Source organism: Dermacentor variabilis, chromosome 3 (assembly GCF_050947875.1).
Source record: "Dermacentor variabilis isolate Ectoservices chromosome 3, ASM5094787v1, whole genome shotgun sequence".
Lineage (NCBI taxonomy): Eukaryota > Metazoa > Arthropoda > Arachnida > Ixodida > Ixodidae > Dermacentor > Dermacentor variabilis.
In genome coordinates this window covers 146,744,144-146,816,232 of record NC_134570.1, presented here as the reverse complement: position 1 = coordinate 146,816,232, position 72,089 = coordinate 146,744,144, and the positions used below count along the sequence as shown (strand labels likewise).

Here is a 72,089-nt window from a genome sequence, read left to right as displayed (position 1 = left end):
AGAAACCGATGCGGAGCGGAGGCTTTGTTATGATCGACAATTTCCCTGCACGTGATCATGCTATCTTTTATCCCTGGAACTGGCTGCGCTAGAGTTGCCCGGTGGTAGAGTGCTGGGGCGAGCTCGTGAGCGGCTTCGTTGCCTGGGACTTCTTCATGGGCAGGAACCCAAATTAAAGTTATGTCCCTCCTGGGAGGGTTCTTGAGTATAATGTGGAGGGCTTCTTCCGAGATTCTCCGTTTGTTAACATTCCGGATAGCTAATTTGTTTTCGCATATTACTCCCGCTTTTGTATCCGCACAAGCGAGCGCTACTGCAACCTCCTCGGCTGTACAGGCGTCCCTCGTGCACGTGGGGCACGCTATCTTAACGCACCCGTCGCCATCAACAACCGTCGATACCGGAGCCCCGTCTCTGCCGCAAGCGGCGTCCACGTACGCTAAGCTATGCGCCGGCGTGTTTTTAAGTTTATTTACTAGAGCCTTAGCCCTGTGAGCTCTTCTCTCTTTGTTGTAGATAGGACGCATATGTTTAGGTCGGGGGACGATTCGGAAGCGTTTACGCACGTCCAACGGAATGTCTTTCTTGTCAGTCGGGGCACCCCTGTCGCATTGGATTCCTACCCGTTCCATGATTTTTCTCCCTGTTTTACACTGGCCTAATCTTTCCAACTGAGACACTCGTACTGCCTCAGTGAGTTCAACTAGCGTGTTGTGAACCCTCATTTTGAGGAGGAGGTCTGTCGAAGTCGAGTCTGGGAGCGGTAGGGCTCTCTTAACGCTCTTGCTAATGATCGCATCTATTTTCTCCTTTTCTTCTCGTTTAAACACAAGATACGGTGTGGCACGCGCTATACGGCTGGTAATGAAGGCTTGCATGAGTCTGAGGAGGCTGTTCTCTTTTAGGCCCCTGCCTTTGAGCGAAATTCTCCTAAATATCCCCGTGACCTGCGCCACGTATCCTTCTAGCTTTTTGATTGTCGTGAGGTTGCATCCATTTCTCTGGATATACATGCACAGAATTCTTATTTCCTCCACCTTAGGAACCTCATTTCCGTTTACGAAAACATTGATGGGTCTGCTGCTCCCAGCGTGTCCCCTTTGATGTTTTGGCTCAATGATTAACAGCTCCGATTTCTGTGGCGAGCACGCCAAGCCTCTGCTGGCGGCATACTCTTCCACCATGTTCGCCGCTATCGGTAGTTTAAGTTCGACGACTGCGTCACTCCCACTGTTAACCCAGATGTTGATATCGTACGCGTACATGCTAAATTTAATCAATTTAATCGTATTGAGTTCCGCCGGGAGACTCCTCATCGCTATGTTGAATAGGAAGGGCGATAGCACCGACCCTTGCGGGGTTCCTTTGCTCCCAAGTGTGATGGGAGGAGATTTTACATCCAGAAATTTTATATTCGCCTCCCTCTGTGACAGAAAGTCTTTGACGTTTGCATATACCCTGTGTCCCACACCTACCTCTTCGAGGCCTACCAAGATAGCTTTATGGCTAACGTTGTCAAATGCCTTGGTGAAGTCGAGACCTAGGATCGCTCAGGAGTCAGTTGAATCGTATCGGTCTAGGATATCATGCTTAAGTCTGAGCATGACATATTGTGTACTGAGCTCTGGCCTGAATCCAACTATTTCATGCGGCCAGAGATCATTCTACTCCACGTAGCTGTTCAGTCTCGTTTGAACAACATGCTCCATCAATTTCCCTACACACGAGGTGAGGGAGATTGGTCGCGTGTTGTTCAAGCCGGGTACTTTGCCTGGCTTGGGAATAAAGACTATGTCCACCTGTTTCCATATTTTTGGGAGTTCTCCTTTCTCCCACACCTGGTTCATGAATTTGGTTAATGCAATGATGGACTCATCCTCTAGATTCTTGAGAGCAGTGCTTGTTGTCCAGTCGGGACCAGGGGTCAATCTCTTTCTGAGGCTATTAATCTCTGCTCTAACCTCTGTCGTTGTGATCGGGGCATCGAGATATGGATTGGGAGGTCCCTCGTAGTCCCTAAACACCTCGCTCTCTGCTTTTCCAAGATATGTCTCTTGGAGCTCGCTAATGAGCTCGTCATCTGTGCCAACAAAGCCATGCCTCGCTCTCAACTGGTTTGTACTAGCTTGCATTTTTGATTCACTAGGGTCGATTAGATGTCTGAGAAGGCTCCATGTTTTGGAGAGACTCATATTGGCTTCCATCTCATCGCACTTGCTGTACCAATTCTGCTCGTTGAGCTTAATCGCATATGTTTCTATTTCTTTGTTGAGTCTGGCTAGTTCGCGCCGGATATTCCTGTTCCATCTTTGTGCCTTGAGTCTTTTCTCCACTGCTGACGGGGGTATGAACCATTGATGATGGCAGTTTTCAACATGCTGTCCAGTGTGTTGTGCGACTATATAGTTGCCATTAATTCGTCTGGAAGTGTGTGTTATGAGTTTGAAAAATAACTGCTAAACTATCCTGCAAATACGCTAACGTCAAAAAATTCAATTGCTGGGGCTATGGACTGGGCAAGTTGGTGCGTATTCATTTTTCTTGCGCTAAGTACTGGATGACGCAACGGGGACGAAACGAACACGAGGTATTAAGCAGACACAAAGTGACAAAGTGACTGCCCTGCATCACTTTATGCCCGCTTCATATCCAGTGTTCCTTTCGTCCACGTTGCGCCTTATAGTGCTTAGCGCAAAAAAATTACGATGTTTACGTACAAAAAGCACAATCTTATTGGGAGCCACGCCAGAATGAGGGACTCCGGAATAAGTGGACCACCTTGGGTTCTTTAACGTGCACCTAAATATAAATGCACGAGTGTTTTCGAATTTCCGCCTCATGGAAATGCCGGAATAAATGGACCACTTTGGGTTCCTTAACGTGCACCTTGCTAAATCTAAGTGCATAGGTGTTGTCGAATTTTCCCCTCATAAAAATGCCGGAATAGGTGGACCACCTTGACTTCTTTAACGTGCACCTAAATATAAGTGCACGGGTGTTTTCGAATGTCCCCCTTATGGAAATGCGGGCGCCGAGGCCTGGATTTCATTCCGCGACCTCGTGCTTAGTAGCCTAACACCATAGCCACTAAGCAGTCAAAGCGGGGGACGTCAAAAAAGGTGCGGGGGAAGAGCTTTTGTGCACGAGGTACGAATGTACGTATGTTACCTGTATGAATATTCTTATTCACTGGGACGGTTCATTTCACAGTGGGTGCCATTTCCTTTCAGAGTTCAGAAATGTGATGCGGCCAAAGGCGGTGCTTGCGGTCAGCCGGTGAGCAATTTTAACTTTACATCGCAAGTCGAAAAATTTCGGTTGCCTTGCCATTGTGTTTCCAAGTCAAACTATGTCATTAGGGAAATTGTGTATTGAAAAAACGGCTCCACTACCAGCTTTGTAGATGCGCCTGGTACCCAGAGCGCTTCCGATAATATACCCTGTAGCGTCCAATAATGTAAACAAAATTTTTTCTGCCACATTAATCTCCTTTTTTCTTCTTTGCGAACTTCTAGTCTAGCGACATCGTTGTAAACCAAAGCTGACATGACAACTGCACTTTCAGTGACCAGACCGCTATCTTGTACTAGGTCGAAAACCGTTAACGCGATTTACCTACATTGGCCGAGGCCGCAATTTCGGCGCGGCCTAGGGCAATCGCGTGAGATGAAACCGAACGTCGGCTTTTCGATCGAGTATCACGTAGCGGCCGAGAGGCCTAAATAAATGTCCTAGCTATACTGAAATATGCGCGCTGTCTAGGCAGTGTACCTTATTTAGGCAACCGTTGAAACGAGACCTTACACTGCCGATCCAAGTCACCTGTTATGAAAGCACGAATGAATAATAAAAATGAGTCAAACTTAAAATATGCACGATTTCTCAGTGATGCACGCAATTACCACTGGCCAATATGAAATGGAAACGAGAACCATATCTAGGTTTCTGGTGTAACTTCATAATTTTGATAAGGTGACATCAATGACGGGTTTGAGTTCAAGATTTTAGTTAGCTTCTGATCTTGAACATTCGGAAATTCTTAGTCTTGGATGAAACGAACTTCTTCCTTGTTTAAGGCAAATGTCCGCTGTGTCTGAGCAAGCGAAAAATTTGCGCCAGTTTCAATGGTATAATATAAGGGTTCGTCGTTTGAAGAAGAAGCACCTCCGTGCAGCAGCATCGCCAACGCTTGGCTCGCTCTGCTCGCGCTGGTGGTCGCCGGTGTCTTTCGAGACGGTGCCTCACGCTGCTTCGCCATTCCTTGAACTCGTAGCGTGCTTGAAAGACACCGCCAATAAAGCTCTAATAAATTGGTAGAGGTTGCTGAAATTCCCCCGTCGCTTACACCGTGGAGCATCGACCCCGAACACTTCCAACTGTCATGACCCGCAACATACTCCTGCCGGCGTCCTCGCCCCAGTACATCATCTGCATCGGGGTTCCTCGGCGACGTTATCCGTAGGTCTTCAGTGGCACAGACGACATCGATGTGGAGGACTAGTTTACATTGTACGAAAGGAGGAGGACATATAAGAAGTGCCACGACGCAGTAGGGTTGACTATCATAATATATTACTGGCGTTGGCTAACTCTGGTACCGTAACCATGAAAGTGACATCTCGACATGGTCAACTTTCAAGACGTCATTCGCTCAAGTGTTAGGTCGACCTGCTGTCCGCAAACTACGCGCTGCCCAGCGCTGGCAAGCTAGCGCACCGCAGAGCGGTGGAACCTTCACCAGCTACTTTGAATAAGCCGTCGACCTTAGTTAGCGTACAAACACCGCCATGCTCGTAGCTGATTAACTTCATCACATTCTCAAATGCGTCGACGACAGCGCGTTCCAGGTGCTCCTGGCCAGTAATCTGCGTACCGTTTTTGAAGTCGTCACCTTATGTCAGAGCTAGGATAAGTTAAAAAAGCAACACACCCTGACTCGGTAGCGTCAATAGAACGCCGACCCGCTACTGAGTCTCTTTGCAGTTTCCGAACACTCTCCGCTGCTTCAGTAGATTCCTTCGTGCGCAAAGAAGTTGGCCGTCAACTTTCGTTGGACCTTTGCAGTCAGGAGCCGTCGTGTCGTCTGTCTCCACCGCTCCGCACTATTATTGCTGACGAGGTCGCTCAAGGTGTTCCCGTCGATCACCACCAGCTACCTGTGCCCGCGCCTCATCCCTACACGCAGGTAGTTCGTAGGCCTCGCCAACCAGCTTTCTCGATCCTGGAACTGTTTGCTCCACCCGACGCTCCTATAGTGCATCTTTGGCTTGGCGAGAGTCATCCATTCTTGGTGGACACCTGAAAATCGGCCCTATTGTTTTGCCTGCTGTGCTCCAGGACATGTCGCTTGCTATGTCAGATGTGCCGCTAACTTTCAGCCATGCTGCCTGGCCATTCCAGTATGGCAATCAGCTCATGCGTTAATCAGTCCAAGGTCCCTCCCAGCGGTAGGGTTGTGCTGACCTCGCTGAATTTGCGTCACGCCGCTCACCATTTCCTCGTCGACGATCGCTCTTCCCGATGCGTCGCCGACCCTCACCCTTCGACTAAGAAAACTAAGTGCCGCAGTTCAAGAGGTCATAACTGCGTCATCTTTGAAAGGTCTAAGTCATCACTCCTCTCCTGCTAACATGGTTACAATATCTGTCGAATGTGTTTCTGCTTTTGGTGCTTGTGGAGGCCGGCGCGGCCGTTTTTTGATAGCCGCCAAACTCTGCCGTTCACTGCGCAAGGCGACCGCGCGGCTATCTGGAGTGTCGCTTCATACGGCAAGCGCACAGCACGTTACTGTCCTCGCAGCCTCTACGTCCCATGTGCTTATACAAAGCGTTATGTACATTATCGAGGTTATTGTTCTTTCTGCCTGCTCATATGGCGTCATTCTTGCGTGGGACTTGCTATCCCGTGATAATGGCGCCTGGGCACGAGCTGAAGTAGAAGTTTCACTGCTTTGTGACGCATCGTTCCACGAAGCTCTTGATCGGCCGCCTAAACTAGTCGATCGCGAGGACACCGACATTCTGCCTGACTCTTTCACCCTTGTCGCAGTATTTGGGGTGCCGCCACTGATGCTAGGCACTTCTTTGCCCCATCTGACATCTTTATGAGACGTAAAGCCGTCCCATTGCCTTTTGCAACGCATGATATCGCCTCCGGTCTCAGCGATATTTCCGTGTACAATCCCCTTTACGCGTATGTTACGATGCTTGTCGGCAAATGTCTCGGCGCGTGGAACACATTAACTCATCGTTCTTTGCTACCATGCCAGACTGCCATATTCGTTACAACGAACTACATGGCCTATCAACGCTGGAGGAGTTGTCAAGTGATATGCTCTCGAGTTCATCGCCCATGCACTAACCCCCTCTGGACCATTCCCAACTTCTTTAGCTTCTACAGTACCTTAGAAAGCCTTTAGACGTTGCTCAGTTTTAGCTGGGCCGAATGTCGGAAGTGCAGCACTACATTGACTCCGGTTTACACCGGCCGTTGCGTAAAGACCCATAACGCGTCTCTGCCGAAGAGCAGCATTGCGGCATTAACAACCAAGTCGACGATAAGCTACGCCGTGGCGTTATCCGACCATCCCACAATCCCTGGACATCTCCTGTCGATGTCGTTGTCGAGAAGCAGGGTTTACTCGCTTTTGCATTGACTACAGCCAATTAAGTAAGGTAACGCGCAAATACATCTATCCTTTACCTCGCATCGACGACGTCATTGACAGCCTTCAAGGAGGACCATTCTTTTCGTCCCTAACTTTCGTTCTGACTACTGGCAGGTCCTGATGGCTGAAGGTGATCGTCATAAAAGAATTTATTATGCCTCACGGCCTACATGAAATCAACGTGATGACCTTCAGACTTTGCAAAGCACCTGCCACGTTTCAACGATTCATGCTGCATGGCCTTAAGTAGTCTATGTCTACGTTACTTAGAGACAGTGTCGCGGTTTCCTCTCCTGATTTTCAAACCCATCTACTTCGCCTTAGAAAAATTGCTCGTGTCAAAGGAATGCTGGCCTGCAGCGCCACCTCGAAAGGTGCCGCTTCGCCGCGCGGGAGCTTACTCTATCAGTCCACACCATATTTAAGCTCGGCGTTCTACCCAACCCTGCAATATTGGTGCAGTCATTGAGTTCCAGAGGTCTACTAACATCAAAGAAATTCGCAGTTTTGCGAGCCTATGCTCATATATACGGCGCATTGCATGCGATTTTCCATCGATCGTGTCGCCCTTGACCCGGCTTCCACGCGGTGGCGTGCATCTCTCCTCGTGGTCTCCTGCATGCAGCGTCTTAGCGCTGTCCTCGCGCAACGAAAGCTTGGCTAATCGTAATACGCCGTCGTCTATGGGAGTCGTACGCTGAGAAAAGCAGGAGCCAATTAAAGCGTGAATCAGAAAGTGTGACTGGCTCTAGTTTGGGCGCTTGGAATGTTGTGCCCATGCTTATACGGCAGCCCATTTAACATAGTAACGGATCACCACGTGCATTGTCGGCTCGCCACGTTGAAAGAACCATTTCACGGCCCAGCACGCTGGACACTCCGAATCCAGGAGTGCAGCATTCGCGCAATCAAACACAGCGGACACAAGCACACTGACGTAGACACCCTGTCCCATTCACCTCTACCTCTTGACTTGGCCTGTTCAACCACTTGCACACAGTCGATGTCATCTCTTGACCTTGACCCAATTTGTACCAACCAACGCCGTGACCCGTAGATGGCTGCTCTTTTCGCCTCCTTCCCTGAATCAATCATCGCTCTATCCCGATCCCTCTGACGCCAAGCTGTTCATTTCACCATTCGTGATCGGCTGCTCCACCGACACAACGACGCTCCCGGTGGCAGTAGTTGGCGACTGGTGATCCCCTGCAGATTAAAATCACCAAGCTATACCTCCTTTCACGACACGCCGCAATGTGGTCACGCCGCAGTATTTAAGAGATAAAAACATGTTCGCCCTCGCTACTACTGACGGGGAATGTACACTTTTTACGAAAGTTTGTTCGGTGCTGCCCGGAATGTCAACGTCGCAAATTGCTATCTTCACGCCCGTCTGGCACCTTGAAACCACTTCCATGCCTTGTGGAACAATTCGATCGCGTAGGCAATAACTTCTACTGCCCGCCTCCAATGACACCGGCTGGCAATCGGTGGATCGCAGTTGCTGTAGACCACTGGGCACGCTACGCCGACACTGCTGCTTTACCCAATGCAGCCTCTTTCGTCCTAAAGAGCTGCATCCTTCCACATGGGACACCTCGAGAACTCCTTAGTGATAGAGGTCGCACCTTCCTCTCCAAAGTCCACGAAGCTCCGCTTTCGGAATGCTACGTTATTCATCGAACGAGTGCGGCATACCATCCGCAGACTAACGGGCTCACAGAACGGTTTTACCGTACTCTCAGTGATATGCTCGAGATGTACGTGGCATCTGATAATGGTAAGTGGGACCAGATACTACCTTTTGTAACGTTCGCATACAATACCGCGATGCATGCTACTACGGTATATTCACTGTTCTTCGTCCTGTACAGAGAGCCTTCGTATACCATCGACACTGTCCTTCCATACGGTGCTGACGCTTCCGAGTATCCACCTGTGTACGAAGCTGCCCAACAAGCTGAAGCCGCCAGCTCACGCGCACCTTTACATCACAAGAATAACAGCGCCAGAAGGGAGGCCGCGCCGACTCGTAATTCCCACGTATGCCCCAGGCTCCGTGCTCCTTGCCCAACTCCCTGGCTGTCGTCGAAACTCGTCCCAAAGTACCAAGGGACTTACCGCGTCTAGGAGAGAACGTTCCCGGTGAAATTTCTCATCAATCCATTTTCTCCGTCTTTCAAAATGCGCAAGCGTGGGCGTGACCTCGTTCACGTGTAGCCTCTCGAGCCCTACCATTATTCTCTGGCTCCAAGCTCTTAGGGAGGCGTCAGCCTCGGCGTGGGCATAACGAAGCAAACGAGCATAGTGACACATGAAAGAGAACGCGGAACGTAGCGGAAGGAATGAAAGAAGTGCGTATGAAACCAGGAGACGGAAACAGAAGAGGGCAGGGCGACAAAGGTGAGGAAGAAAGCGCAGTGTCGGCACGACCAGGCATACGGCCAGCGCTGGCCTGGGCTTCGGGCGCACTGCGCAAACTCTGCTTCGCCTGTGGCACCGCCGCCGCTAGAGAATGCTCCCCGCGCGTGTCCCGCGTTCTCCTGTACCGCTTTCTTTCAGAACAAGAGCGACACAAGCGGTGTAAATATTTCATCTTCCGCTGCTGCTGAACAAGCTGGCCGAGCAGAAGTTCAGCGCCGCCGCCGAGAGCGCCTTGTCCTTCAGAATAAAATTTTTTGCAATAATATATAGCCAACTCGAAACACCTGAACAGCTGGGCTCAAAATTCGCATTAAGGAGTATCGTAATCATCGGTGAATTTCTTTTGAACATGGCTGTCTTAACAAGGTATGTTGTTTTTAAAATAGCGCGAATTGCTTTTGCCTCCTGCGGCGCCCTCCTCCAATATTATAATATTGCAATATTGGTGTTAAAACCAGTAATTAAAAACCTAATAATGACTATTTGTCAAGTAGCGAACAGACGGTGACTGCTACTCCAGAGTGTAGTGTCCGCCTTGGTGAAACAACGAATCGCGAAGAAAGCGTCATCCTATCTATTAAACCCAATTTCTGGGGCAGTGACTGTGAGGAAGACAAACCTACGTACAGCAGCCCAATGCTTGGCTCGCTCTGCTCGCTCTTCTGGTTGCTGGGGGCTTTCAAGACGGTGATTTACGCTGCCTCGCCGTAGTTTGAACTCACAGAACTAGAAGTTCTGTGAGTTCAAAAAACAAAATACAGCACGTATTCAGAGATGGGCTTTGTTTCTAAGCCAATATCGGTACCGAATCGAGTACAAAGCCGGCAAGGAAAACGCGGACGCACTCAGCCGCTTGCCCGTGCCATACCAGATGCTTGTCGATCGGGCACCTTACCAGAATACGTGCTATCTTCAGAGACCCTTGACAGCTCGTTCGTGCCAGCGGATGCCATACGGGAGCTCGGGAATGGAGATGAAAACCTAAGCGTTGTGCAACACTTTGTACTTAATGGATGGCCTAAACGCTTGTCACCGTGTCACAATCACCTTCAACCTTATTTTTGCAGATGTCTGGAGCTGTCAAGCGTAGAAGGCCTGCACTACTGGGGTCATCGCATCGCCGTACCCCACAAAGCGCGAGTATCCATGCTTGCTGAGCTAAATCGGTCACACCAGGGTACATCTGCGATGAAAAGACTGGCTCGGATGCTGTTCTCGTGGCCTTGGTTAAATGGTGAAATGGAAAGCCCTGCACGTTCGTGCATCTCATGTGCACAAGCACAGTCCATGCCTCATGGACAGGCTCCTATCTGTTGGCCAGAAACCGGGACCAAGTGGTCAAGGCTTCACATTGATTATGCCGGACCAATAGAGGGACGCATGCTGTTAGTAGCCGTTGACTCGCATACGAAATGGATCGAGGCACTTCCCGTCAGGTCGGCGACCACAGAAGTCACAACCGCATGGCTTCGCGAATTGTTTGCTCGTTTTCGCTTGCCGCAAACAGTTGTATAATATAACAGGCCTCAGTTTGCAAGTCACCAGTTTTCCCAGTTCATGACTGTCAACAACATAACTCATCTACGCAGTGCGCCGTACCACCCACAATCTAATGGTCTTGCAGAGCGCGCGGTCCGCACAATAGAGGATGGCCTTCTTAAGCAGTCGATGTTGAACGATCTCGAAACAAAACTAGCGCGAGTGCTGCTAGGCTATTGACGTAACCCACTACCGTGCGGCAAGTCTCCTTCAGAGGTGCTGCTGAACTACAAAATTCGTTCACGCTTGGATACCTGTGTTCCTTCTTTACCTCGAAGTTACTCGCAGCCTCCAAGATTCAAGTCCGGCGACCAGGTGTGGGTGCGCAACTTTGCCCAAGGGAAGCGTTGGCGTCCAGGCATCGTCAAGAGCACCGATGGTTCACGGCTGGTAACGGTCGACACTCCCGATCGTCACTCCCGATCGTCACTTGGCGTCACTTGGACCAAATTTTCGGTCGCGTGCCTGTCTCACCCGTAGCCCCGAAAGCGGAGGCTCCCGACTCGCTTCAACCCAGCCCGTACAACCAGTATCGGCCGACGTCAACGCGAGAAGGCCGGGGCAGTCCGGCCACTCCAGAATCAACAGGCGCCGTGGCTGTTCCTTCGATAACACCTCCAACATCCCTTCCAGCCACACAGGCTCTCTGTCCCCAAGTCCACCGGTCTCATGGAGGTCTATCCGACAATGAAGACGCGTGCAAAGATTGCAGTCTTAAAGGAAAGGAACAAGTGATATGAAGTGCTGTGCTGACACGTGTCAAACAAGATTAGTTCTTTTGTGTTACGTCATAGGCAAAGAGCCTATATATATATATAGTTTGTTGTCTCTGAAATAAACGCTGTTGTGCGGTTGCGCTTGGGCCGTCTCCGCTACCCTGTCACCCGGTACAAATTACGGCAGTAAATCTGTGAGTGGATTTGGTGGAAACACAGACAGAAACTACTAAATACTGTTTTGGCTAAGGAATCTCGGTGCGCTGCTTAAGTTTTCTTTTTCTACTTGCAGTGCCGACGGAACGATGATGGTTCTACATGGGGCTGCCGTGGCCCCTGCATTTGCAAAACAGGCACATCTTCAAACGGAATCCCGCTCTATGGTCCTGGAACATGCGTGCCGGTGTCGTAGCCCAGCAAGCAACTCTAGTTGGAAACAGCGGAAGACATGAAAATAGCCAGGACACAAAGAAGAAAATGTCGCAGATCCAGAACCTTACGGAACCAAACCGTGCATGAAAGTGTTTGAGAACGGATACATTAAATACATTCTCGGCTTTTCCGTGCAGTCGCCCCCACCATGTCATTAGGCACACCATTAAGGCATACCTTAATTGAAAATATATGAAAACTCTGCCCGTGAGTACACAGCCTTTGAGGTTAATTGACCGTTATGGAAACCTCAGCCACCAATCAAAGCCATGGCTGGGATTAAAGTAGATAATTTAACGCGTTGGTTTACATTCATAATGGTAACAGCGCGATCAAAACGACAACGGAGTGAAAGGACACAGGAGAGCGCTCGTCCTGTGTCGTTACACTCCGTCGCCGTTTTGATTGCGCTGTTACCATTAGGAATCATTGCTGGGAGGCTAGTCGCACTTTAACCCTACTATAATTGCAATTATGCTGCAACGGTGGTGCTGCGCGGCTCACTAGGGCAATGCCAACACCCTGAACCATAGCTTGTGAAAACATTTCGGCCAAAAATTACATAGGTTGAATTACACGGAGCGATTGTTTAGGGCCGTGAGTCACCCATGCTTATCAACATTTGTAGCTGTATGTGCATCGTACATCACGAGAGCCGAATAACAACGAAGGCCTGTATTCACAAAGGCGTCCTTACAGTATAGCTGTTCATAAATGTAAGTGCTAGGCAATTGTGGCACTGTAACTAGGATTAGGGCAGGCTTGCTGTAAATTACGATAAACCACCATATAAACCTGATGCAAGTGCAATGTTCCCAATTTAGGTTGCTTCAACAGCGGTCACTATAAACATGTAGCCGTTGTTAGGGTTGGCATCTGACACCACGTGGCGACAGGAATTTCGCCCGACCTTCTACCAGGATTCGTCGAAATGAGGCTTGACTTCTCCTGCGATGGTTAACGTCACGCACCTTGCGCACAAAGTGCCTTCTACCACCCGACCTTCTAACACCCGGCCTTCTATCACCCCGCCTTCTATCACCCGGCCTTCTACCAACCGGTCTTCTACCACCCGGCCTTCTACCAGGCTTCGTCGAAATGAGGCGTGACTTTTCCTTTCCTTGCTCGGTAATGCCAGAGAAGGAGAGGCCCTCTCTCTGTGCCTGTCACGTGACATCGACGGAAGCAAGATCCCGCCCACACTTGTAGGGAGCCTATTTAAGGGGCTCCGAAATGTACTTTTATATACTTCATGCTTTTCTTATTTTCTTTCAACTACCTCTGAATAAACCGTGCAAGTTTCGCAATAGCAAATCGTCTCGCCCTTGCTTGGTCGCCATGGTCTACCGGATGCCTGCAGCCCGCCGACAACGCCACGCTACCCAATAAGTAATGTCGGTCGAGCTTCGATAGGCAGGCGCCACTACTTCTCGGCAGCAGTACGGTACACTACCCTGGAGTACACAACAAACTGGTGGCAGCGGTGGGATGACGCAAAAGAAAAGGCTTTTAGTATGCTGAAGAACGCACTAATGGGTCAGCCAGTGTTGAATGCGCCCGACTACTCTAAGCCATTCATTCTTCAGTGTGATGCCAGTGACAGGGGTGTGGGGGTGGTGCTCTGTCAAAAGAGACATGAAGAGAACGAACACCCTGTACTGTACGCCAGTAGAAAGCTTTTAGTTCGTGAAGAAGCATACAGTGCATCAGAAAAGGAATGCGCCTGCGTAGTTTGGGCGGTACAGAAGCTAGCTTGCTATATCGCTGGCTCAAGATTCACCATAGAGACTGATCACTGTCCCCTCACATGGCTGCAGTCCATGTCTACGAAAAACGGTCGTCTTTTGCGCTGGAGCTTGGCTTTTCAACAGTACACCTTCGATATTCGCTACAAGAAGGGTAAGCTTAACGGCAATGCCGATGGTTTAAGTCGTTGCCCCTAGAGTATCGAAAGCCTCATGCTCATCCGGGTTTCCGCGGCATTTTTTTCGTTCATTCATATGTTTTTCCGAAGTGAAGTCGATTGTTAGCTGATTTTAATAACCACGTCTTAACGCTTTCAAGAAATGGCTGTTTTTAGTGTTGAGGGGGGGAGGACGCGCGTAGAGAATGGGAAAGGTGTAGCGGGTTTTCTTTTTTTTTTAAAGCTGGGTGTGCCTCGGGGGAGGGTGGCCTTGTGCTCGCTGCTTTGTGGTTGTGGGTCCGGCACTGTTCTGGGGTGATTGCTTGCCCACGCAGGAGATGAAAAGTTGCGACACCTGCTTGCAAGACCAATTTCACCGGACCGGACCATGGAGAAAAGTCACCAGAACGCCACGAGGACGGATGACCCCTCCCAGGAATCTACCTGCTACGAACTAAGGGCTCGTGACCTCTACGGGGAATTCTGATACCGAAATGCCGATCCCTCGTACAGCGGCTCCTGGCCCCTACACGTCGGGATCTTCCTCCCCCGCCGGAGATGCTTATAGGGTTGGCGTCTGACACCACGTGGCGACAGGAATTTCACCCGACCTTCTACCAGGATTCGTCGAAATGAGGCTTGAATTCTCCTGCGATGGTTAACGTCACGCACCTTGCGCACAAAGGGCCTTCTACCACCCGACCTTCTAACACCCGGCCTTCTATCACCCGGCCTTCTACCACCCGGTCTTCTACCACCCGGCCTTCTACCAGGCTTCGTCGAAATGAGGCGTGACTTTTCCTTTCCTTGCTCGGTAATGCCAGAGGAGGAGGGGCCCTCTCTCTGTGTCTGTCACGTGACATCGACGGAAGCAAGATCCCGCCCACACTTGTAGGGAGCCTATTTAAGGGGCTCCGAAATGTACTTTTATATACTTCATGCTTTTCTTATTTTCTTTCAACTACCTTTGAATAAACCGTGCAAGTTTTGCACTAGCAAATCCTCTCGCCCTTGCTTGGTCGCCATGGTCTACCGGATGCCTGCAGCCCGCCGACAACGCCACGCCACCCGATAAGTAATGTCGGTCGAGCTTCGATAGGCAGGCGCCGCTACTTCTCGGCAGCAGTACGGTACGCTACCCTGGAGTACGCATCACCGTGAAATGAGCCTGCCTCAGTGCCAATGACGAGGACAGATTGCACTATGTAGACCTCTCTTTCGAAGACGCTGCGTGGACCTTGTTGGAGAACTGAGAATCAATCCTAACGACATAGAACCTGTTTCGCAAAAGCGTCCCGGAGGCCTTCACGAGTGTCATCTTTACGAGTGTTGGCTCTGCTGCAAGCCCGTGGGCACCGCCCGAACGGGAATGTTGCGTCTACACGGAAAAGATGACCGCATTTTCCACCATGCTGGCCCGAATATGTTTCAGAAGAAGAAAGGCCATCTCGCCGTGGGGGGAGTAAACAAGTACTATACTCCGGATTAATTCGCAACACCCCCTGTACAGTCATGGAATTCTTTATGGAAGCCACAAACATCGTATGCGGCATAGCCACAAAACATATCCAGACTGGGCAATATGACCACCAAGTGCCCACACGAAAGTACAAAGTGCAAACACTTGGTTCCGAAGACACTCCGATAAGTAAGGACCGTCGTGCGCCGCCCTAATTGCAGGAACCCCAGCCTTATGCAACGACCTTCGCTGCCGTCGCCCGCCGTCACTACGCATGCAGGACCCCGTAACGCCGGAATTTCATCGCCAGAAACCGCTGCCCCGTGCAGCCCACGGGCCTGTGACCCCGCACAACGGCCCCAGGGCGACACACATATGGCGCGCACCCGACCACCGCCCGCTCTGCTATTACTGCGGAGAAGCGGGCCACGTCTACTGTCCATGGTCATACTGGGACATGGGACTATAAGAGTTCGCTGTCAACGCGCCACGCCCACAGCTTGGCGAGCGACCAAATGATGTCGCAACTACATCGTTGCAACGCACTGTAGGCCGCGACTACATTGCCGTTTGCCACCACCCGGACTCTACCTGCCACCGCTGCGCCTACCATACACAGGAGCAGCCCGTGGGCGGTATGTAGGCTCTATCCGGAAAATAAAATGTCTAAAATAAGCAGCGATCTATGGAGGTACCGCTGCTGTTTGTCGAAGTGCAATAATCCTCCACCGCCCACGCTGACGCTGAAGAGATCATCACGAGGACGTAGCGGCAACACGAAGCTACCTGAACGAAGCTTCGAAGCCAAGAAAACGCCGTGTAACGAAGACCTGATGACCCGACGTAACATCACTAAGACAACGCGAAGCAGCACAGACAACGACCTCGATAAGCTTGTCCATGGCCAGGAAGTCGCCGCTCTTGTAGACAGAGCTGCTGGCTCTTCTGTAGTCACTGGATCCATTGCTCCCATGATGAAGAAAGTCAGGTCTGCGTGGAATTGTCTTCAGTTCCCGACATATAAAGGGCACCTAACAACGTCACCTGTTCTCTGCATAGTAAGCGTTACCACGGATGATCGTACTCACACTGTAACCTCCGTTATTTTCGAACAGTGCTCGCGAGACGTAATTCTCGGCATGCCTCAACCAACATGGCGCAATCATCGGCCTGAAGTCCAAGTTGATAACTCCATCCGCAGACTAAGCGATACCGCCGGAGAGCTCTTAAAGTCGCCATGCTTGGAGCGTGCTAGATCCGGCCTCAATGCAGCAGCATCATTTTCGTCGGCACCGAAACACCCGCAGGCGTATAAATCATTCTCGAGGGCGACCAATGTACACGGTACAACCACGAAATTTGTGTCGCAAATGGAATCAGCTCGACTGCACAAATGGAAAGCGAAAGCATTGCTGACAAACTTCAGTGAGGAGTCCGAGCACCTCACTAATGACTAGATAATGGCGTACATCGAGGAAATTGAGGAAGCCGTTGGTCCTCAAAGTTGGTCCTCTCGGATTTGGTGTCATCTACCTTGACGACACTAGATCTTGAACAACCTTTCAAACAGAACTCCAAGTCTTCCCATGCGTAATCAAGAACTACATCAGAAAGAGAGGCTCGGCACCTGGAACATTGCAGCCCATGGTGGACACGCTCCTTGCAGGTTTAAAGGGACCTATGTGTCTCGTCTAACTACATGACGTTGACGTCTTTGTCGAAAGCTTTGAGTATCACAGTAGGCGGCTTGCAACCGTTCTCGAAGCAATTAAGGCATCCAGACTTACCCTGAAGCCTCAAAAGCGCCACTTCGACTAAGTGCTTCTATTCTTGCGTGAAAGGGCTTCTATGTGGTCGGTTACTTTGTTTTCAAAAATGTACTATGAGCTGTTACTTGTCCTCGCGGGTGATGTCGAGCAGAATCCAGGTCCAATGTCGAATGTTGAGGCCGACGCCTTCACTGCTGCCTTGGAACGAATAAATAAGCTTGAAGACGCCATGGCTCCTATGCAAGCCGATTGTAAACATTTCCAAAAGGGACAGGCAGCTGCTTTGGAAAGTGTACGCAAACATACAGAAAATGAGAAGGCTTTGCGCACTAATTTCAAACGAGCTAAGAACGCGCCGCCGCTGTAGACGAAATTAAACTGCTAAATACAAAACTAGTAGCGTCGAAAGCATCTATGCCATCTATACCAGCTGGGGATGCTGGAACGTGTTTGGAAACATTGCGTGACGTTTCCGATCAGCTGTATAAATTATCTTCTAGGTGTGAAAATGCGGAAAGCTGTATGCGGCGAGCCAACCTGCTCTTCTTTTGAATAGCCGATGAGGCTAAAGAAAACTGGGCTGCTTCAGAAAAAAAGTTGGACAATTTTGCTCCGAAAGATTGGGCACGGAATTCACGACTGCGCAGTTTGAATGGGTAGACCGATTAGGGAAGCTTACGGAAGGCAGGGTGAGTCCTATTGTTGCGAAAATGGCATTTTTCAAAGACAAAGGCCGTATCTTGTCTGTTGCAAGCGAACTAAAAGGGTCTGGTTTTTCAATTCGCGCATATTTTTCGCCAACTACCCGGCAGGCAAGAAAGCAGCTAATTGCTGTCGCCAAAACAGAAGCTAAGCGTTTTACGTTATCAATCAGTCGACTACCCATTGGGGACGCCATTCAAATTTTTGATTGCGCTCGCGAAACCATTGTTCCTTGTGAGAAATAGCAGCAAACCACACTGGATGATGTGAAGCGTAGAAAGTCAGAGCCACCTGTAATCGCACCATCATTGTCGATATCTTTTACAAATATCCGAACTCTGTTGCCTAAACGCGATATTACTGCCTCATTTCTTCACGACTGCAGTTTATATATTTTTGTTCTTACTGAAACATGGCTACACCCTTAAATAACAGATAATGAAATATTTCCCCTTGATAGCACATTTAACATGGTAAAGTGTGATAGCACTGAAAAGAGAAGCGGTGGCTTACTCCTCAGTATCAAAAGAACAGTTACCTCACAAGTTATTAATGCAAATTCCAGTATTGAGATAGTATAGGCTAAATGTCAAACTTACAGGAACAAGCTACTGATCGATGCTGCAATCGTCATCCCGATACAAACCAGTACTTTCTTGTCGAACTACGCAATAGTGTTTGTAAAGTTCTGGAGCTCTGTGAAGCTGATATCGTATATCGCGTTCGTGACTTTATTATTCATTTGATCGACTGGAATAACCTATAATCCTGTTATCATGCATCAATGGATTTCATTTCTTTATTACATTTCAATTTATTCCAAATGATTAGCCAGCTCACCCGCGGCACTAACATTTTAGATTTACCTGGAACAGTTGGTGTAGTTGTTTGCTTAGACGGTTTCAGCGATCACAAGCTACTACAACCTACTCTTAAGATACCCTTGCAACCTACAGGCGTCCCAAACGAAACCATCCGTGATTACAGCAGAGGAGACTATGACAAAATTAACAAAGAACTGGAGACATTTCTACCTGGCACCTCTTTAGTTTCGTTTTATGCTCGGTCACTCAGCGAAAACTGGCTTTTGCATAAAGAAAAGCTGTGTGCTTTAGTGAAAACGTATATCCCTCTTTAACAGGATAACAGACGACTGACTCTTGGTGCGCCGAGTACCTTCGAAGGCTAAGAAACAAGGAGAAAACGCTATACGCAACTGCAAAGCATAAATACTCACCCGCGGTATGGGACAAATTTAGCTCATCTTTAAAGATTAGTGCTCGTATTTAAGAAAGGCTACAGAAAAATACTACTCTCAAGATCTATCTTCACTACTTAAAACCAACCCCCAAAACTTCTGGAAGGTAATTTCACATAATAGTGGCTCGCATCACATTTCACTGAGTGACGGTAATCAAGTTCCACTCAGTGAAAAGGAATGCCCAGACGTCTTTAATGCATTTTTTTCTACATGTTCACTATAGAAAACCATTTAAATTTACAGCAAGTCACTGATCTAGATTACCAGTACATGCAATCCATCAATGTAACAGAGGATGGCATCACAGGTCTCATAAATAACCTTAAGTTGATTAGTTCTTCGGCTGTCGATAATATTAACTCAAACATATTAAAGAATAGAGTTACATTATCTAGCAGATTTTTGTCTTATTTTCCGCCAGTCGTGATCATCAGGCCAGCTTCCCTTAGACTGAAAAATGGAAAAGTGATACCAGCACACCAAAGTGGCAGCAAGAATTCCCCAGAAAACTATCGTCCAATATCACTGACAAGTATTTGCTGCAAAATGCTTGAACATATCATTGCATCTCACATATATCATCATCTCGAATCAAATAAGTTTTTCTTAATTAACCAACATGAGTTTAGGAAAGGCTTGACGTGTGAAACGCAGTTACTGGAATGCACTACAGACTTGCATTTTAATATGGACAGTAGCCTTCAAACAGATTGGATTTTGTTCGACTTCTCCAAAGCCTTCGACCGTGTAGCTCAGTGCCGTTTAATTTCCAAGTTATGCGTTCCAAATTAGACTACTTAACGCTCTACTGGATTTGTAAATTTCTAACAAACCGTCAGCAATTTACAGTCGTTAATAGTTTTACGTCACCCCTTACACATGTCAGTTCCGGTGTACCGCAGGGCAGCGTACAAGGGCCCTTGCTTTTTATTACTTAGATCAATCATCTGCCCAACAACATCTCAGCCTGCAGCGTGTTTGTATATTATATCAGCTAATTCGCAGCCTTGATGATCATCGGATTCTTCAAGATGAACTTCATCTCGTTACCTAATGGTGTGAAGCCTGGCGGATGAAACGTAACTCATCTAAATGCAAAGTAATAACATTCAGGCAAAAACTTCATATCATAGCTTTTAGTATTATATAAATATAAATCTAGTATCTCAGGCATCAGTACATAAATACATAGGCGTCAATTTTAAGCTGAGCTATTCCTTAGCCTTTCACATCACAACCATATGCGCAAATGGTTCCAAATCGCTTGGATATATTCGTCGTAACTTGCGTAACTGCCGGTCTAACATCCGTAAATTAGCATTCCTATCAATTGTACGCCCCTAGTTTGAGTTATATGGCCTCCCTACTACGAATACTTAATCCTAATGTTAGAAGCCATCCAAAACCGAGCTGGTCGATTCATTTCCGTACGAGTCAAGCATGGCTCAAATGAAACTGGACTTTGCCTTGAATCACTAAGCAGCCGACGTGACATCTCCCTCCTGTCTTTGCTCCATAGATGTGTTCACGAAATGACGCCATCAAAGTTGCGACTGGAAGGCGCGTCTTGTACACCACGATGACTTCATGATGATTTATGCCTCACTCGCCTTTATAAGAACACTAACGCATTTATCTTCTAGACTCTACCACGAGCAATTCGTTTATGGAATTCGCTTCCTAACAGGACCGTCGCGCAAATGAGCAATGATGAATAAAGACAACTACTGAACCCGCAGTTTTCATCATAACGAATATATTCATCTGTACATATGTCATGTCATATAATACGTGTCACATATGTGCCATGTTTCTCTCCTTTCCTTTCAATTGGTTTTCTCAATTTTGTTTGTTTTATGTGCTCGCGCAGTGTGCGTTATATTGCGCGAGTGATGTGCCGCATTTTATGTTACCGTGAACTGTACTTTTCATTCCTTTCCTGGTAACTTTGTATTTCTTTAGCGTTTTTACCTGTAACACTGTTTCGCAAGCGCGTTATTATTGTAAATATCTTTAGCTCTCATCTATCGGTTTTCTCTCGTCATTTGTTCAAGGACGCCCCCCTTACTCAATGCTCCACTTAGGACCTGTAGGGTACTCTGCAATAAATAAATAAATCGATATTCCTGTGCCCTACCATCAGCAATCCTGGAGACCATCCTGACCGGCAAAAAAGCTGCCATAGCGAAATTCCCGCTGCCCCTTCATAACAAAGCAGTGCGCTGATTCCTTGAAAAGTGTGCCTACTGACTGTTTTGTCCATCAGTTTTCTCGCATCACCGAAACACTGACTCATCTCACCAAATCAGATGTCCAATTCAAGTGGCAAGCACCGCAAGCCGGAACATTGCAAGAGCCTAAACGCCGTCTGTAGTCACAACCAGTACTCGCCCACTTTGACGAAAATGCCCATACGGAAATCGCAAGTAGCGCAGGCCTTGGTGCCGTGTTAGTCCGAAAGAAAGACAGGCTTGAAAGGGTCACAGCTCATGGTGGCCGCTCAGTATCGAAAGTGGAGCTAATTATTCTATGACGGGAAAAGAATGTCTTGCCATCCTTCGGGCTACCAAGAAATTTTGACCTTACAACATAGTAGGCCTTTCAATGTCGTGAGCGTTCATCACGCATTGTGTTGGCTGGCAAGTATAAAAGACCCTTCAAGGTCCGTTCCACAGCGGAGCCTCAGAGTGCAAAAGTTTGACGTCATCGTGGTTTCCAAATCTGAACGAAAACACTCTGACGCCGACTGTATCTTCTGTCCCCATCGACACGCCGCCGCAAGGCGACCATGACGAGGGCACCTTTTTCGGAACGATAAGCGAGGACGGCTTCGCCGACCAGCGGCGAGCAGATCCTGAACCGAGGAGCCTTGTTGAATAGCTGGAAAGAAAGACCACCGTTTATTTAGACGCGTATTGTTCGGTTTTCATGCGAAACAACGTCCTTGCAATGAACTTCTCATCCGTTCGCGACAAGTACCTTCTCGTCGTGCCATCAACATTGCCGCCAGAAGTTAGGCACGCCTTTCACGACGACCCCACTGCTGAATACCTTGAGTTATACCGAATGTTTTCGAGGACACAGGAGAGGTATTAGTGACCGCGCCTCACAGCCGAGGTCGTTCAATACGTTGAGACCTACCGAGGCCCTCAGCGACTCAAGACACCTTCAATAAGTCTAGCGAGATTACTCCTGCCCATCTAACCTTCTCGCTGACGATTCCCGTATATCGGGAAGGACTTATTGGGGCCGTTTCCGACTTCAGCATCAGGAAATAAGTGGATCGTAGTTATACATAGTAGTAAGAGGTAGCGCCGCCGAATTGGCAAAATTATTCGTCGAGAAGATCCTATTGCGACATGGTGCTCCGGAAGATTGATAACTACAGGAGGATGGTTTTTAAGGCGAATCTTAGCCAAGCTTACCCAAGCACCCGCAGAAGAATGGCCTTGTCGAACGGCTAAACACCCTGGCGGACATATCAGCAATGTACGTCGACGCCGAGCACTAGACTTGAGGTGCCTCCCTTGCGTACGTAACCTTCACTTATAAAAGGGTGGTGTAAGAAACAGAGCACGTGACGCCATCAAGCTGATTTACGGAAGGATCTTGGCGACGACACTCGACGCCATGCTGCCGCACGTAGCTCAAGAAGAGAGCCACGACGTCGCCGCCTATCTCCAGCGCACCGAAGAAGCCCGACAGCTCTCCCACCTGCGTATACGAACCAGCAAATAACGGACAGCCGACACAACAATATTCGATGATGCTACCTGGAATACCAGCGCCGTGACCGTGTTTGGATTTGGACCCCAGTACGTTGACGTGAAATAGTACTGCAACGTTAATACAGACCATACGAAATCCTGCGACGTATTGGCACAGTGGACAATGAAGTCGTGCCGGACGGAATTATACACTCACAGCAGTTCAGCGGACGACTTGAGGTCGTCGACATGAGGCGTATGAAGCACAATTTAACTCAAGCTAACAAACTTCTGGACCTTATTTGATTGTTGCTGTACTTCTTTCCTTAGTGCGTGAACACTTGTTTCATTTCTTTCGTGTTATGTTCGCAACAAAGGGACCATGACATTTAACAGGGGGAATTTCCATGCGTATATATGTTTATGATTTCGGGGAAGATGTTGCGTGAGCCAGCTTGCGTTAACATGCTAATCCTCAGCGCAAGACGAGCCTTTGTGTTTCGGAGGTTTAGCTAATGTGATTGCTTGTTCTATCCGTCCTCTCTTCTCATGGAACCTGCGTATTGGAACTGTATCTACAGTCGCAATTAAAGGTACACAGCCCACGGCTCCGGGCACAGGAGCGACTGCAGGGCCACACCGCGGCGTTGCTATCTCCATCGGGCTAACAATAGGCGGTTGCTCTGAGAGTGCACCGAGTGACGCCAATCTTCGCCCTCACTCTTGTGCGGCCAAGTCACGCTCTTGATAAATTTCAAGTGCGGTGTTCGGCTGTTTTTCAGCTGATGTTCAGTGCACAGGAGAGCGCTTCCATTTTGCTTTGTTTGCCGTGCTGCCATAGCTCTTGTTACGGCGGCGGCGGACGGCTTCCGGGCACGGCTGGCAGGTGCGGATGGTATCTGCGATGTGAGCCTAGTAACGCTTTCGCCTTAAACGAAAATGGAACGTTAGTCAGGACGGGCGTTAACACCAGCAGAGCGGTGGCTCTTTGCTAGCTACTCCTATGCACCAATGCCTTGCCATGGCTTTTTTCGTTGAGAGCCTGCATCCACGTTCGATGCCCGTTCAAGCGCCAAGCACGCAAGCGCGGCACACACGGGCGCGAGGCGCGCGTAAAGATGAAACGTGAAACCAAATCCGACACTGCCAAGCGTACGTTCCGTGCGCTTACCGAACGGCCGAACGCGAGCTGGCGCGGGAAGGATGGCAAGCGCGCACTGATGAACCCTCTTTCCAACTGGCCGTCAGCTGTGAAACAGCCAAACGCCGCACTTGAAATTTATCAAGCGCGTGACTTTGTCGCACGAGAGTGAGGGCGAAGTTTGGTATTACTCGGTGAATCCAAGAGTAACATAGTACACGTAAAGAGTGGACACCTCCATACACTCCTGCAGCCGTCTTTGGCTCTCAGCGCACCTAGCGGAATCGGCGAAACGCACCAGCCTCCAAGATGTTCATGCACGCCGCCGAATCTCGGAGGCCCTAATTTCAGTTTCGTCTCTATTTTTTTTTTGTGACCCATAACGTTGCTTAAATCCAGCGATTTCATGTAGGCGCTTGTGCCGCTGTTTATATGTCGTGATGACGAGCGTGCAAAGGTGTTTCACTTCATGTTAGTTTCATTTAAATTCATATTTGTTTTTTCAAGCTGTAACTTAGCGCAACAATCATGCCAACTGTTGAGGAAGTAGAACTTTATCGCTTATGATATTGTACGTGTAGTAACTCCCGCCAAACGGCCTATCGTAAATAAATGTGCCATCTTCCTTAAATATAGATAAACTTGCTGCACAGTCCAGAACACGAAATTAGCAGAGAATTTATTACAGCAAGATTGTAAGAGCCAGATTCATGAAAACGTAAGGAAATTGCGAAATGCACGTAATACAGGTGTCACACGGTGCACTTTTAAACGCGACCAAGCCCAATCCGATTTGAATTTCTCGGTCGCGATTGACTCTTTTACGCAAGCTTCGCGATGGAGCCAAGTCAAGAATTTCGATCCCGATCGGACTTGATCGCGATGGAAAGTGGTCGTGTGACACCGGTATAATATAGAATAGCCGGAAATTAATGGCGTGATGGCAATAACTTTGCACAAGCAAAACACATAGAAGATGTGTTGCAACTATCCAGATAAAGAAAAGAAACTGTACATACACGCCAGCAATTAATTTCTTCAAAATGGCATTGCTCTAAGAGGAAAAACATATGACGTTCTTTCTTGTACTTCTGCGAAGGAGGGTGAATTAGGGTAGCAAAGTTACGTGAATGGTTACGTGCAGAAATAAAATGGCCGGTGACTGCGGCCGTGGGCTCCCGAGCGAAAACCCCACCGTAGGGAAACCGGGCACGCGGAGGCTGCCGTATATCGACTGTTGCGCAGGGCCACCTGAAACCCGCGAGGCCCTCCGACCCGGCTGTCCGACCCGGCCGTCCGACACAGCTGTCCGACCCCGCTGGCCGACATCGGTTCCACGTGGTCTCCGACACGGCGACACGCGCTTCCGCCTGAGCTGTAGGCCGATTATAATTGACCGATACGTATATATGGCTGCATGTCATCTGAGGTATTTTGGAGAGCTGTCGCGTATGTGTGCCGTTTCTATATGTTGTGTGCGTCAATACAAGTCTGATGTGTGTTTGTGCATCGGCGCGCTGCTTTTGCCTCTTTCTGCAGTGATACTGCGCCCAATGACATCACAAACTGGCGAGCCTGCCAGGATTCACTCGTAAATACAATGAAAGAGGGCAGTTTCGCTTGAGCGCAGACAGAAATCAGTAGTCGGCACCATGGGTTTAGAGAAAATCGCGGCCGTAGGGCTCCAACTAGGATTGTCAGGCGCAGAACTTCGCAGATGGATTGAAGCCGAACAGGCTAAACAAAGGGACAAGAGAGCTGCGGAGCGAGAGGCAATCAAGCAAGCTTACGAGAGGCAGGGCGAGATCCTCCAACTAAAGCTTTAGCTTCAGGAAGGAGCTCGGAATGTGCCGGCAGCGGCTTCTGAAATTTTGACTGCGCCCAACACCTCCTCGTCATCCCTCAATCCAAAGAAGTTACTTCCTTTGTACGACGAGAAACGTGATGACTTACAGGCGTATTTGCAGCAATTTGAGCGCGTAGCAACAGGGCAGGACTGGCCACAAGTAAAATGGGCTCTTGCTGTGAGCATGTGTCTGACTGGGGAAGCTTTAACTGTGATCGGTCGGATGAATGCCGCCGATTCATTAGATTACCGGAAGGTAAAGAAAGCTTTACTACAGAGATTCCAATTCACGGCTCAAGGCTACCAAGAGAAGTTTCGGAAAGCACGAGCAGTAGAGGGCAAAACTGGAAGACAGTTAGCAGCCAGAATTTCAGCCTCATTTGATCATTGGATTGAGATAGCTAATGTGTCTAAAACATATGAAGGTCTACAAGATCACATGATCTCTGAACAGTTTCTGCGTTGTTGTGAACCAAAGCTAGTCATTTTCTTGAAGGAGCGAGAGTGCAAATCCATTGACGAACTTGCTAGCTTGACGGATTGCTTTCTTGAAGCGCAGAACTGGACAAACGTAGGAAAAGGTACCGATAACACAAAGGATTCTGGTGGGAAAAACATTGAAGCTTCTAGGCAACCGCAACTTATGTGCACCCTCTGTCACTGGTTTGGACGTTTCGCTCCTGACTGCTGTACCCACCTAAGCGTATGCTGAAGTGTGAGTTGTGCGACAGAACGGGACATACAGCTGAAAATTGCCGAACTCGGTACGGAGACAACAAACCGAGTTCTTCGTGTGCACTCACCGAATCTCAACCAGTTCGGACTCGTCCAGTGAACGAATCAAAGCGTCCAGGAAAGAAGACTCGCCGGTAAAGTGACAGCGACGACAAGAACCCTGGGACTGCTGTAACTCTCCTCATCGACGGGATGCCAGTGGTTGAAGGCCGGCTGCTAAGAAGTGTTAGTGTATTACGAGACACCGGTTGTAATACCGCAATTGTCAGACGAGAACTCGTTCCAGAGGTATACATGACGGGAAGAACGAGCAACGTTGTTCTTCTACACGGCTCAACAAGCTACCTACCTGAAGCTGTCGTGGAAGTGAACACGCCGTATTTTACGGGCAAGTTAACAGTGGCATGGATGGACGAGCCCCTCTACGACCTTGTTCTGGGAAATCTTCCAGGCGTCAGAGGACCATACGATCCGGACTTTGGCTGGAAGCACCCCGCTGCTCCTAATGCGGAGTCGTCACCGATAGAAATGAAGCTGAATAAGGCGCCTAGGAAGTCTCAGCATGTGTCGAGCATGGCTGAAGCCAAAACTGAAGAACAAGGCAAGATTCGTCCCTTGTGCGTTCCGACAATCGTCTTACGTGACGTGACAAAAGGGCAAGTCATTGACGAACAGCGAAAAAATCCGACGCTGAAACACATTTTTTCTAAAGTAAGCAAGTCGTCTAACTCGGGAAAGGGACACAGCTACGAATTCGTTGAAGAAAAAGGATTGTTGTGTCGCCTTTGCCACCGGGCCACTGGCAGAACCTTTATGCAGGTGGTCATACCAAAAATATTTGGACATGACATGTTAGAAGTGGCATATGAAAACATCATGGAAGGACATAAAGGTATCAGTAGAACAACCGATCGTGTCCTACAAGAATTGTATTGGCCAGATGTACACAGAGGCGTAAAACGCTTCGTGAAGTCATGCAACAAGTGCCGAAAGACAACCGCTAAAGGGAAAGCACAGGCCGCTCCGCTTCCTCGTCAGTGTGTGCTTCTGTGTGCGTGCAAGAATACGACAAGTTTGTTCGGTCCTGAAGTTTTAGAAGCACCGACACAAGGCCCGCCGAAGTCGAAAAACCGCCGGGGCCAGACCAGCGAAACCAAGCCCACAGATGAGCGCGCCAAGCACGTCAAAAGAGTATTGCGTTGGAGTCACCTTTTGCAGGAGTTTTTTTCGCTGTTAACTACATAAAAGGTTGTGACAATGTCCGCGCTGACTACTTGAGTCGCGCGTAATCACGTGTTCATATGACAAAACGCGATTGCACAATGCGACCACTCAAGTGCATAGTCTTTATTTGAAAGCGAACAGACTTGTGCGTTCGTACTTAAACTGGGCGCAACGGCCTGTGAACAATGTGTCGTGTGCTCGCTCAAATGAAGAATCGGACAAATGTACATGACACTTTTCCTTTTTGTTTCTCATCCCGCGTGCTTGTGTTAGAATAGTTGGGAACAACTTTCTCGAAAAGGGGGGTATTGTGATATGTGGTACGCGGGAGTGCGAAGAATAAACAAACGAAGACAGTGCGCCGTGCGGTGGCGAAGAGGACAGCGACTCTTTGCAAATACCCGCAAGAGAGCCATCATCATCATCAACACCACTTTGGGAGCGTCAGCAGTGGCGCCTCAAAAAGCGTGGTGCGAAAGAGTGTGGCCCGTGGCCCCGTGGCGTGAGCAGTGCGCGAGGTTCGGCGTTCGACGAAAACAGCGTCCTCGCTGGGCGTCTGGCCCATAGGAGCTATTGCCGCCCGCGCCACTACGCCACACCCGAGTCAACGCCGTCGCCCGCTGAGAGGTTACCTCGCCCCGCTCTTCCGCTGGGCAACTGGTCCAGGAGGGCTCGCGGTCCTGAACCTGGGCGATCGAGCGTTCGGGTGAGCGGCCACAGGGCTACCCCGGCAACTGTGGTCGCGACCCGGTGATTGCGTCCGTGGGCTCCCGAGCGAAAACCCCGCCGGAGGGAAACCGGGCACGCGGAGGCTCCCGTATATTGACTGTCGCGCAGGGCCACCTGAGCCCCGCGAGGCGGTCCGACCCAGCCGTCCGACCCAGCCGTCCGACTCGGCCGTCCGACCCGGCAGTCCGACCCAGCCGTCCGACCCGGCTGTCCGACCCGGCCGTCAGACACTGCTGTCCGACCCCGCTGGCCGACATCGGTTCCACGAGGTCTCCGACACGGCGACACGCGCTTCCGCCTGAACTGTAGGACGATTATAATTGACCGATACGTATATATACCTGCATGTCGTCTGAGGTATTTTGGGGAACTGCCGCGTGTGTGTGCCTTTTCTATATGTTGTGGGCGTCAATACAAGTCTGATGTGTGTTTGGGCTTCGGCGCGCTGCTTCTGCCTCTTTCTGGAGTGATCCTGCAAACAATAACATCACACCCTAATCATATTAAAGCGGAAGCCTTTAATGGCTCATTTTCAAGGTCATCTACCGTTAGCAGAAACTGTCACAGCCATCTGACCTCCTGATTGGTCTCCTCTGTGTCGTGACGTCACTGTCGTCAAGTGCAGGTGTCGGGGTGCATCACGGGTGCCGCGCGGGATGACTCATCACATCGGCACGCATGTCGGCCGTGTGTTCGACGGTGCACCCTGACGTCACTGTTGTCAGGCGGTTGAGGTGGCCTCCCTATGGGAGCTGTATGGCCTGACGTCACTGTGGCGATGCGCGCGTGGCGACCGTCTGCTCGGGTGTGGTGTGGCAGCGGCGGTGGCGGCAGTTTACGTTGAGGTATGGTGTGGGAAGGATGGCTCGTCTTGCCAATCAGTGTGTCTCCCAACACGCGACGTGCGGCAGCCGCTGAACGCAAGCAGCGCTCAAGAGAGGCTGAGAGTATACGTTGCATGCATCAGGGCGGCGAGGCGCGTCCGACACCACAGAGTCCAGGGACGCGACGGGCCAACGCGAGAAAGGCAATAGGTTTGAAACGACCGGCTGGATCTCCGGGTACCAAGGCAAATGTACACCTCCCTTATGCTCAAGTTGAATACCGCACCCAGCAAAGGCACTACCAACCATGGGAGTTGTCTAGACCTCGTCTTCAGCATTCGCAGTCGTGTGACCAACCTTGACTACATGTCTGTCCACTTCAGTGACCATAAAGCAGCCATCCTGAATGTGGACCCACTAAAGCACAAGGAGTTCACCGGCCATGAGTTGCAAGCCGACATACTTCCAGATGAGAGCTCTGAAATGATGGACTCAGAAGACATCGAAACGATAGACATAGGCGTAAACGACGTTGCAGGCATTTAATAAACAAACAAACAATCACTTAACAGTGTGCGTGTTGTGTGCTTCCGTGGTATTTCCGAAGCAACAAATTGCCGTTGGCAATGGTGTCGGGCTTCCGCCGTTTCACACTTTAGTCTCGACAAGTGTCTTCAGTTTTTTATTCAACATAACAGAGTAGCTTCGCGACGGCAGAGGCCAGCTGTAATGCAAAGGCGTAGCGAGGAGTCTAGGTTTTGCAGCCGGTCGTTTTGAAAACTTCCTGCGTTCCAGAAGGAGAACGTGATATCACGGGTGAGCATTCGAAGTTTTCCAGCGGCATCCTTCCTTGATAAGGCTATCGGCTCCTCATCGTCTTCAAGAGTCAACCATGAAGAGCCGACCGAAGAGCATCGTTATCGGCGTGTTCGTTCCTTATGACACCGCAGTGAATTGGAAGCCACTGAAATGTAACGTGGTGTCCTTTCTCAGTCAATGTATGGATTACTTCTCTAATCTCGAATACCAGTTATTCGTGTGGTCCACTCTGCAGGGCTCATAGCCAAAACTGCAGTGCGGCCTTCGAGTCACTGAATATTGACCGTTTCCGAGGATGTTCTTGGCTGTCAGGACAAGTGCAGCGCGAAGTGCCGCAAGTTCCGCAGGCATTGATTTCGTTGGGTGACACATCTTGAAACTGATGGTGGTGGCTTTCTCTGGGAAAAACAGAGGAACACTGAGGAGTTACCGATCCACCAGTATAAATATGCACGTGGTCGGCATACCTCTCGTGCAAAAGGACCAGAGTTGTTTAAGGGCAGGTGATGGCAGCTGAGATTTATTCCTGATTCCTGCTACGGTGAGGTGATGAGGTGAGCTGAGGTAACTTGTGCAAACTTGTGCAAAACCCTGCTGGACAGAAAAAAAGGTAGAGTTGTTTGTCGGCGCTTGGAGCAGCTGAATCTGTTTTTGTGTTTCACCTAAAGAAGAAATTTTGGTATTTTACGACAATCTTGAGACACACCGCAGCAAGGGAATGTGGAATAAGTATGATCACCTGGGGATCGTTAACATGCACCCAATGCCCGGTACACGAACGTTTTTCCATTTGGCCCTGATCAAAATGCGGCCAACGTGGCTGGCAGTTGATCCGGCGCTCTTGGGCTCAGTTCAACGACAAACCCACTATGCCAGTACAGCGTGTTTCGTATTTCGCCTAATACCGTATTCAGTTGTTATTGACTAAAGAACTTCTCAAATATTTTATTCAGAGCGAAAGCATCAGTGAGGAAATTGTAGACCGTCCTGAAAAATTCTGATTCAGCTTTCGCTTGCTTTATAGGTGCTACAAAATATTTTATTTCAAAGCTACACATTTTATAAGTTAGTTGCAAAGTACCCAGACTTGATAATCAAATCAAACGTGCTCGACTAATCCATCGGTGGATTGTGAAGGATGACAACTCTTCGTTATGGTTATCGTTATCAATTATCGTTATCATTATGGCTTCGTTATGAATTTGTCTTTGAACTTATAGAAACATTTAAAGAACACCTGCAGTGAATGGAAGTCACCGCAGACACTAACATCTAGCAATCTCTCACGTGTCTCGACCTTAGGCTGTGCTTCTGCTAGCGACATCTGTCATGGTCCTACAGAATGAGAACTGCGAAGCTGCGTAAGTCTCTCTACACGGCACATTCAACACTTGGGAAGAGATGCATTATAAATAACTGGATTGTCAATACTTCCAGTATTGTACTTCCTGCTGCCTGCTGCAGCATTTCTCCTTGTGCGTTTCTCCTTGCAGCAGCATTCTTACAGCTCCTTGCAGCAGCATTTCTCCTTGTGCGTCTCCAGCTGCGTTTCTCCTTGTAGGCGACGGCGGCGGCGGCGGCGGCGCCGCCGCCGCCTGACCGTGCGGGTTTTCTGGAGCGAAGCACCGCCTCTTGCGTGTTGTCGGAACAGGCGCCGAGGAGCGCCTGTAAAATGGTAATGACACTGAAGCAAGTTCCAAGACTATAGAGTTTCTTATAATCGGTACTCTGGCACTGCGATCTTTCAACCACCATGGGAATGAGAGGTAGTATTTGGATTTGTACAACAGTCGTGCTCCTGGCTTCAGACATAATTGGGCATTCGTATATTACTGGTAACTGGTTATTTCCAAACGATTTATATATATATTTTTTCATTCAGAAGGCAACAAGACTCTGCAAGCACGCATATTCGCTGCTAATTGCCATTGTTCGACTTATCCATGAGTCGCCGGCGTAAAGGTTTCAATGTCGGGCTTCGGTGCTAGAGATCCAGCGTTCGAGTCCGGCGTCGTACAATTTTAGTAATGTTGATTTAATTATTTATAATGCAGTACATTCCTAGAAATTATCACATTGCGAAGCCACGAAGACATTTAAAGCCAGAAGGAATAAGTTTAGGCTAATCCACGTACTCCCCATAAACGCCATGCTGGCCGAACGGCCCTGCTTGCAGCTCCCGTTGACAATAGCGCCGCAGTACCCTCTAGTAATTGTATGCAGCTCTGTAGCAAAGAAGCTACCTCCCCCCCCCCCCCCCGTAGTCCAGACGCAGGAACAACGAGCTCTTTTGCGTATATGCGGAGCATGCTGTTGCGCAATGACGCAGACGCCCAGGCGTGCCGTTGCGGGAACAGGTGGCTGAGGTTAAACAAGAAGATCGCCAAAGCCTTGCAGTTTAACAGCGCGAAGCCGGCGCACACTGCTCGCGCCGTGAGCACGCGGCAGTGAGGGGACGCGAGGCAATTAATAGTGCGTCTAAAGGTACGAGCATCACTCCCAGTTACATTCTGACGTGCTGCTATCACATTTATTTTTTCGCCCTCATGACAGAACTGCGATTTCTTAAACAAAAAAATAAAATCGTCCAAAGGTGGGATTCGCACAGAGGACCTTTGCTGCAGAAGAACGATTCTGCAACTAAAACACCACGGACGCTTCCCACCGACAACGGCGTCTATCATAATCAGATCGTACTTTTGTCACGACAAAGCCTGGAAACATTTTCAAATTAATTGACACGTGGTCATATGTCCAAATTGGGGCCAATGCCGAAAGTAGTGCAGTACAGACATGTATGCTGATTCTGAACCTAGTGCACGCAAAAAGTTCTAAATGTCTGACGCTCCTCCTACATTCCTACCCTCGACGGGTGACACGACAGAGAGCGGGTGACACGACTGAGTGCCCCTATCGCACCACCAAATCGCTCGAAAATCTCGCAGTGTTCCAAGTCTAACTGCCCCGACGTTGATGAACCGATTTTTAATACTTATTCTTTGAAGTTGAGTTTATCAGCGGCAAGGTGCTTACGGCTCACCCTACAAATACTGTTCAAAACATCCCGTTAGTTACGCTAATAGTGCTTTCGTTCTTAAAAAAATCTTTATACTATAAAAAAACACGCTCTGTGTGGTCTCCGCACAAATTTCCGCAGTAAAAATTGCGGAAGTCATCACCAGGTTTGCCTCCTAAGCTGCTTGTCTAAGCTGCTGTAAGCGATAAGGTTCGGGTGTTGGACGTTGCCGATATAATTATCCGAGGCTGCATTTACGCCATCCATAGGCTTTTGCACCTGCTGCAGCGTAACAGGTTCTATCACTGCTTTTCGAATGGCCACGGAAACCATTTAAAACTAGGAATGGAAGGTTCATTGCGAGATTCATGGAAGAAATATTAGAGAAATGCTTCGCGAGAAGCCAGATCCTGCTTTGAGCGTTTCTTACTTTCACAATCAGAATGTTTATTATTATATTTAAAAGTCACAAGGTAGCATAAAAACATACAGACGAAGGTGCCATAGTCGGCGACTCTGGCTTCTCAAAGCGTTGTTCTTTTCAATTTCGTTGCGCATATTTTTCCTAATTCTGGCGGTGTTTTAAGCGCTGAAATTGTAGTAACTTAAACGGGCCCCTTAGCCGGAGGCCAACAGTAGGTGCATCTCATGCTCGACTCTGCTTCTGGCTACGACAATTGACGTTCTCACTGCAAGTTTCCAACATAATTATTCTGCCTACGTTCTTGTAATGTTCACAGGCAAAGAAAGTCTTGAGGGTGACAAAATCAATTTACTTATCCCTAGCAAGTTGGTAGAGTGATTTATTCTGTTGTAATTTTCCTAGTATTTACGAAAAATTAAGCCGGAGGTTCACTTAGTGGCTCTGCCTCAAAAAAATTGAGAACAAGAAAAACTGCGATAGGTGTACGTTTGCATTCTCAGTCGATTTTAAGGCTAACTGCGAAAATATCAGTAAAGTTATTACCAACATGACAATGGGAAGTACACGTGGAAGTAGGTATAGGGTAATTTCTATGCACGTTTTGAATAGAGCATTGTATTTAATAATAAAAGCAAAAACACAAGGCAAGAAAAGAAAAAATTACAGATGTGCATGAAATAGACTCAGTGAATACTTTCTACCATATAAAGAAGCGCTAAAAGGAAACGCAACATATTGCACACGCAGGCTGTCTATTGTATGGAAATATGTATCGGCGAAAGGTGACAAGCATGTGTTGTTATTTTTGAGATCCTGAACGAAAGCACTATACAGTTTTTGCCAAGAACGCCCATAAAAGGTGTCGAAAACGCCGCTTCCGACTAGTTGCTTAAAACACTTTATTGGCATGAAACCAGGAATGCCTATGACCAGAACTCTAGGTCTCGCACTTCTGGCAGCCGTTATGATCATAATGTGAGTATGTTATTTTTTATTTTAGCAGATGACGCAAAAAAAACTTTTCCACAATAGTTCAGTTTAACTGCCACGACGTTCTACATTCATTTTTTTATTTTCTTGGCATGGGGTGCCCGTGATACTACATTTTGAATCTTTCAAAGTACGCGAAATTGACTTTTCTAAAAATTGTATTCAATAGAGAACAATAGTTGATGAAAATGTTCAAACAATTTAGACGTGATGTTCATTCCTACCTGTTAATAACACAAAATAACTGATGCTATTAGGCAGATACGCTGTTCGGTCACCATCCTTCATCGGCCACCAATGTAATTATTCTGATGTACGGCAGATAAGAATAGAATACTTAAACAAGTTTTTATCATTTTTGATAGCATGTCTTCGGATGGTAAAACCACTTTAGCGTCCCATAAGCATCCCATTATCAAGTCGGTCTTACGTGCTAAGTCATGAGTATACGTATATTTTTCATGTTTAACAGATACATACGAAATTCTAAAACCACCACGTGAATATGCCCATGAGTCAAGGCAGCAGCGTTTCCAAAAATTACTTAAATTAACTAATTGCGCTCATTGCCTGATTTACCAACCATCTGGTCCATGCTAATGCGTAATCTCATGCGTAACAGGCTGCTGGCTATCAGCGGAAGACAACACTGACTGCTTGAAACCTTTAGAAGAATAATGAGGAAGACAATTCGATAGTTCATAGAAATCACTTTCCGTATCATTGCGCCATCACACCAATCCCGTGGCACTTTTTATTTAGCTCGTTATAGAGTAAACCACGAAAGAAATATTTACGTATGATATAACAGTTTGTGTCACTGTGCATGCGTAAAAGGCTTTCTTAATCCTCAACGGCAAGGACACTTCAACGTAGGCCTGATTCACCAACGGTGCTTTCTAATTATACTTACGATAACCAGGCCATCTTCTAGGGAACACAACCACATCGCATCATTCGAAAAGAAGTCGGAGTATGTGGCCCTGACACATGATCCAAGATCTTGTATAAAGACACATCATTCATGTAAATTTATGATTGCTTTGGGTTTCAGTGCACTTGGCAGGTTGCTTTTAACGCTTCTTATAAAACAGAGGATGCTGCATCAATTTCAGCGTCGCGGCTTTACTCACCGATGCGAAAATTTCCTTGCTCTGTAAAGAAGCTTTGTGGCTCTCCACATATACATACGTTTTCGTTGTTTTTTTTTACTTCTGAACAATTGGTGATTCGAAATAACAGATGTGTATTTAAAGAATGTTGACCATAAAGAAACTTTGGACTTCCCAAAGTTTGCTCTGCATCTCCACCGCAGCTCAGCAGCTGCACCGTTGTGCAGCAGCCAACGACGTAGAGAGTTCAATGTTGGAAAGTTGAAGAAGTCAGCCGGAGGGATGTGTTTCTCGCTGGCTACTCCTTACGGAGAGGTCACAATGGAACAGATAGGGAAAGAATATGTAGGTGATGGTAACCCTTTCGCAAAATCCAGTGCTCAGTGTCCAGTGCCACGCCGGATTATGGGCGTAGTGTCTAGCGCTAGATGCTGGAGCGCTGGACTGGAGTGACACACTGGAAGGCGCTGGGTACTAGCGCGGAAAGCAGCTCTACAGCGAGAAAAATGCGGCTTCTGGCTACCGTATGTATTTCCTAAATAAATAAAGCAGCAGAGAGCACTATAATTCAAAACAAAAGAAAAACAGTAAGAAAAAGCCAGCCACAACAGGGATTTCATACTCTGACCTAGAGATTAAAAACATAGTACTTTAAAAATACGCCACGCCAAAACGCGGTGGATTGTGAAAAATTTAGCACGTAAACACCGAAGCGATTTTTTAGTTAGTGCTGACATGTGAATGAATTCTGAATGTATTCTCAGATTTTGCGTGCTTAAGCCACTATTGAATTTTGAGGTATGCCGCAGTGGGGGACCCAAGATTAATTTTAACACCAGAGAATTTCAAACCTCCCCCAGTGCACAGAAGACGGGCGTTTTAAGTTGACAGTCTTAAGTAGCTCGTTGCAATGACTGATACCTAAAAACGCGGCGTCTAGTCGAATGGTGAAAAGAAACATAATATTCAGCAGTGGCTCATACTACCTAATCAAGCAAAGATGTAATGACTCATACCCCGGTAAGCGAGGAAAGTATGCGATTACTCATACACACTTAAGGCATCAGACGTTTCAAAATAAAAAAACCTCAAAACAAGCATCTGAACCATCAATAAAGAATTGGTTACCGCCCTCGGAAATGCGCTACGGCTGACGATGCTCGCCAAGAGAGAAACGAGGTGCGACGTGCAAAAGCAGCGGCAGCAAGGCATTCGACCGCATCCGCTGCTTTCCTCTGGAAAGATGATGCAATGTAAAGAGGAAGGGAAACCTCGTTTTCGCGAGTCTGGCCCTGCTGTACCAGCCTGCGAAGCCGCAGTTAAGCCTCGAAAACAAGCCGAAGAAGCCGAACTGCGAGAGCAGCAATGTGACGATGTAAGACGGCAACATAGAGAGGAAGCCGAAGCTCGCAGACAACGGCTTGACACACGTTTACTTCACACTGCGGCTGGTTATGTCTTGCAAAAAGTGTGACCTCTCCGATTGTATAACAATGCATTACCAAGGGTGCATCAGGCTTTCGCCTTCACGTGTTACAGGAGTGTCACATGCTGCCGAACAGTGCATTTCGCATGCACTTTTCACTTTGCCATGCGTCCGCCGCGGCCAGGATTTCATCTCGCGACCTGATTTTTAGCAGCACGACATCACAGCCGCTAGGCCACCGCCATGGCTTTAGTGCTTAGATGTCTCGCAAAGGCATCATAGATGCTCTATCCCCCCATGACGAAAACTCGTGTGTCTGACCGTAATAATCACCATAATATAACAGTCTAGCACTGAGGTCTCGTTGTGTTACTGTAGCTCGGACTCAAGTTCGAAGCTTCACTTCCTACACGGTAACGAAGGCCGCGTTTTACAGTCCAGTCTGGGGCTATGTTCACAAGGTACAGCAGGGCTCCACGGTACCGAAAATGTACCGCGGAGTAGACACCGATAGAGGCGAATGTTTCAAATTCGAAGGCGCATTCTCAACTCCCTTACGACGGGAATGCTTCTTTTCACGTTGTATGGAACCTGCTGTATCGTTGTGAGCAGAATGCCCCATATCCATTTTCTTCAACTCGGTGAATATGCGAAGCTCCACCAAGAATTCTCGCATCTACGAACATAGAAATGACGTCACAAGAAGAGCAGGCTAGTTTCGAGCACCCCACGAGATTGCGCCACTTAGCCATTCTCTTTGCCGACGGGATCTGCTACAGGCATAGGTAGCGGTAGAAGGAACATATAGAAGTTTTGAGCAATACAACAAAGATTAAAGATATTTATACAAAATCTCAACAATGAAAAGCACCTATAGCGTACCTAAGCAAGTCAAGAAGGCTAGTTGACTATATATAACTGCCCCGTTAGAAGAAACCTGTACATTATTCATCATCATCATCATCACCGGAGCTTTATGCTATGATGGTCTGAGGTAACGGCGCAGTTTTTCCACAAGGATTCTCTTCCCCGTCAGGTTAGCTTATACCCGGGAAATAGCGCATTTGCGGCATTCCTTGTAGAGTTACTGTAAGGCTCCTGTTACGGGGCCAGAGTTGTGCCAATGTTTCCCACGTGCCGCTCGCACCGCCTGCAGCGAGTCTAGTGTCGCTTTCTCCAAGCGCCATCACATGGTCAAAACAGGCCACAGTGCATTACGGACAACCCTACCCTCTACAGGACCCGGCGCACAAAGCGCAATTGACAGCGACATTCTTATTATTCTTGTTGCTTTGTCCTTATGCTGCTGGTCGAAAGTTATGCGTTCGCAAGCTTCTTTCTCGGTTGCATTGCGTGATCAACGCGACACGGCTCGCTGGAAGCTTTTGCAGTATGGCGGAATGTGAAAGAAAAAGTGTTTTTCTTTTTTTCAGTCTATACAGGCCGCTGCAAAAGATGCACCATTCGATATACCCACGAGAACTTTAGTCGTGCAATAAATACGTCGTGTATTGGAACCTTGGTCAGCACGTCTCTCTTCGTCGTCGAATTATCTTCCGCGTCGGATTAGCCTACGACCCCTGGTTTCCGCCTAGTGATTCGCTTTTAATGGCCCCAAATAATAACGCTGTTGCGTCAAGCGCATCAGAATGGCGCCGACATCGACGGGTGAATGTGATGAAACTGATCACGTGAGACCAGCGAGAACTCCAGCGAAAAGCACAACGAATTCGCACGTACCGGGCGCGCACTACGTACTGTTCGTCTCCTCCCGCATTCTCAAAGCTGTGCGCGGCACCAATTACCGGGCTGCCAAAGACACTTTCGAGCCCGACCAAAATTTGCCTACCTGCGTCGAAGCCACTCGGCAACAGGACGCCAACTGCCAAGCGACACCACGAAAATGCCGCCTACCAGCAAAAGGTGTGCCTTTCGCGGTAGCGAACCGCGAGTTCACTAAGCGATTTACGGGTAACCCCCTCGGCTCCGATTGTGCCGTTTACGAACGCTGGCCGTTTCTGGTGGATTTGCGCAGTGCTCCGGTTCGTGCAGGGAGTATTGTATTCAGGGAGTGTTGTTTCACTTTGGTGCTATGGCCGATTTCTATAGAACAGGGATCGACAAATTTTTTGTCACCTCCGGCCAGTTCTATGAAGTGGCGTCGTGGTGTCCCGTGCAGTCTTTGAATTTTATTACGCGGAGCGTGCATTATGTTTCTTCTTGGCTGCCTGCACTTCCAGGGCCCGTCGTCCTGCTTGTGCAGGCTGTGCAACGCAACCCAGCGTGAAGCACTTGTGGCACTGTACCGGTCAGGATACGTAAGGGTACACCTGGTACCTTACAGAGCCTACCATTACATGTGACAGCAAGGTGTCACCTTCACAGATCAGTTTTACGCTAGCTGACCAGCCCACATGACGGAACTCGAGAATATTAACCGGGGAGCGCAAACGCTTTTGCAATTCTTTATTAGGGACGAATTTATCGACATCGGAAGCAATACCGGACTTCGTAGGTGACAGAACGTGCTTTGTGTGTTCAAGTATCTTCACGGCCATCAGTGAATCCAAGATGGCCTGCGGGGACACATCTACTGTACGAATATTCTATTTCGCCTAATTCACACCTTTTTGACTTGCCCAGGGGCGATTATTTATGTTAGAGCGTTACGACCTGCTTGTTTACACAGTCAAGATTCTGATTGGCATCGATGGTTCCCCGCTCACATGGGACAGTGCAAGGGCGCCCCATCCAACCTCATCGAGTCTGCCCACAGAGCTGCGCGAGGAGTCATCGACCGCGTATCAACCGATTGGCGCGGCGCTGAGGTTCCGGACAGTAAGGATCCCCCTGCCTCGTACAAAAAACTCACAAAATGTTTTTTTCTGGGAAGGCGGAAGTATCCACCGCGAGCACAGTCAATTAAACAGACACAGTACATGAAACAGTCAGACTCTTACAAGGCTGATCATACCCTAGCCCCAGACTTTTACACCGTATCTATACCAAAATTTAAATGTCTAACACTTGCACACTTTGCTCAGACTCTGCAAACTTAGATCGCATGCCCTGGCGGTGCCCCACGTTACGGGGCGATGAAGATATTACGTCGTCCAAGCCGGAGGATGCCCTACGCAGTGCTGATTTCGAAGCCCAACTACGGGCAGTCCAACGGGCCCGCGACGTGGCGGAGAGGCTAGGTCTTTCTGTCCGACGTGGGAGCGGCCCGCTCCTACGTGCACTAGCACGTTCCATCGGAACACGCTAGTGCACGTTCTGATGGGTCTCAATAAAGTTTTTTCATCCATCCATCAATCGCTGGACACATATGCTACCGTGAATGTCTGCTGAATCGATATGGTGATCTTGGTTCTGTTGTGTTTTCTTTTACACCCGTCGTCCTCAATGACAGTGAAATTGCTGTCGGAATCAATAATCTCAAAGTAGGCGGGGGAACGGCCTGGCAGGTTCGGTGGTGGTGATTCCTTTTGCACTCTGCAGAAGTTGGCTTTATCTTGTCGGCACCTACTTAAAGTCAGATGTGGTTTGACCTCCTACATCGCATCAGACGGTTTCCCGTCCGAAAAGCCTAATATCACGTCAGGTACGACTAAAGCATCGGAGCCAAGCGAGATGATATGTTTGTTTTTGCTTTCATTTGCCCCCGAAAGGTGGCTACTACCCACTATGACGGATTGGCCATGAATCGGGAGATTTAAAAAAAACAATATACGAGTCTAAAAAGAAACATTATTGAGAAGTTTTGAATATTTTAAAAGAATGAAGCAAGGTACAATTTAGGAACGTTGCCAGGAAATCGTCCTGATTCATTTATACCTCACGACAGCCGCACCAACCTTCCTATCATAATGTCCCAGAGATGAGGCTCCCTACGGAGTAGAATACGGAGAATGGTTATGCTCAATCCAGCAGCATGAAATTGTCCTACAAAAGAATGCCTTCTTAATAATAAAAATGGGGGTATGGCAATATGACAGCAAGAAGTGTTCTAATGTCTCAGCCTCACCACAGTGTGAGCACAAGGAAGAGGGCGCCAGACCAGATCGATGAAGATAATTTTATACAGGTATTCTTCGGGACTTCAATTTTTTACAACGGCAGTTTCTGCTCGAAAGAAATAGGAGCCGTCAGTAAGCAGTTACATTTGTTTACCATAGGTTCTAAGGCTCTTGCGGCATGACTGCACATCTTCTGAACCTAGCAGCAGTTATGAAAGCTGATAGAGGAGGGATCGGAAGAATTGGCCCACTAAAGGTCGCTCTCACCAAGGTGTCTGCTAGGTCACAGATAACTATATTTTTGTGACCAAGCACCCATTCCAATCTAATAACGTTAAGGGAGAGCGTATTACAAAATCAAATATACGTGACTATTTTAGCCCCCCCCCCCTATTTGCAATGAGATCTGAATATAAAGATACAGAATTAGTTATTGCAATTTCCGATATTGGTGATTTTACTTTTCGTAAAGGCAATCTAACTGCCAGAAACTCAGCTAAAAATACTGATATGTAGTGAGGAAATCGATGTCAATTTGAAGATCCTTCCAAAGGGCAAAAAAAAAAAAAAATCTCCGTGAGCTAGAAATTCACTAAATCATTTCATTATATATATTTGGAAACCAAGGTTAGTTCATCAATTCAATAAACCTTCGCATTCGACACTATTGTTAGCTTTTGGTACTATACCTAAAGCTACTGCAGCTTCAATATCTCTCTGCCGTGGTACTAGATATATCGGGCTTTCCAAGTTCACGTGATCATGCCAAATGGAACAGCAAATCTAAATCCAAATTGGCAATGGCTGAGTGAATCTTTGTTCTCTGCTCATTTCACAAGACGAACATTGAGAATCCTTTGTATTAATTTAGCCAAATTAGAGGTTAGAGCGATTGGTCGAATATTGCGAAGCGTGAATGCTATGTTTACTCACGGCTCTTTGTGTTTCCGCAAGGTGAAAAATTATTTAAGAAGCAGGCTGAGGCAAATAAATTTATAGACAACAGTATTCTAAATACTTGAAACGACGGCAAATTTTGATGTTGGCAGAAAAAAATGTCTGCGTTTCAAGTACGAGGGTTGTTTGATAAGTATGGTAAAATACAAGAGATGGCGCTACAATTCTGTTTCCTTCTAGGTGGCGCGCATGAAGCACCCTTCATGTGGCGACAGAACTTGTTTACGCCGGTTCCGAGAGTTAGTTAACTTCTGACAGCCATTGGTTTTAAGCTGTGCGGTGATTCCCGCCAAAATGAAGAAAGGTGAATTTCGAGCAGTGATCAAATATTTTATTTAGAACACTGCACGGCTGCCCAAATTCAAGCCGCGTTGAGTGAAGCTCGCGGAGGATCAGCGTCATCAATGAAGATCATTTACAACTGGATAAATGAATGCGAACTTGGCTGTACTTTGTCGCAAGATCAAGTACGTCCTGGGTGTCCAGTGCAGGTCACCACGCCAGAAGTGGTATAAAAAATTAATGGAATTATCATGGAAGACCGTCGAGTGAAGGTGCGTCAGATAGCTTAAAATGTAGGCATCTCGGCAGAGGTATTTCATAATATCTTTCATGACATGTTGCAGACGAAGAAGGTCTGTGTGCGTTGGGTACCGCGACTGCTGACGATAGACCTAAAGCGCATGAGGGCAAACACCTCGAAGCAGTGTTTATCGACGCTTTATAGCAATCTGCAGGACCTTTGGCGTCGATCTGTGACAGTTGACGAGATGTGGAATCATCATTACACTCACAGTCTAAACAGCAGTCAAAGCAATGGACTGGGCCTGATGAAGGTGCTGCAAAAGAGGCAAAGTCTTTGTTGAGCCGGAAAGATGACGGTGACTGTCTTTTGGGATTCACGAGGAGTAATCGTTGTATACTACTCACAAAATAGCAAATCGATAACAGGACCACATTGTGCAACACTCCTAGAGCAAAAGAAAAATGAATTGTGCACTAAACGACCTGGGTTAACACGCAAAAAACTACTCTTTCCCCAAGACAATGCTCCACCCCCAGATCGCTTGTTGCAATATCCAAACTACACAAGTTAGGCTTCGAGGTTGTGCCTCACCCACCCTATTCTCCGGATTTGGCCCCAGGCGCCTTCTTTCTCTTTCCAAAGCTGAAAGATTGGCTGGGTGGAAATAATTATTTTTCAGGTGAAGCGGTTATCTCAGCAGTAAATCACTACTTGTAGGGCCTCGAGCCGTCCTTTTTTTCTGAGGGGATAAAGCAATTGAAGCTCCACTGGAAGAAGTGTGTCGAGCGGTGATGGAACTATGTTGAAAAACAAAATATTGTTTTCTGCAGACATACTATCTTTAATTGCTTTTTACCACACTTATCAATCAACCCTTGTATTAAGCACTGCTTTGTATGTACTGTTCGTTAAATGAATTGCATTGCAGTATACATTAAAGTGCTGCCATCACAGGAAACCATATATTACTTGTGGTTGGTATATGGTGTGGCTGAATAACTACAAAGGATCATTGGTGTAATTTTACAATCTATGTATTTGACTGTGAAGTCAAAATTTGCAAGCGACTAGCTCTTGGAACCTCTGCGAGGAATTTAAAATTTTTTCTGCAGCTAAAGTATTCAATAATTTTCAACTGTTGCCATATGGGCATACCATGGTTCGAGCAAATTTTGCATTTAAATATAAACAGCGAGCTGTAACCGAAAACGTGCTCCATTACATTGGGTGGTATTTTGCCATCGAAAATGAGGCATGCTTGTCGGAAAAATATTCAGCCATTCACTACAGCAAGTGCCATTTTACTCCAGGACTCAGAGATCAGGCGCAAATGCGCAAGATTTCCCGTCCGGCGGGCCAGGTCCCGTACTTGCTTCGTGCCAGCAAAAGGTAAGCTATGTCGGCACGTTTAAAACATTTGATGTACCCGTGTGTAGGCCAGCTGGCGTCCACAGTGAAACCCATGTATTCACTTATAATATTCAAACCTCTATAGTACTTACGGGTAATTTTATGTCGACTTTATCAACCTTGGCACTCTACCATCTGTGATTTCTTCCTTAGGTGGCTAACAATAACAAAGAAAGTGATTAAACAAAATAAACATCTAAAAAAATCGAATCCAAAAAAATTTAGACCCTACCACACGGTGGCAGGGTCTGCATAGCTGTGTTACAGTTTGTTCCAGCAGGCAAAGTTGTCTAACCTGAGGTCTTACAATATGGATTTGTTACACCAGTCTGGGCGTTTGAAGTCCAAATATTCCTAACATCTTTCGCCACCTGGCATTCAAATTCTTATTCAACGGCAAGTCGTACACTAAATCCGAGTAGTGTTCTTCGGAAAACGTATAAAACTAAACAAGCCCGTACTTCATGCGTAATTATTGACGATGGCAAGCATCGCATTTTCCTCCATTTTTGCATTATAGCAGTAAATTATCAAACACATACACGAAGTGAGGATAGTAGACTTGTCGGCCATCTAAATTTCTAAAATATCGCTTAGCAACTAAGTTAACAAGTATGGTGTCACGCGCGCAGGAGCAGGCATGAACATATCTCTCCTGATGACCGTGAACACTCGTTTTGTCCGAACGCTCGCGTAAGCAAGCGCGGTAGAGGCAGCGAGAGAATTCCCCTTTGTGCTGCGTCTCGCTTCAAGGCAAACTAAGCGGCGAGAACACAGCACACGCGTAGCTAGGACCCCTCCGCGAACCTGGACTACCTAGACACTGTCCCCATTGCAGATCGCTTTTAAGATAGAGATCGTGCGGCCGCACTTAGCCGCCGCCGAAGTACAACGCCCTCCACTGCCTCTTCGGTGCCTTGCGCGCGACGGAAGACGGCGCGCTTACTTCCCTCCCCGTCATCCGCCCTTGCGCACGCGAGATCGAGCCACCACCCCTCGGTTCACCCTCGCACGATTTCACTCGAACACACATCATACGGCGTATGGCCGCGTTGTTATCGCATTTTTAATTTATGCGGAACTGCGTGGCGACACCGACCGCGACGACAATGGCGGAAATGCGCTTGTACTGTCCGTATAGTTACTATCGAAATAAGAAAAAATACTGTTGGAATGTTCATATAATCGTTACCATAAGAAAACGCGCCATTCATCTGAACACACCGGCTTGTACACGGGAAATTTTTCAGAATGTTTTATTTCCTCTGCCGAGGCATGCGCCTGTGGCATAATAGAGTATCTGGCTGCTGTACTTGGGGGTCGTCTGTTCAAAGCATGATCTCTGGAAGCAGCACACGAAGAGGACAGAAACATGCTCGAAAGTGATGGTACTTGCTAAACAGACTTTGACAGGTCTTCCAGGCACAACCCCCGGGCGCTATCGAAAAACTCCGCTTAGCCTGACTTTGGAGGTGAATATTTGCAGTACTATGTAGCAACATGTGCTAAGGATGGCACTCCCGGTGTAGCACTAGGTCTTGCGTGTGCGCAGGAGCCAACCGGTACTCAAAGTGTGGTGAAGTCAAGCACGTGTTTGAAAGCCCGTATAGCGTTCTAGACGAGATACACAGCGTGGCAGATAAATAAAAAAATATTGCATAAAACAAAAATATCTTTGAAAACCTAACTCGTGATCAGTGTCGACGATTCGGCGTTTAGCATGCAAGCAATATAATGTAGGGAAACGAAATATCGCTAACGACATGTTTATAATAGTTGCGCTATGCGCGACATATATTTTGAAGGCGAAAACCTGATCTCTATGATTCAAGGTCGCGTTGTGAGGTACAGACTATCAGATAGCTCGTGCCACGTAATTTTCTTCGCCAGCGATCCTGCTAATCCTGCCAAAGGAAGGCACAGTTAATTAACATAGAATTAGGTCAGGCACTCGAACCAACGACCTTCGTTTGGAGTCTAGCCCACAACTTTTGGTGTTTATTAGGGCAAAGTTCATAGAGGAACGGGTAATAAACGTCCCTTCAATTAGGGCCCTCGAACCTACGACCTTTAGTAGGAGAAAACAAGAAATAACAAGTACCAAGAGTTTTGAAAAAGAATGTCAATAATTTAATAAATGTCTATTGATCGCGCAGGCTTCGCTCGATCTTCTTTCACCCTCTTTGGCGTATGCTAAAGTGGCTGTCAATATTTTTTGGCGGTATAAGCTCACCTTGCTATGACATTCGCATGTCAAGGCCAGTACGGAGCCTCACGGCTTGACCATGACTGCATGAAGATGTATGTCGACAATAACATGATGACGACGGCACGATCAGAGTCAGAGGACAAAGCTGGAATGACAACGAAGTAAATATCAAGACGGCTTACGGCCGCAAGCACTCACCAAGTGGCTAGTTAGAAAGAGTGCTAGACTTGCCCTGACATTTCTTAAGTTCGCGTCGAACTGTACAATTGAAGCAACCGGGCTCTTTAACTCACTAGGAGAAGGAATAGACACCCACGATGAGGCGTAAACGCAAACACCTCCATCTTATCATAGGGTCATCAAATACTGAACCAACTGGGATACAAAGCCGCTAACTTACCCCCTACTCTGCAGAAAGTACCACCAGGGGATGACTTGCCAAAGATAGAAGTATACCCCATTCGAAAACTATGCATCATCAAAGTAATCTAAAACGGCGATCAAATAGAACAAATATAATGCGACAGAAAGACGATAGAAACACATAGCCTACTATATAGATGTCATTCATACGACCGAAAGCAGCAGAGCGCCAGCCCTGGTTGATGACTCGACGCTTGTGAAAAGTTGCTTGTGAGTCCCAACGTCTCATGACGTGGAACTGCTGCGATAATGCTTCCCATGACGGGAAGGGCACATACTTCTGAAACGATAACAATGCGGACAACCAAGACGCTTGTACAGACATTCAAAATAATCACCTGCCTTTACACATACGCAAAAACCCCCACATGAGCATGCACGCTCACCCCCTTGTACACGTACGTATACAATGAGTTCCAAGCCTTCAAGGATTGCGAGAAAATTTAAGAGCCCGCCAGTTCTCTCACGCAGAAAATTCAAGACGTCCTATCCTTTTGGCTGTAGAGGACACAACACCAGAAAAGAGCTGAAGGTACAGCGGAGCAAAAGCCTACATATCGCAAGAAAGCCTACAGCCTCGCAAGAAAGCATCAGCGCTTCTCAACACACCATCCTATAGGCATCCGAGAGAGGACGCCTCAATCATACGAAAAGCACAAGCACGCACACATTACTCACACCACACTGCATGAATTATATCAACAGGGACCTAGGCTACCCCAATTGCAAACAATGCAGTTTCTATTCATCAAATAGACACAATTCGTGTGATGCCCTGCCAACACCACATTCTGAAAAACTGACCTTTCTAAACTACTACGCAACCAGTGTACAGCCACTTGGGAGGAGTGGACCACTGCCTCACAAAAGTTTGAAAAACTATGGTGGCCGCTTCCGGTGCAGCACGTCAAGAAAATGCTAGGCCAGGAGTCATGAGCCTACCAGGAGACCCGGACTTGAGCTTCAATTTCCTTGACACTAATAAATTTTATTTTTCTCTCTCTTGCTCTCTAAAGCTATCAAACAACTTTGGGTACTTGGTGAGCGTAGAAAGCGTCACCAAGGCGACGTGACTACACACATATCCCGAATCTGGAATAGAGACGATTGAATGACCGCTACAGCATCACTACCACGAACAAATTCTTTGTGGCCCATGCGGGCTGACAACTTGAGCTGCATTGTTGGCTTAATAAGTTGGATGGATGGACGGACGGATGGATGGACGGATGGACGACTGGATGGATGGACGGACGGACGGACGGACGGACGGACGGACGGATGGATGCATAGATAGATAGATAGATAGATACGCAAGCTATCTATCTAGACTCTTACAGCGACCAAGTGGGACAAGTTGTAAACCGCCTTGGGCCAATAGGTCGTGGTCGTTGTGTCGTCAGGGTCATAGCAGTGTCATCATTTCAACTTCTAGTTCTGACATTCGCCACACCTTTGTTGACACAGCTGCTACGCCGACCCACAATGCCAAATTGGGTAGTGCCTTGGGCCATTAGGTATTTGCTCGTAGTCGTGATGCCGTCGTCGTCGCATTATCGTCATCACATAGACGTCATGCATTCGTTATCACACCACCATTAATGCGCCGTTGTGATAGTTCGAGCATCGTCACTTCAGTTTCGCCAACCGACATTCGTTATGTCATCGTTGTCAAGCTACAGTTTCTTATACTATTGGTGTGCAGAGTTACAGTGGCATCATTCCCCTCATACACTCGTCTTCTTCCCATCAGTCTCATAGCGTTCTTACGCCATTGTCAGCCATATATCTTTGTCATACAGTCGTAATGCACTCGTTGTTGCCGTCGTCATGATGCCGTCACGTTCGTTCCATCACCGTCGTTATAACTTCGTTATCCGACAGTTCTCACGACGGGGTCATCACGTCATTGTCGTGCCACCATTATCGTGAAACAGTCGTCGCCCACTGCCAGCTTCGTCGCACCAATGACGTCACTCCTTTGTCATTCTATTCTGATCATGCGGTCGCAATTCAAGTGTATTTACTAGGCCGTTCAAGCCATTCTCATCATCGCGTCGTCGTGAGACAGCCGTTATCATGCATCTGTAGTCATACCGCTATCATGGTGCCGTCGTAGTTGTGCCACCGTAGTCACTCCAGCTTCGTCATCCGACTCCTTATGCCATCGTCCTCATGCGATTGTCGCCGTACACTCGTCATCATCACGTTGCTATCTTACCAGTGTCGTGCCATCGTCTTCATTTCGTCGACTCTACCCAGTTTTCATCCTGCACTCGTCATACGGTAGTCGTGCTGCCATTGCGATCGTTCTATCCTCGTCATTCTAACTGCGTTACCCGACTCTCGTCACATCGTCGCGGACGCGCCATCGTTTTTACACAATCGTCATCACATGATTGTTGTCATGGCGTCTTCATCGCGCTGCGTTTTGCCATCGTCTTAAATTCAGTAGCGTTGTCGTATTGTTGTCATGCCGTCGCCGTCATAACACCTTCGTGGATTATTCTTTGCCCTTCGTCGTCACCCAGTCGCTGTCATCACAAAAAGCATGACGATGACGGTATGAGAACGGATTCTCATATCATCGTCGTCATGCCTTTGTGGTCGGGTCTTGTCATAATTGCAGCTTCGCCATTCTGTTTCCTTCACAGCATCGTCATCACGCCAACTTCATCATAGCTCGTCGTCCTCTTTACATTGCCCTCTTGTCGTCGTTGTCATGCTGTCGTCATCATACAGCCTTTGTCATTCAATCAGTATCATTTCTTCTTCGCCATTCCATTGTCTGTCGTTGAGTCACTCTAATACAATCGTACTGATGCCGCCACGCTCACTAAATACCTTTTCATGCAAGTGCGATACCAAAGTAGGGCAATACCGAAGCAACGGACGCCTCAAAATGATTACTACCGGTGGTAAATCAACGTTATATCCGAAATACGGTGCGTCGCTACATTCGATAATCGCATTACCGTCGACCGTCCACGATAAATGAGTGCTGCCATAATTTTCTCCTCGACAAAGACTCAAAACACTGCCACTCGCTGTTTCAGCACGAAAAATACTCTTTCTGGAGTGTAGATGCAGTTTCCCATGAATGTGCTTAAATAGCTCTGTTTCCCGCCTTCTTCTTTCTCACTTCTTTGTGTTACTTGCGGCAATTACATTGTTGTTTAGTCAAGTCAAGAATATTGAACAATCTTGCATGGTGTTAATTTAGCGTGTTAGTGTCTGTAGCCAATTGTGCTGATAACAATAATGTAAAACAACTATCGTACTGCTTTCTTACAGTGCAACTTTGTGAATGGCAAAGCAAGTTCATGCAGTAGCGGCTGCAAATGTAGTTCTTCAGCCCATGGCCTCAGTCCACCGGCAAGTTACAATGGAGAAGGAAACTGTGTACAGTCCGCTTAGTCATCGGGGCTGTATTATCCGAAAAATAAAGCTTCCGTGGGGAAGTACCGTTGTTCAATGATTGAGCAAGGAAGTGAAGGAGAGGAAGAAAATATCGTGAGCACACATGACAAGCAGAATCTATTGCAACCTACGGCGTATGTCCCTAATCAGCTGGAGAGCGCCTCGTAATATGCTTCAGCGGAATAATTTAGTCGCTTAATATATGACGCTGCAGCAGACTTTTAAATCATTACAGGGACAAGCGGGGCAAAACAATCAGCGATATTCATCGCTATTACATGCTTTTTCGCAAGATGTGTTGAGCATCTTTCAATCTTATCAATTCTACAATGTAGAAAGCCGTAGAAAACATACCGCAGACAATGAATATTGTACGAGTCTACCAGTTTGAAGGTCGAAACTTGTGATGGTCGTCCGCAGTCGGCAAGAACAACAGGAGTGCGATATAAATTGCGCATCCGGCCGCCATCATAAAGTGCTGGCTCTACAATAAAAGTTTATTCCTCCTCCTCCAGTTGTCTTACTGGAGGAGGAGGAATAAACTTTTATTGTACAACCAGCACTTTATGACGGCCAGGCCTAAGGCTCCCATGAAGGGACGTCGAGGGCTTGCCTCGCCGCCGCCTCACGGGCGTGCTGGGTCGCCCATGTTTGGTCGTCGAGGGCGGAGCTCCCCAGAGCCTCATGGAACCTCGACGAGAGAACTGGAAAATCAATATTTTTTGTGAGCCACTAGCTAGCCGAGTGGTATTGTAGGGCTGCTTGTATGGCTGCTTGAATATTAACCACCAAGTGTGAGTCACTGTTGCACATGCACTTGATTCAATCGCTGTGTTTGCCCGTTCCAGGCTTAAAGACCGCGTATGTGCGTTTGACTAGTGTGCTTACAAAACACTGTGTCCACACACCTACTGCTGGGAGGACTTCCCTCAACACACTTATGTTCAAACCAAAGGGTAATGACAATGTACTATTCAATAAAAGCCCAGGTTTCAGTAACATTGGAAATCACCTGCGTAGGCGACTGATTAGGTAAATTGAATAGGACATTGAAGGGAAGTAATAACACAGCGCACTTAACAGGAATTGAATTTGAATGGGTTAGCCATTCTAAGGCAACTTCCCTCGGAAATTTGTAAGACCGTCCGTTCGTTCGTCTCCAACACGCGACACTATGTGCTCCATTTCCCCATAAAGGGGGTCCATGGGCGTATATGAATACGCATGACCACTGACATTTGTGATGACCACTCTCTCTCTCTCTCTCTCTCTCTATATATATATATATATATATATATATATATATATATATGTATATATGTACAGTTTTCTGGGACCCTTGTATAGGCCCATAAGCTTACTCCCAGTATTATGTAAAATATCTACCGATATAATCTCCAATAGAATAAGGGCAACACCGTACTTTAGTCAACGAAGGGTACAGGCTGGCTTCAGGAAGGGATACTTTACAATGGATCACATCCATGTCATTATTGAGGTTATCTAGAAATCCGCAGAATACAATAAGCCTCTCCACATGGGTTTCATAGATTACGAAAAAGAATTTGATTTAGCAGAGATACGAGCAGTCATAGAGGCATTGCGTAATGAAGTAGTACAGACCGCTTACATAAATACCCTGGAAAATATCTACAGAGATTGCATAGCCGCCTTAATTCTACTCAAGAAAAGTAGAAAGATACTTATAAAGAAAATCGTAAGACAAGGAGACACAATCTCTCCAATGCTATTCACTGCGTGCTTGGAAGAAGTATTCAAGCTAATAAACTGGGAAGGTTTAGGAGTAAGGATCGACGGCGAACACCTCAGCAACCTTCGGTTTGCCGATGACATTGTTCTATTCAGCAACACTGCGGACGAGTTAGAACAAGTTATTGAGGGCCTTAACAGGGAGAGTGTAAGAGAGAGGATGAAGATTAATATGCAGAAGACAAAGGTGATAAATAACCGGGCAAGGGAAGAAAAGTTCAAGATCGCAAGTCAGCCTCTAGGGTCTGTGAAGGAGTACCTCTACCTTGGTCAACTAATCACAGGGAACCCTGACCATGAGAAGGAAATTCACAGAAGAATAAAAATGGGTTGAATCGCATACGGCAGTCATCGCGAGCTCCTTACTGGGAGCTTACCATTATCATTGAAAAGGAAGGCATGCAATCAGTGCATTTTACCGATGCTGACATATAGGGCAGAGACTTGGAGACTGACAAAGACGCTTGAGAACAAGTTAATGACCGCGCAAAGAGAGATGGAACGAAGAATGCTAGGTATAATTTTAAGAGAGAAAGAGAGCGGTTCGGATCAGAGAGCAAACGGGTATAGACGTAATTCTAATAGACATTAAGAGAAAAAAATGGCGCTGGGCAGGTCGTGTAACGCGCAGATTAGATAACCGTTGGATCATTAGGGTGACAGGATGGGTACCAAGAGGTGGGAAGCGCCGTAGAGGACGGCAGAAGACTAGGTGATGCGACCAAATTAGGAAATTTGCGGGTGCTAGTTGGAATCGGTTGGCGCAGGATAGGGTGATATATACAGATTTACGAATTTATTGATATATATATATATATATATATATATATATATATATATATATATATATATATATATATATATATGTGTGTGTGTGTGTGTGTGTGTGTGTGCGTGCGTGCGTGCGTGCGTGCGTGTGTGTGTGTGTGTGTGTGTGTGTGTGTGTGTGTGTGTGTGTGTGCGTGCGTGTGTGCGCGCGTGTGTGTGTGTGTGTGTGTGTGTGTGTGTGTGTGTGTGTGTGTGTGTGTGTGTGTGTGTGTGTGTGTGTGTGTGTGTGTGTGTGTGTGTGTGTGTGTGTGTGTGTGTGTGTGTGTAGGAGTACCCATACCCCTTGAACGATGACTCCATAACAGCGGTCACAGAGCAAAAGTATCTCCGTCTAACACTAGCGTCTGACCTTAGAAGGGGCTCCCTAGTTAATCATAGTACTTCAACGGCCCTAAATCGACGCATTCTTCTAATGCGGCGCCTATGCCAAGCTCTTCGCGACCCTAAATTATTAGCTTAGAATGCACTCGTGAGATCAAGGCGAGATTATGCTCTCAACTTGGTTTCCTTCGACTAACCAATTAATTAACATGCTGGAAGGAGTACAAAGAAAACCAATCAGATTAATCTTCAATAAATATCTGCTTACGAATTCTCCAAGTGCTATACTAAAAGCTGCCCGAACACTCACAATCGAAAACGGAGACACACTCGCACGGCCGAAATTACTGCACCAGTTAATTCATAACAAGCTAAACGTTAATAGTTCCAAGTGCAGTACCGTCGCAAACACCAGAATAATACGACTTAAGCATTCGTGCACCTTACAGGAATATCGTTTTCAAACTGATTATTTTAAGTACTTTTTTTCCGCAAGCCATAACACAGTGGAATGGATTAACTCCCACTATCGCGAATATTTTGCCACTTACACATTTTGGTCATTTCTTGAAAACTACTTTCTGGATACTCAATTATGAAATTGAACTGTCGTGCGCCTTCTTCACTTGATGTTACTGCACTCAACTGCTGACCTTCTTTGCAACTTGTTTTGTAGATAGTGTTAGATTGTATATATATAGATATTTGACCCTTTCTTTACATATCGCATTTTCATTTTGCTACTTGTTATGTTTGCTATTCAGATCATGTATTTCTATCTCTTATTTTCTTTTCACATTTTTGCTACAACTTTATCATGTTTATTGTTTGATCTTGTGCCCTTCCAGCAATAATTCCTTATGAGCTTGGCAGTACGTTCGAAATAAAAAACAATACAGGTACGTGCATATTTTGTTAAAAATGTGCGAAAGACATATTTCGCGCTTACAGCTGCACAACTCTAGTTAAGTGTCCCACAAAAATGGCACATGCATGTTTACGTCGTTCAGTGTAGCACTGTACACTGTTTTTTGCACGGTTTTTAAGAAACGACTGCGAAGTTGCCTTTGTTTAAAAACAAAGGTACAACATGCCGCCACGACGGCGCTAGCATAAGCTTATTTCGCCGCCTGCCAGCTGCTGCCCGAAGCAGCTGTTTGGGGAGGTTTGCTGAGTTTTGCCAGCTTCGCTAGAGCACACGGCAGCCCTTGCTGTAGAGCCGTTTTCTGTAGCCGTGAGAAAAGCTTATGCTAGCGCCGTTGCGGCAGTAGATAACACACTCATAAACTAAGCCATGTTTCGGTTATTTTTTTTTAAACAGGTAATTAACTGTGCCAAGCGTTACACTGCCCAAATAGAATTCAATTTTCTTGTGAACTTTGAGCAAGAAGAGTGGTAAGCGCGAAATCTTCATTGGGACATTTTAGGCGTACTATTTACGTCCCTGTATAATGCGTCAAAGGCATCATTCGTTTATTAAAATGGCTTATTCATTCATTAAATAAAATTCTTATATTTAATTGTTTCTACCATTCTAAAGCGAATAGCTTATTTTTGGCTTTTTGGCGCGTTTTCGTGCTCAGACTTTATATGCTAAGGGCGGTGCGAGCTCGTCGCTTAACGCCCTCTAGCTTGTGAGGCGCACATGCCACAGCGCGCGGAAATGTGCAACCTCTCCTCAGTTTCTTTTCTTTTTTTTTTTAGTTTTTTTTTTCTATGGGGATCTTGCATTGCCAAGGGGCGCTACGAAAATGATGTTAAAAAGCGCCCTCTGTCCTCAACTGGGTAGTACCAAGATCGGTCGTCTGCTCCGGAAAGCACGTTTACAATATCGACCCGCCACTTTTGGTTTTTTTGTACTGCGGCTTGCAGCGAATATCGGGCGCCGAAGATTTTTTTCAGGGGTGACACGCTGCGTAAAGGCAATAACTTATGCAACGCCGAATATGTGTACGCCGTTCAAGAAATAAGCGTCGAAGTTTTAGCGCGGTGTCAATCGCAAGTGAAGCGAATCGCGTACGAAGTTGAACTTAAGCTAAGGTTTGCACGCTGCTAGATTCAGGCGCACAAACGCGAGGAAATGCTTGCTATAAATGAATTCACCGCAGCGATAAGCAGGCATCATGTGTGCGGAACTGCTCGAGCGCACGACGGTACGCGCGTTCACGGCAGCGGTCTTGCAGCATGCCGCGATGTACGAACTGCTCGAGCGCACGATCGTAGGCGCCGCGACGGCAGCGGTCTTTCGACATGCCGCGATGTACGAACTGCTCGAGCGCACGATCGTAGGCGCCGCGACGGCAGCGGTCTTTCGACATGCCGCGATGTACGAACTGCTCGAGCGCACGATCGTAGGCGCCGCGACGGCAGCGGTCTTTCGACATGCCGCGATGTACGAACTGCTCGAGCGCACGATCGTAGGCGCCGCGACGGCAGCGGTCTTTCGACATGCCGCGATGTACGAACTGCTCGAGCGCACGATCGTAGGCGCCGCGACGGCAGCGGTCTTTCGACATGCCGCGATGTACGAACTGCTCGAGCGCACGATCGTAGGCGCCGCGACGGCAGCGGTCTTTCGACATGCCGCGATGTACGAACTGCTCGAGCGCACGATCATAGGCGCCGCGACGGCAGCGGTCTTTCGACATGCCGCGATGTACGAACTGCTCGAGCGCACGATCGTAGGCGCCGCGACGGCAGCGGTCTTTCGACATGCCGCGATGTACGAACTGCTCGAGCGCACGATCGTAGGCGCCGCGACGGCAGCGGTCTTTCGACATGCCGCGATGTACGAACTGCTCGAGCGCACGATCGTAGGCGCCGCGACGGCAGCGGTCTTTCGACATGCCGCGATGTACGAACTGCTCGAGCGCACGATCGTAGGCGCCGCGACGGCAGCGGTCTTTCGACATGCCGCGATGTACGAACTGCTCGAGCGCACGATCGTAGGCGCCGCGACGGCAGCGGTCTTTCGACATGCCGCGATGTACGAACTGCTCGAGCGCACGATCGTAGGCGCCGCGACGGCAGCGGTCTTTCGACATGCCGCGAAACGGTGGTCCTCCTGCAATATTTGTTGAGTGCATGCAGCCAGACAAGTAGTTATGCCTCTTGCACTGTAGTAGCGGCCATCTGTCTCTTAACAACTGATAAATAACTGATGCGATGCGATGAGCTCGCAGTAACGTACGTGCGAATCGCGCGAGCTCGTGCGCTGCTCGCTTGATGTAGCTTTTAATGACAGCGCTCGAACATCGATGTGCTGCAATCAATACTTTCTTGCTGCGCTACCTCAACGTGCTGGCTTGAGGTCAAGGATAAGCACATTTAATTCTCTAACCTGTGCTGCTCGTAGTGGGGTAGTGAATTGTCACCGAATCAGCCCGACCATTTGTGCGCATTTGCACGCACCACTTCGCACGGGTCGAATTGGTACTTGTCGCTGTGGCCGGGTCTCGAATCGTGAATCACAAGGCATGCCTGCTGCTATGTCGGTCTGCCGTCGGGACTGTAGGAGCAAAAGACCGAATTTTAGAATGCAGATAAGCAAGGTTCAAGACAGGCGAAGCAGTCAGCACGGCGCGAAGTTTCGCTTACCCAGCGCGACGAACTGCAGCTATCCAGCGCGCCGACGCTCCGCTTCGTGAGGCCTTGAAGGAAAAGGGTAGAATCTGATGTTGGGATTCAGGCCTTCTTGTTCATGGCAGCCGACGACGCAGAAGTACCGACGGTGACGCTTTTTCGAGGCTGAGCTAGGTCTCTCCGGATCGGCGTCGCCGATTCCTTCTGCTTCCAGCATTACTTCTCACGGAGAGTCCATTTTCGTTAAACTATAGGCTGCGACGAGCTCGCAGCGTGGTCGGCGTGGTCCTTGAGAAGTGACGAGCCTTTTCACGCTCGCAACAGGGCAGAAAAAAGTGCGAATCAACGCAAAACTCGGCCTAGAAACGTGCTTCGCCACAGCCAGGGCTCAATACGACCCAAGCTGGTACGACCCAGATGTCGTTTCCCGCGCCACCACCAGGCGCCGCTACTATACCTCAAACTCCAGCGCAAGACGCCCATGGCGTGCGCTGAGCCGCGCCACCTAGACGCATGTGAATTTTTTTCGAAACTAGGAGTTTCAGAATAATATAAAACTGCGAGCTTCCGGCAATGTGCATGATCCCTGGAGTGGAAATCGGCAAGAAGGAACGTAGCCTCAAACCAGCGGGCCGCGCCGCGCCGCTCTCCGCCTGGCACTGGTATGTGCGGATTCAATTTTCCCGCATTGGCAGCTTGGAAAGTTAATGTTTTAATTGCGAATCAGTGTGATTTTAACGTGTTCTGTCTGGGATTCCTGCTATGTCGGATGACTCAAGGTTGACGGGCTACCACTCTGAGGTATTCGGATGCAAAAATAATTTTCGGAAGCAAGCGTGAAGCGCATCTTCAGCTGCGGCGACTTCGTGGACACCGCCGCTGCGGTAGCGGAGAAGCGTCCGCTTTGTATTGCCAGCATAAACAGAAAGGATTTGATGCCCTCGCGTGTATGTCCGGAAGGTTTTGTTTCCAGTGAGCGCTCAGCGACGAACTCGGAACTCGGCACCCATGATCAAATTGGAATATGAAAGAGAGGCGCGTATTTGAGTCAGTGAACTATTGCGAATGGATGGAGTGAACTATTTCTTCGTGCACGCACAATAAACTTATTCTGTTGAAACGTTTTCTAAGATTATCATGCCTGACAACCAATGTTCTTGAGCAGGTTCACCGACGACGTATTATGAAAAGAGTACGTGCGGGCTAAGAAATGGAAGTGTATTCTTTTGCATTCTGTAAACAAAGCCATGTGTACTGTGTTGCCGGTCTGCCCTAGTTCACACGAGCTCTCCCGTGCTTCCGAATCTCGCCGGCAAGTTGTCGACGCCGCTCATCGCGCCCTGTATTGCTGCAGAAAATAAAGTTGCTTTTGCAAAGAGTAGTTGTTCGTTTTTGGGCTCTCTCTACTAGGCGAGGTGCCCTTGCACGGACAGGTACCACTCGAGACCTAAGAGTGCGCATAATCTTTCAACGCGTCGCGTGCGTGTGGCTTATCGTGGCATATTCGCGGCCACTATCATAAGGTCATTTTATTCTCGTTAACAGCCCTTTCGATCGAGTTATATTACAGTTCTCTATTTCGTAAAGCTTGATGCCCGGGTGCCAGGCAAACAATGTTTAGAAAATCGCACCGCACACATTTTAGAAGCACAAAAGCTAGCAAAACGCGTTTCCTCGGAGCTTCGAAGTTACCTGGATTGGGATGTGGCCTCGTGAGGCACACTGCATGACGCATGGAGACACCTCTGATTGTTGTCGCATGAATGATACCTTAAAGATAACATGTCACATGTATGAGCTACGTATCGACGATGTTCAGACTTGACTCGCCTTATATTCCTATTCTGGGCAGAGCTGCGGAAGCGCCTGTAGGCCCGTCGCCGATCGATTTTGCGGATATATCAAAGCTGTATCTTAGTGTCGACACGCTAAGAAGTTTCCCAATCCAAACAGCCTGTTGACATCTCTCGGGAAAGCATCTGCTATGGACAAGAACGGCACCGAGAGCGGCGCTGCTGCGCCGGCGTTGAGAGCGCCGCATGCGAAGCAAAACTCTATTAGCGGGTGGTACCCCTCTGCCACCTCTCGTTCGCAACGCCTTGATCGCCTCCTGCACTGCGCGGGTTTGGGCACGTTACGTGCCGCGCGCGGTGTGTGCCTACGTGTGTGCGCGTGGAGATTTCATTCGAAGGGCGATGTACAGTCTGTTCCAGTGCAGTGATGCCACGGCTGCTGATTTATCAGTAGATCTACTGATTTTTGAATTTTTCTGCTGATTCAGTGATAAAGCGCTTGAATCTACTGATTTTCTTGCTTTTCTACTGAAACGGAAGCAAAAGCTGCTACTTTTTCAGTACAGAGTTAATATTAATGTGATGCCACCTAGCGAGCGAAAGAAACGTGGTAGGCTCCGAGGTTAACATACATTCTTGCGTTTCCAGACTCTCAATCGTGGCGCTACCTCTGTCCTTGAGCAAAGTGGGGAAAAGGCATAAAGTTTCTAAATAAATAATATGAAACTCTATGGGAAAAGGTGAGGCGGTGAATCCGTGAAAGTGGGTGCACTGCCGTACCCCGCAACTATGAAACCACCATCATCATCATCATGATCAAACTATTTTTATGTCCACTGCAGCACGGAGGCCTCTCCCAGCGATCTCCAATTACCCCTGTCTGGAAGACACTATACCCTAAACCTTTCAGGTACTGACTACCATCTGACGCCTTTGAATAGGCCATCGGAGGGCTTCCCTGTATTTAAATTCGTGCCTGACAATGGCTCTCTGGATCCCCGGGTTTTTCAAAAGTGTCGCCAAGAATCTCGGGGTCAATTTTTGTACTCTTTCTTAGAAGCTACAATACTACAACAGAGTACTAATGTAAACCTTGAATTCATGCGCTCATAAACTGAGTGCGAAAATCGAAATTAAAAATCTACTGATTTCTACTGATATTTCGCGAAAAAATCTACTACAATTTTTTTGTGTGACGTGACAACACTGTGTTCCACATTTAGGGGAAAACTCGGAGCGCATTGTAACGCGATGCGGCGAGCGCTTGAGTCAGGCAGCAGCTCGCGCAAGAGCTCGAGGGGCGGGATCTTGAACGGGATCGTCTGCAACGGCGGCGCGCGCTGGCCGCATTGTCGGGAAACGTTCTACTGTCAGTTGCAGGGCGCCGATCTCATCGTTACTGCGTGAAATGAGCAGGTATTCTTTACTAAGCGTTGTGCGACGCCCACTGATACGCCTCGAAGGTAAGTTCATCGCTGCAGGACCGTCATAGACGACGTACTGATTCCATACATTCTTGACAGCCCGTTTCTGGAAGGCGACTATATATTCAAACGCGATATGTCGCCGATCTACATTGCTCGTGTTGTGCAAGAACTGCTGGAAGAGCGCGCAGTCACTCTCTTCGAGTGGCCGCCTCAATCCCCGGGCGCCAACATCATTTAAAATGTCTGGGGCTCGTTGAAAGTATCGCTGGCGCACCATCCCCTCTATCAGTCGCCCGAGGATAGGCTTCGATCCACCATCGTCAGCGACTGAGACGTGCTGCCAATGAACACATCCCTGATCAAGTCATTCTACACTTCACTGCCTTCCAGGATGAGCGCTGTCGTCGCTGCCGCTGGGGACATGACGAGATACTAACTGAAGTTCCAAGTGTGAAGTGTCCGATTCCCCGCTGGCGGGCAGGGTCTGTCTGGTGTAGCGAATGACTGTCGAGAAAAATCAGTTCCAGCCCATTGTCTTAACCTAAAACATTCCTTTAATCGTATCCGTCTGTTTCATCGTGTTCGAACCCCATAGTTAGCATTGCTGAGTGCTTTGTTTTCCTTTCGAGTCAAACAAAGACCGAGCACGTTGCGCTCAAATCTTGGTGCGTCTTGTCGCTGCTTATTACGGTAGCACACAAAGTGAAGAAATATATGTGCGCGCGCTCAGTACGTCGGCCTTTCGAAAGTACAAACAACGTATGTTGTCAAAATAAGTTTGTGGAACTCCATTATCGCCAATGAAGGCTCAGAGTTTGGCCATGCACAACGTTTAGTAAAGAATATCAGCTCAGTTCCCGTAGTACCGATGAAATCGGTGCACTGCCCCTGACAGTAGCACGCTTCCCGACAATGCGGCCAGCGCGCGCCACCGTAGCAGACGACGCAGATCACGACTCCGCCCCTCGAGCGTCTGCGCCTGCTCGAGCTGCTGCCGCCGCACGACTCCAATGCTTGCCGCATCGCGATGCAATACGTTCCGAGTTTTCCCCTAAGTGTGAAACAGACTGTACACGCTTCTATTTGCCTTTAAGAAGATCGGTATGCTTGACGATTATTTTTACGGCTGCAATGCGGCGAAAGGGCAGCGTCTGCTTAACCATGTAAGTGACGCTGAGCAGGTAATTGGAAGCGACATCGTATGTGCCGCCGGAAAAATCGTCAGCACATACGATGCGCTACATAAGGCACATACGAGCTAAAGTCATATTTGCAGTTTCTCACAATATGTTTGCTACAAATCCGTTTTGTCTCTGATGGCTACAACGGACTTCCATCGACACTGTGCGGAAATAAACAAAATATATCGCTGCATAGCACAAGTACGACATGCTCACACAACTTAACTAGTACGTCCCCTACAATATGGAATAGAGGCAGCAATGTAGACAGCTTGGCCATCTTTTAACAGTGCTCAAGAGACGGATGTTGAAAGTATTAGTAATCATTCCTGCTTCACCGATGCCGGCGCGACCAAGACGCGGGCGTGTATCGTCCAGTAACTCGATCAATCGGTGCAGTGGTGAAGCGGGAATGAACTCCGGTCATGTTCAATGCATCGTGCACATATTCAATTTCTCGGGACGCGTGAACTTCGGCCACTGCTAGCGCATACAATAGAAGTGCTTTCCATTCTTGGGCAGCGCACACACAAACGAAACACGAGAAAGAAGACAGGACAAGCGCTCGTCGAACAACTTAAAGTTTTTATATGAACAAAAGGATTATGTACCGAGTAATTATTAAATTCATGTGGGTTACATATAAAAACCGTCATACACTCAGGAGTGATCAATGAACGAGCTCGCTTCGTTTGCCAGTTGTTTACTTCCCTCGGCGCACCGCAGTAATCCATGTCTGTCTGCTTATTTTGTACCATTTTCTTGTGAATCGGCAGAATTTCACTGGTGGCATCAACCAGTGAAATTCTGCCGATAGACGGTGGCGCCAGATTACCCTCTAGGTGTTATAGTGAGAAACTTTATGGCCCCAGCCGCTCGTTCCACTCAACCGCATTCTAGTACACTCTACTCATGGACGACCGCACGCCAAGTGTCATCCTAGACGCCAGCGCTCGTTTCTCCCCTGGCGGAACGATTTCATCTCCAACAGGCGTAGGTTTCCGCCCTCACTTCCCTAGCGGTCGCGCACGCGTTCAGTTCTTTTTTTTTTTTGCGACGGCGCCTCTTCGTATGAGCGGAAATTATTATTGTGTTGTTAACATTGCTGTCGTGACAGTTAACAACACAATAATAATTTCCGCTCATACGAAGAGGCGCCGTCGCAAGAACTGAACGCGTGCGCGACCGCTAGGGAAGTGAGGGCGGAAACCTACGCCTGTTGGAGATGAAATCGTTCCGCCAGGGGAGAAACGAGCGCTGGCGTCTAGGATGACACTTGGCGTGCGGTCGTCCATGAGTAGAGTGTACTAGAATGCGGTTGAGTGGAACGAGCGGCTGGGGCCATAAAGTTTCTCACTATAACACCTAGAGGGTAATCTGGCGCCACCGTCTATGGGAGTTTCTTAAGGGGGCACCGTGCCGTCATGGGAATGACGGTATATGTGTCTGCGAGGCTCGTGTTGGCTGGTGTTGTAAGAGGCTTCATCTAAAACGTGGATATGGCTATGCAAATAACGCGTTCTCAAAGTAAAATCTTCATAAAATGTTTCCATTCACGCATATTACATCTTTACTCACCCACGATGCATGACCAAGCGAAGAAAAGCAAGAACAGATGACCAACTGTTTCAAAGCGAGCGCGAACCTTGTCGTCTGCCCTCCAACTTTAGCGGCCCGCTGATACTTTTTGCGTAACATGTAGTCGTACACACACTAACAAGTTCTCATAGTTAAACAAAACATGTTCTCGCGTAATAATAAAGCTAAAACAGCTTTTCACGTGCTGTTCTAGTAGAAAATGAATCATTGTGACAGACGGAACGGTACTTGCCACGCGCGTCTTCAAGGTGTCCTGTCTCTACGAGAACGATGCCAATCCGAATCCACAATATACCGGCATTCCCATGCATACCACAGCGCAGCAGCGCCAGATTTCCCTCTAGGTAATGTAGTGAGAAACTCTATGGCTGGGGCGGCTCATGCTTTGCAGTGAGGTGCGCGAAGACGAACAATTCTGTGGTGGCGCTGCGATCGAAGTGGATTGGGCGGCATAAAGGTCGCGCCGTTGGAAACTGTTGGCGATTCTGCTCGGCCGGGTCCTTGGTATTGCTTCGCGCGCTACTGTTCGCCATCAGACCGCTCAAATGGTGTTTATAATTCGATATGACATGTATTTATGCCTTAGGAAATGAATTTTATTTATTTTTATGCCGCTCGGTGACTGCGCGTGCATTGTGGCTGCAGTGTCGCCTTTCATTCTATCTTGTTGTGGTCATTTTACTAGTGTTATTGTGGTATTGGAGGGCAAATATTTTTCTTGTTCTTCAAGGAGCATGTATCTCTCGTGTGTATTTTTGCGCATATGGTTTTTCATCCGTTGGTCTTGAGAAACGCAGATGGAAAAAGCGCATGTAAACTTCCTGCAGAGGGCTAAAATCACGAATTTCAGATTTCCGTAACTATGTGTACACCATTGTGTTTCCACTCATCGTCATTTGGGAGCCCAAGTTGTCGAAACCAATCAGACTGTCCGGGTAGGAATGTATCATGTCATCACCAAATAGTGCATGCAGCAAAATCATCGTTTTGTTCGTCGCGAACTCACCTATGTTTTGCAGCCAATTGCGCCCCACGACGACAATCAGTATATATGGATCACAGTTAAAAAGAACAAACTCTTGTTTACTCTCATAGGCGTGTATATATCGCCTTCCAGCAATTTCGATACTAAAAGATTAGCGGATATCTTGAGTATTTGCCCCGCCCCATGGGTCATCATAGGAGATTTCAATGCACACCATCCAGCATGGGGAAGTACAAAGACAAATGGAAGAGGACGAAGATTAGCAAGCATCGCCTACAACTATGGCCTTACTCTCTTGAACGATGGCAGCCCCACTTTTCTTCGAGGCGTGACATACGGCAGCTGCCTCGACCTTGCTTTCGTCTCCAACTCTCTCGCCAGATGTGTGAAGTGGTTTCCAGATATTGAGACACATGGGAGTGATCACATTCCCACATATCTGAACATCAAAGGCTTGTCGTCTAGATATGGCTTACGGAATACCATTCGGGCGATTCAATGGGCCAACTTCAAATCTGATATGGAAAATGCCTGCCGCGAGGGCCTACCCTCTGGGTTAGAACAAACAATTAAAAATACGATGCAAAACGCCACTCGCATGCTGACGATGTCTTACACGCGAAATGACTTCGACATAGAATTAGAGCGACTTCGAACACTGCGTCGCCGGGCGGAACGTCGATATCGGGCTACAAAACCAATCCATGACCTTAGGGCAGCCAGGAGGATGCAAAAGAAGATTCAGCGTCGAATGGATAGATTAGCGTTGGAACGTTGGGCAACGTTTTGCCACACACTCGACCCCCGCAAGCCGCTGTCTCACATTTCGAAAATGGTGCAAGGTCTGCGTTGCCTTCCGGAACAGCGTTTTCCATTCAAGGCGCTCGCGCTTTTCCGAGGGCGGCAAGACATCTATGTCGCAGAAGACTTTTGTGCGCGGATGGCAGACCAAGCGACACTACAGATCCTCCAGCCCGAGATGACGTCCCCCATTCCCGTGATTGCCGCATGGACCTTCCTTTTACAATGGAGGAGCTCGAGGTGGTACTAGCTGTCTGCAGGCGCTCGTCATCTCCGGGTCCAGATGGTGTATCACACCGAGCCTTGTGCTATCTCAGATTATCCGCACGGAAAGCATTATTGAGTTTCTACAACACCTCATGGCAGGAGGGAAATGTTCCTGACGAATGGAAAGTGAGCCGCCTGGTGCCAATCTTGAAGCAGGGCAAATCCCCGCTAGAGCTCACCACTTACCGCCCAATAGCGTTGGCCAGCTGTGTAGGAAAGATAATGGAACGGATGATCCTTGGCCGCCTGGAATGGTACCTTGAACACTACAAGATTTATCCGAATTCCATGGCTGGTTTCCGACGTGACCGCTCTTCCATCGACAATGTAGTTGATCTCGTTTCATGTGTCCAGCACGAAAGGTCCCGTAAACGTTTATCTGCAGCTTTATTCTTAGACGTGAAAGGGGCATACGGTAACGTATTACATGAGGTTATTCTCGGCGCTCTTGTGACGGTTGGCCTAGGTGGTCGAGTATATTTGTGGATTGCAAGTTACCTATCTGCAAGATCATTCTGTGTGTTAACTGAAGATGGCCCAACTACGCGACGCTATACCAGCAGGGGCGTTCCTCAAGGCGGTGCTCTCAGCCCGACGCTATTCAACCTCGCTATTATTTGGCTTGCTGAACACTTGCCAACTACCACGAAAATTTCAATATGCGCAGACGACATCTGTGTCTGGACTGCGGCAGTCACACGTCCTCAGATACGTGCACGGCTTCAAAGAGCGTCTACTTTGACAGCGAGCTACTTGTGGGAACAAGGTCTCAGCATATCACCAGAAAAATTCGCCCTAGTGGCATTTACTCGGAAACCAATGACGCCTTATGTCATCTCAATCAATGGACGGACCATTTCCAATGTCAGAACTCACAGATTTCTTGGCGTAATTATCGACCGAGACCTCTGTTTGAGCCCGCACGTGGTCTACACGAAACGGCGCCTCACAGCAACCTCCCAGTTGTTTAAATACTTGACAGGAAAGACGTGGGGGATGTCAGTAGACGCAATGCTGAGACTCTACAGAGCTCTCTTTCTCGGTTATTTAAGATATAGTCTACCTGTACTGAACAACACCTGCAAGACAAATATTCGTGTTCTGCAGGCAGCACAAGCTCAAGCACTCAGAGTTTGTGTGGGTTTGCCCAGATGCACGTCAAATGAGGCAACTATTGCGATTGCTCGGGCCCATCCAATGCAAACTCACATCACGATGGAAGCCCTGAGAATGCATATCAGACATTTTGCACGCGCCCCCTATCACGCCCTTGCAACACTACCTTCAGACAGGCACGAAGCATCATTCTCTAAAACTATCGTCAAGTACAACGACAAACTTCCCTCACTGCATCTAAACCGTCGTTACCCCCTTAGTGCCTTGTCAGCCCCACAGTCCATCTCGGCGTACCAGGAATCGGGAAAAAGTCTGAGCTGTCGTCGACTGTGCTGAAACAACTGTCTCTGCATCTTCTGCACGAGAGGTACTAGGACAGTGCACATATTTATACTAATGGTTCCACAAACATCCAGTGTTCGTCCGGTGCTGTGGTCGTCCCAGCAAGAGGTATTATCATCAGCTTTAGGACTGACCACCCGACGACATCTACATCTGCGGAACTAGTTGCTCTTCGCGCTGCACTTTGTTTCGTCAATCGGGAACCACCTCGACAATGGTCAACTTTCAGTGGCTCAAAGGCAGCCCTACAATCTGTGCTATCAGCTCTGCGTCGCGGGCCATTCGAACAGCTCGTGCTCGATATTAGATGCCTACTCCATACATCACATGAGAAAGGACATCACGTGACGTTTCAGTGGCTGCCATGTCACTGCGGCGTCATAGGAAATGAAGACGCCGATAAAGCCGCACGGACAGCTCTTGAAGACACACAGGAAGAGGCCATACCACTTTCATGGTCCGACGCAGCCAGCAGACTTCGAGTGCTTGCACGGGAGATCACGCTCTCTCTATGGTGCACACCAAGCAGCCAGACCAACCGGAGCAATCGTCAACACGACCTGCCCTCCTTTATGCATCTTTGTATGCCAACTGGACTCCGCGGAAGTGAGGCCACTCTGCTTTATCGCTTATGGCTAGGGGTGGCCTTCACGAAATCTTACTCGTTTCGCATTGGAATGGCCGACAGCGCTCTCTGCAGTGCCTGTCTTTGTGAGGAGATGCTGGAACACATTCTGTGCGACTGTCCTGAATATAATGCTCAGAGACAGTCCATGGCGTCCGCTCTAGCGCACCTTGACAATAGACCATTGTCAGTTGCAACCATTTTCACATATCGCCGAGAGAAGACATCGCAGCTGAAGGCGACGAAGGGACTACTTTGGTTTATGAAGGAGACGGGCTTGGACAAGCGGCTGTGACAGTGATGTCACGTACCGCGCAAGAGTGACAGACTGTAGCCAACGATGTGTGTGCAGTGTTATGTGCTTTCTATCTCTTCTCCCCATCTTTCATCCCCCCATCCCGCTCCCATGTGTAGGGTAGCAAACCGGTTAGTCTAAACTGGCTAACCTCCTTGCCTTCCTTCTCCACTTTTTCCTTCCTTCCTTCCTTCCGGCCTGCTGCTCCAAGCAAAGAAAACTTATTGGCCCCATCCGGCGCCCTGTACTCAGATTGACGGGAAGTATTCTTATAGAAGAAGAAGAAAAAACTGCAGTGCAAGATTCCATTCATGTTTCCGTGTTCCTCCCGTAACACAAGGCGGAGTTATTGGTGTGGGTTCTTTTGTAGGGGTAGGACCTCGTGCGCCGAAAACGGTTTTAGGTAGCCATTACTTATGCCAATACTTGACCCGTAAGCCGTGTGCAATTTCTGTCCAGTCCATGCTTAACAACAACAGATCAAAAGAAAAGAAACCGCGCGGTAATCTAATTGATGGCTACATAGTGAATATGGAGCTCACTGTTTCAAACCAGGTGATGGAATTCGATGGGAACAAAATGGAAAGACACTCGTGTACTTCTGCTTACTTGTACGTTAAATAATCCCAGGTGCTAAGAACTGAACAGGGTGCCTCATAATCATATCTCTAGACATAAAATGCCAGCATTTGTTTAGCTAAAATAAAAGAAGGTAGCTGCGCCCTTCGGCTTTCTTCTAAGGGTATAAACGAAAGACATTATTCTCCATTCTGATTTCCGAGAAAAACATTTTACGCTAATCTTATATTTCATGCCTAAATGTGATGCCCGTCCCAACTGTACGTTCGCTCCAATATAAGCAGCTTCTGTATTTAAACGGCTGCTTTCAGTTTTACGTGCACTACAATTAAGGCAATAACGAATCAATTAAAGCAACGGCACGCCTCACATACACGTAGAGATATTTCTAGATCTGCTGTATTCGTTGAAGAAGATAAGTGTGGTACTTCATGGGGTACCCAGTTTTAATGTGTTGCAGACATGGTGAGACTATCAAAAAGAGAATGTTTCCCTTGCCTGAATCATGTTAGATTTACAGGCTGCCCCAAAACAGGGAGCTTATATGAAATGACAGCTAGGAGTTTGTTCAGCAGAACATATTAGTGCCTGCGCGTTAATTTTCTCTGGAACTGGTGCGCCCCTGCGCAATAGCCACGACTCTCCAGCAGCACAATCATTCGGAATAAGAGTCCTCACTTGCGTCGGCCCCTCACGTTCGAGACTTGAAAAGTACTGTTATGCGTTATATTTGAACGGAAACGGGTATTCGATAATGTTTAATGGGGAATTCTGAAGTCAACTACAATCTGAATAGCAAATACCATTCGATTAGACTATATGGTTCTATTTAATTTCGCCTTCTGGAACGTTGAAGGGGATCGACAGAAAAGCCGCGGAGATTAGATCGGTAAAGACTTCCCGATCTCCCCGATTCAGTCGGAGTACATAGGCAATATGTTGTCCCTATATTAGCGCCCAATAATTGCCATCATTCCTTCACTCCTAAAATCGATTGGTTCACCTGGGGCTGGTGCAGCTTTTAAAAGAAACACGCGTATACCGGTCGGGAATTCTCACTTTTTCAATCAGTGCATTTAGAATATTTGATCATTTTTCTCTTGCAGATATGTCCATGTACCCTTAGATTTACCTAGAAGTACATTTGTCATCTGAATATCTTCGCGTCATGCAATCAATAAACCTTGTTCATTTCTCTATAATATAGTTTTCTTTGATCATTGTCCCTGATCGACATTCCACCAACAACAAGAGCGCGTAAACTGACACGACATGAATAAAATTTTATTTCTTAGCTTCATGTTGTAGATAGGCGGCTTCTGTGGCAAAAATTACGTGTTACTTTTAGAAAACAGTGTTAAAAATAGCAGTTCACCTGGCTACATCTACGGATGGCACCAGCCGACAAGAGACGCAAGCACACCAATGCAAGTACAACCATAAAAAAATTTACTGCACATACTTTTTGCGAGAAAAACTGGGCGTCCACCAGTGTCCGCACAACGACGCACGCTCGCTAGCAGGCGACACACTTGGCCACGACAGCAAAATTGAAGACGTCGTGTTGTATAACCTATGCCTCAAATATGTATACGTAGAAAAAGGTGTCAATATATATTTGCAGTTGAAATAAACAGCCTTTATAAGGGCTCTTTATAAGGGCTTTATAAGATAACCGATGGTCATTAAGGGTTACGGACTGGATCCCAAGGGAAGGGAAGCGTAGCAGGGGGCGGCAGAAAGTTAGGTGGGCGGATGAGATTAAGAAGTTTGCAGGGACGGCATGGACACAATTAGTACATGACCGGGGTTGTTGGAGAAGTATAATAATAATATTTGGGGCTTTACGTGCCAAAACCACTTTCTGATTATGAGGCACGCCGTAGTGGAGGACTCCGGAAATTTTGACCACCTGGGGTTCTTTAACGTGCACCTAAATCTAAGTAAACGGGTGTTTTCGCATTTCGCCCCCATCGAAATGCGGCCGCCGTGGCCGGGATTCGATCCCGCGACCTCGTGCTCAGCAGCCTAACACCATAGCCACTGAGCAACCACGGCGGGTATTGGAGAAGTATGGGAGAGGCCTTTGCCCTGCAGTGGGCGTAACCAGGCTGATGATGATGATGATGATGATGATGATGATGATAAGGGCGTACGCGTTCAATCGGTCTCAGTGCCCGCAGTGAAATTACATTGAATATGCCGCGAAGCGCGTCTCCGCCCGATCTATTTCGCTCGCAGCCCCTTCACACAATTTTCCCCCACGTGGGGCCTCAGTAGGAGAGGGCCGTTCGACCCACCAACCATTGTCTTCGGCACCAGAGCTGCCAGATTGGGCCAATAATAAAAAAAATTGAGCTACTTTTTATGCGGGCAGGCGTCGAAAATTCTTAGTTGGCTACATGGATACATTTGCGATATTTTTATCTAAAGCACTTCCGAGTCCCGAGGACTACGTCAACACTGACAAAACTCGGGAACGCCGGTTTATGAAAACCCAAAACGCATTGCTGGCTCAAAGATACGTAGTCTATCTCAAAGTCTGTGTTTTTAAGCAATGTCGGTGCTTGACGGATGACTATAAGTCATGGCTGCCATGTTCATACGTCAATAAAGCACTAAGGGGTGCTATGCAGGATGCGCCGAGTTTGGCGAAACTCGGTATCTTCACGAGCTCTGGCGACACCCCAAGATGAAAGCACAAATGGCACCGAGACACAGTTTATCTTTCGACAAGCCTCCAGTTTCATTGGTTTATCTAGATTCACTCTGGCTGGCTATCATTCCTTGGGCGTTGCCTTCTGGGCCGTCGACAAACTGGGGCTCACGTGATCATACCGTCGGTGCATGGTCGAGCCTTCTTTCACTTGTTTGTCGTTCCACCGAGTGCATTACATGCACAAGCGAGTTATAAAACAAACGCATTTAGTACAATATTATTAGTTAGTTTAACGTGGTTTAGAAGCATTTTAAAACTTACAACATGTACACTGAATGTGCATTAGACTAATTTGTAATTTAGTACGCTTCGCATTATACCGCGAGGGAACGCTGTGGTGGCGTCATCACATCCATTCACCGGGCGAGCATGGCGGCTAAACATCGAAGAGGCCCAGTGTAAACAAACTCGTACGAGCTTGCAGTGCGCGACTTAGTGATCAGGCTTGACGATGACCACTATTTCTTGGATAGTTCTGTTCCTCCGTCAGCAATCTTTCCGTGCACCCCGTAAGACTCCCAATAGCTTCGGAGATTTTACAGATCGCAACGCGCACCTACTGTTCACGACGCAGTGCTGAACAAACAACTTGTCCGGTGTTGCTTCTGCGAGTGCGCCGAGTTCCTCCAATCTGCGTGACTGCGAGCGTCACGAACATTACATAGTGTGGGCAAAAGGCAGACAGCCTATATAGCTACGATGCGACAAGGAGGTGGTAGCGACGATAGATCTCGCTACCAACACAGTGAAGGAGACCTCGACAAACTGCAGATAAGTATATTTTTACTGTTTCATATTTAGCATAATAAGAGTGCACGGATTAAGTCACTTTCGTAGTAACGAACTAAAGCAGTTTAAGGAAGGCAGTGAGAACCAATGAGTGTTCGTGCTTTTACATGCAAGTGGGCCCGCGAAAATATGGAAACGATGAAGGTAACCTTCACTAACTTGGTGAGAAAACAGAAATTCATGAGTGACATTAAGCCCGCAAAATTTATGGAAGAGTATCTTTATCCAGGTGAAATATCAATAGCAGGTACTGATATAAAGCAGGAAACTTATACAAAAGTTTCATGGGTTGAACAGCACATGGAAGGCATTACCGAATCGTGATCGCCACGTTACCGATATCCTTGAAAAAAGTTTAGAATCATTGCATTCTACCGGTTATGCAATATGGGACACAAACCCGGAGGTTAACAAAGAAACTTGAGATGTCAAGGACTGTGCAGAAAGCGAAGTAACAAAAATTGTTGGAGATAGCATTAAGGCAGGAAGACAGTGGCGTAGTAAACCGTGGCAACTGATATGCTAGTTGAGATAAGGAAAAAAAAAAGGAATCGGCAGGCAGGCCATGCACGTATTCGATCACTTGTTGCCAATTCATAACAGGTGATTACATAAGCATGACAGAATGGATGTCAAGGAGAGAGAACTACAGCCGAGGATGGCAGAAAATTGCGTAATGGGACAAAAATATGATGTTTGTAGGCATAGGATGCAATCAGCTCGTATAAGACGGCATTGTAGGGTGAGGCATTTGTTCTGCAGCGAACAAAAATAGGTTTGTGGTGCCGACAGCAGAGACTCGTGAAGGTGCGGGGCCAGCTCAGCTGCTGGCACACTAATCAACATGACAATTGGCTCTGAAAAAGAAAACCCCAGTGATGAAAAATAAAGCAACGTTGTCCCGACACATTGTTTTATTATGCATACTACATAAAGGTTTCCACAGTTAAGGGCACTTAGTACTAATAGTGCAACGAGCACTTTTCTTTGTAAATAATGGTTTGTATGCGGCCGATTCATTCCAATACACTTTTTTTGCAGCAAAACATTCTGGTGCTGGAGGCACTCAACTGCCTGGTGGCAGTAGGCGAGCGCCAGGCACGTGCTCTTGAGAGTGTGGCAGAGGTCCAAAGGGCTGCTCTGCAACAGTAGTATCGGTGCCCTCACTGCTCTCCTGTTGAAACCACAAAAGGCACCTTATAAAGGAGCTTTCAGTTTAATATTTTGTTTATTATTCAAGA

At 47.7% G+C, this 72,089-nt stretch overlaps 1 long non-coding RNA gene across 1 annotated transcript; it reads left to right on the top strand.

The window, feature by feature from the left end:
* Window positions 1-34,162: 34,162 nt before the first annotated feature.
* Window positions 34,163-49,873, top strand: LOC142574253 (uncharacterized). Its single transcript, XR_012826475.1, has 3 exons — window positions 34,163-34,312; window positions 43,678-43,756; window positions 49,704-49,873. It is a non-coding gene; the product is annotated as an uncharacterized LOC142574253 (long non-coding RNA).
* The last annotated feature ends 22,216 nt before the right edge of the window (window positions 49,874-72,089 follow it).